We start from the raw sequence: 72089 nt of genomic DNA, 5'->3' as shown, positions 1-72089 counted from the left end.
TCACAATTATCCATCCAAGCTCATACTAAGACCACTAAAGCTATTGAGGCCCATGAACACAGAGGATTCTAGAATAATTCTTTTTGTTACGTCTTTCACGAGAGGATCCACTAAGTTCCACCCAAACCTCACATACTTGAAAGAGATAATTCCTCCCCTTAACAATGGTTTCATAACTCGAAATTATTTGTGGTGAAAGCATGGTAGGTAGAGAAATTGACCACGCTCTAATGTACAGTAACTATTTTAGTTATAGGAGAATAAGTATCAAAGTAATGAATACTTTGTTTTTGTGTCTATTTGAGAACTACTAATTTAGCCTTGAATCTTTCTTGTAATGCCCCAAAATCTAAGGTAAATTATTTTAAGTATCTTACGCTACAACTGTTGTAATTTTGGGTGTTACTTCGTTGTTTTAATTTTAATTTTTTTTCTTTCATCGGATCTTATTGGAAAATATCCAAGTGTTGTGCCATGGGAAGATGCTTAGTTATGTTGATGAAGTTTTGGGGAAAGAGAAAGAAGATTTAAAATAATAATTATATGATGGAAAATATAATTATTATTTGTTAAAAGATAATTGTGTTTTATTTGGAAAAATAAATAAATAAATAAAAGGGAGATTTGGTGGGATTTATTTGAGGAGAGAGAAGATTTGTTAGTTTTGGAATTAAATAAGGAAAAGGAAAGGGGCAATTAATTTTGGTTTATTTTTTTTATATAAACGAGCATTGGGACCCGTACACAAAGAAAAAAAACCCTAAAATCCTCTTTTTTATAAACCCTAGGCTACCGCCGCCGCCGACCGCCGTCGTCCTTCCCCGCACCGCCGACCGCCGCCGCTGCCAAGGAACCCGAGCCCTTCACGAGTAGCCATCACCCCTACTGTCCGCCGCTTACTGCGTCTTCGTCAACACCTCGCCGCCAGCCGTCGATCGTTGCCTCGCCGTCACGGTCGTCGCTCGACATCGCCAGCAATCTTCTCCGCCGTCGCGTCGCTACCCCGTCGATCGCGCGTCCAGCCGCTCCGCTGTCGAACGCGCGTCCAACCGCTCTGTCGCCGAACGCGCGTCCAGCCGCTCCACCGTCGAATGCGCGTTCAGCTGCTCCGCGTAACTGCCCCGACCCGCGCGTCCAGCCACTCCGCGTAGCTTCCCCGACCCACGCGTCCAACCACTCTGCGTCACCACCCGACCCGCGCCTGCTCCACGCTGCAAGTCGCGTCGCGTGCGCCCGCTCCACGCCGAAAGTCGCGCTACGTGCGCCCGCTCCACACCGCAAGCCGCGTTCGCGCCCTTCTTCGTGAGCCGAATTTCAGCTGAGTCGTGCCTTCCTCCAGACGCGAGCCGCGCCATCCAGCCGAACCGTCAAGCTACTTTGAGCCACAAACCTATCTGGATCTTTTTCACCTGTTTGGTAAGTTGATTGGGTTTTGGAATACCCAATTAAGGTTAAATTTTTTTGGATCTTAAATAATTTAACTATGGGTTAAATTAAATTGTTTCTCCTAAAGGACCATTTGCACCAGCTGAAGTTGGAGTGTAGGTTTTCTTCAGTTAAGGGCTAATTTGCTGCAACCTCGAACTTGGGTAAGTAGTTTCGACTGAATTCTTGGGTTCCTAGTCGTTTGATGGTTAGGTTATTCAAATTGGTGTCTTTCTAATTATTAGGATCTTGTCACTTGGGAAGTGTGGTTTTGCTGTAGTTTTGACTGAGTTAATCTCCAGGTAAGAGATTCTCCTACTAGACCTTCGAATTACATTAAAGAGACTGAATGTATGAATATATGGTTACGCACGATTGATAGCTAAATATATAACTCGAGGTTATTGAGAGAGAGACTGATATTGAAATTGTGCCTACTGGTTGACTCTATGGTTAGTGTGAATAGCACGTTGACACTATCGCCCTCGTCTTAATGACATAGTTTTGTGGTTGAGGACGACGTGATATGATATGACATGGTTTGATATGTTATGGCATGATTTGACGTAATTATGACATGTTATGATAGGTTATGATGTGATTGATGAGATGTTGTGTACATGCTATGGGTAGGGTGTATGTTAGCTTCTTATTAGAGTCGTACCCACATGGGTGTCCTTCGAGATCACCACTCTTTTGACACAGACATGATGGAGAGATTCGACGGGATCGCTCACGCTTATGACTGTATTCCGACGGAATTACTAGTCTGACATTGACATTGACACAGACATGATGTGAGTGATTCGACGGGACCATTCACAGCCTGATCGTCTTAGGTGCTCCCTTGGGTTCACCAAAGACCAGCTTGTTCCTACGGGATCACAGATTTCACGTGTTCGGGAACGAGCCAGTTCAGGGGTACCACTCTTCAGGACTGTAATAGGAAGTTAACAGGCACCTAGTGGGACTAGTAGTGGGTCCCTTACTGAGTATTTTATACTCACTCTTTCCATTTCCATTTTTCAGGTAGAGGTAGAGGTAAGGGCAAGGGCAAGCTGGCGAGCGACCAGAAGTGACCGTGGCGAGCCATAGGGATCTTATGCTTTCACTTCACGTCATAGTCCAGATCTTAACGTTTGCAATTTAGTTTATTCTTTATTTGTTATTTTATCTCTTTAAAATTTAGTTAGGGCCCGAGTTAGGATTTTATTTTTTTTTCTTATTTCTAATCACATTTGTCTACACTTTTAAATGAAAATTTTGAGGTTTTGTTTTATTTTATTTTTCCAAACTTTACAAATTTATTTATCTTTAAATTAGTAATGGCTTCGACTTAGTATAAGGAGTTGGGTCGTTACATTTCTATTAAACAAATAGATTTAATTTTTTTTTTACTTAACTATAGGTTTCTTGTATTGAAATGCTACTTTGGCTAAGCATTCTTAAATTCTCATGTAGTTGAGGTTTGGTGAAGATAACCTTGCAGCTTCAAGTACAATTTCTATGTCCAGCCTAGATAATAAAACTTCCAGACACCAAGTTCCTACGCAACGAAGGTACATATAGAATATCACTCAATGATAAAGGTTTCTCTAAAAGAGAATTTTAAGAGAACCTTCCATTTTCCAAGTACTCCTACAATAATGGAGTCATCCATGAACGCACTTCAAAAGCTATGAAAGAGTTCTCAATTTGAGTTGAAGTGTCTCAAAGCTCCAATATACAAGATCCAATCATATTTGTTTTTCACTGGGTTAACTCCCAATCACAACAACAATTGTAACACCCCAAGCCCAAGATTCGGACTAGGATTTAAATTTGAATTTCCGAAATTCCTCTGTGACCTAACAATCATCATCCCTACTTGTTTTAAAGGTTTATTAGAGTAAAAGTCATCCCCACAAACCAACACGGGTCTTCTCAACATGCTTTGTCCTCACTCACATATTTCTTAGGAAAATTCCTAGAAGGTCAACAATATAGAATTGTTCCAAACTAAGCACGCTTAATGTTGGAGTTCTTATGATTGAGCCACCGAAAAGTAAGGTGCTCCTTGTTAGTATATGAAGTAACTTTTAATTCTTTGAAGTATTTCTTAACCTTAATTTCATGTGCTTATGATCCCTCTCATTCAGATTTGACATCGGTTCATTCATGACCCTCTTCTAAACTCGGGGATTTACAATAATAATGCCATTTTTCTTAACAAAAATCGGCCAGTGAGGCATATCATTTGATTTAATCTCCTTTTCTTTTGGTTGGACCGGTAGGTTTTCTGACTTGGTTTTTCACATATATAACATATCAACTTGATATAATTTCAATTCTCCCAACAACAATCTTAGAATTATATCCTTTATCTTGCGTTGGTTTATTTTTGCACATTGTTTCCCTTTACCTTCCCTTTGCATTGAAACTTCTTTATTTTATTTTTTTCAATAGAAGACTTCAGATGTTTTTGAGAATTAACTGAATTTAAAGATTTAAAAATAAGTTTGTTTGTTTGTTTTTTGTGTATTGGCTTCTTTAGTAGACATATGATTAATAATTAATTCATTGGATGTCATATCATTCTTCTTGTGTTTCAAATGATTGTGGTAGCTAGTAGGGAGAAAATTCTTAAGTAATTAACACATATGCTTAAAGGATCTTATCTTCATTCCTTTTGATAAAAAATTTATCGTGAAATTCTCATATTTATGAACTTGGTCCACAATCAACTTGTCATCCATCATCTATAACTTATAGTCGATTGCCAACAAAATATTTTTTCCAAACATATATCATCACTTCTGTATGTCGATTCTAGAGTATCCAAAATCATTTTTGTTGATTTATGGATCACAAAAGGATTTAACAAAGAGTTATCATGAAGTTAAATAGATTTAAACCAACCAAATTCAATCAAACCATCACTCAACGGAGTTTTTATACATTTTTTTTTTGTATTTTTCAATTCTTTTTAAGTTCTCACCTATTTTTCAACTTATTGCTGCCATAATAGTTCTGTTTTTCCTAACAAGGAAAACACGACTAATCATGATTTAAATGGTTTCGCATCTTCTACAAGGTCTTCTATGATCTAAAAAATATATCATTCCATCTTTTGTTTTGCCTTTTGGAGTAGCTTTTGGTTGTTACTTGTTAGTTTGTAGAGTTGTTTGGTTGAATTATATTCATTATTTTAAAAAAAAGAATTTAGATAAATTAGTTAAATTAGTTAAATGAAATACATGATTAATGATTTAAACATTTCTCATTAGATAATTCAAGTAGCCAAGAAAAATGGTATCTATTTATGTTAGAAAGAAAAGTGCATGGAAACAAGATTGCAAAGCAAAATTGACCAAACAAAAAACATGGTCTACACATAAATGGACCAATGACTTTAACCAAAGATATTTCACATTAAATGGGTCAAAGTTTGAAAAGGAAAAAAGCAAACTATAGGGATGGGTAGAATATATATATATATATATATATATATATATATATATATATATATATATATATATATATATATATATATATATATATATATATATATATATATATAGATAGATAGATAGATAATTTGAAAACTAAAAGGTATGCATTTAATGCATTTTTTGAAGATTCTCACCTACATTTAAAGCATGGGAGAAGCTGTTTGGTGGGTAGGTTTTGTGATGGCAAACAAAGAATGAAATCTTTTACCTTTATCTGATATTTTCTTTGTTTATTTATTGTCTTAGTGATAGGGATTTTCATAGTTTTAATCTTACTACATTTATTGTATTAAAAAAATTCATTCCAAATACGAAATAGTGTACTAAATATTCAATCTTAATATTAAAATTAAAAAGAAAATATCTCAATATTTTATATATTTTTGTTAACTAACCGTTACAAATATAATAATTATATTCAAAATAATTAAGTACATAACAATATTCTAAAAAAACTACAAATATAATGCTAAAGTTTATCGATGATAGAAGTATATCATTAATAGACCATGTTGTAAATACTGGTCTATTACTAAAAAACCATAAGAGACTATCAACGATAAAAGTCCATCAATGATAGAATTTACTATATTTACAATTTTTTTATATACAGAATTATTATTCTTAATATCGGTACTCGTTATAATTACCATTTTTGTTAGTTTTTAAAAAATAAGGTTGAGAATATTGTTATTCATTCTAATTCGATAGTGATCTATTAGAATATTAATTATTTGAGATTTTAATATTTGGATTTTGAATGTTTGAAATAATTAATATATGTATTTAAGTATATAAGTTAGCTTAACAATGTATAAAAATAAAAATTAAATCAGAATTAAATAATTAACTAATTAAATATAAGGTAAAAAAAATCATAAATTTAATATATAGTTAATATGAATTTAATTATTTAATCACTAAAAATAAAAATAAATAATTTTATTTATATTAATTTACTATGCTATTTTGTTACTCTTAATTTTGTCAAATATAAAAATGTAAGATATTAAAAAACTCATTATTAATTAAAAGTCTAAAATGATTTGAAAGAAATAGGAAGGTTAAAATGAAATTCGGTATTGTGGTGGGGGTGGTTAACCAGCCTTGGGCCATGACCCAATATCCATTAAGGCCCATTAAGACCCAGAAAAGCCCATCGAGAGGAACAATATTCATTCAAACTCTGACTTTCACTCCACATCACTTCCATCTAAACAAACAAATCTCTACTACTAACCATACTATCAAAACCTTTCATCACTTCCATCTAAACAAACAAATCTCTTCAAATGCTCGGACATCTTATATTACTACAAAACTGTTGAAATTAAATTAATCTAAACTTAATACATGAATTTGCATTATTAAATATGCATGAATAGTTGAGATACATGGAATAGTTAATCACTAAATACATTGATATACGAAGAGTCGCATGTATTGATATTTATTGTTAATGACTTTTAATATACTTTTCTATTAGTATAAATATGTGTAAGGTTTCTCATTTGTAAATAAGAAAGAAAGCAAGAAATTCAAGTTTAAGAAATATTATTCAAGTTCATTCTTCTCAATTGTGTGAATAAGAGAATAATCTTCTTTTCTTGTTTCTTGATTTGTATTGTGAGGGCCTATTACGTTTCCAACAAGTGGTATCAGAGCTTCAGTTAGATATGACTTCAAATGGTAACATGTTGCAACCCCAACTTCCAAGGTTCAGCGGGAAGAATTTTAATCAATGGAGTATTCAAATAAAAGTGTTATATGGCTCTCAAGAATTGTGGGATATTGTTGAAAGAGGATACACTGAAGTTGAGAATCAGAGTGAGCTCACAAATCAACAACTTGTTGAGTTAAGAGAAAATCGTAAGAAAGACAAAAAGGCTTTATTCTTCATTTATCAAGCTGTTGATGAATTCATTTTCGAGAAAATTTCAACAGCTACTTCTGCAAAGGCGGCTTGGGATATTCTACGATCTACCTATCAAGGAGAAGATAAGGTAAAGATGATAAGGTTACAAGCTCTCAGATTCGAATTTAATTGTATTAAAATGAAAGAAACTGAAACTATTGAAGAATTTTTCAATCGTATTCTTGTAATTGTCAATAGTTTAAGATCAAATGGTGAAGAAGTAGGCAATCAAAGAGTTGTTGAAATGATTCTTAGAAGTATGCCAAGAAAATTTGAGCATATCGTCGTTGCAATTGAAGAATCGAAAGACTTATCTACGTTGTCTATAAATAGCTTGATGGGTTCTCTTCAATCCCATGAGCTAAGATTGAAACAATTTGATGTTAACCCCGAGGAAGCTTTTCAAATGCAAACTTCATTTAGAGGCGGTTCACGTGGAAGACGTGGCGGTCATAGAAGACGAGGAGATGGAAGAAACTATGATAATAAAAGCGGTGCAAATTCTGAAAATTCACAAGAAAGCTCTTCTTTATCTCGAGGAAGAGGAAGCGGAAGAGGAAGAAGCTTTGGTAGAAACCAAGGAGGTGGTTGTGGTAATTTCTCGCAAATTCAATGCTTTAATTGCAGAAAGTATGGTCATTTTCAAGCAGATTGTTGGGCACTAAAAAATGGAATTGGAAATACCACCATGAATATGCATAAAGAACAAAAGAAAAATGATGAAGCTAGACATTCTATTCCTCGCATGTAGTGTTCAAGACAATGTTGTAGAGCATACATGGTATCTTGATAGTGGTTGTAGTAAACACGTGACAGGAAATAGAAGTATATTTGTTACTTTGGATGAATCTTTCCAAAGTGAAGTGAAAACTGGTGATAATACCAGACTACAAGTCAAAGGCTAAGGTGATATTCTTGTGAAGACAAAGAAAGGCACAAAACGAGTTACAAATGTATTCTATGTTCCAGGTCTAAAGCATAATCTTTTGAGTATTGGCCAACTGCTTCAACGAGGTTTAAAAGTTTCATTTGAAGGTGACATATGTGCAATCAAAGATCAGGCCGGTGTTCTTATTGCCAAGGTAAAAAATGACTGCTAATAAGATGTTTCCTCTTAACTTTACATATGGTCAAATATCTTGCTTCAACAGCATATTGAAGGATCCATCCTGGCTTTGGCATTTTCGATATGGTCACTTAAACTTCAAATCACTATCTTATTTGTGCAAAAATCATATGGTGAGAGGTATACAAAATATCAACCATGAGACAAATATTTGTGAAGTGTGTATTCTTGCAAAACATCATCGAGATTCATTTCCAACTGGAAAAGCTTGGAGAGCCTCTAAACCTCTCGAGTTAATTCATACAGATTTTGTGGTCCTATGCGAACAACAACAAATGGAGGTAATTGATATTTCATAACCTTCATCGATGATTTCAGTAGAAAGTTATGGATTTATTTTTTGAAAGAAAAGAGTGAAGCGGTTGTATGTTTTAAATCCTTCAAAGCTTTTACTGAAAATCAAAGTAGTTACAAGATAAAAACTTTGAGATCTGACCGTGGTGGAAAATATCTAGCTTTTGGTAATTTTTTCAAGGAGCAAGGAATTCATCATCAAATGACAGCTCGAATGACTCCACAGCAAAATGGAGTTGCAGAGAGAAAAAATAGAACAATCATGGAAATGGCGAGAAGTATGCTAAAAGCAAAAAATCTGACAATGAATTTTGGGGAGATGTTGTTGCATGTACTGTTTACATTTTAAATCGAGCTCCAACAAATAGTGTTCCAGGTATGACTCCTTATGAAGCATGGTGTGGTGAGAAACCATCTGTTAGTCATTTGAGAGTGTTTGGGAGTATAGCTTATTCTCATATTCCAAATCAGCTAAGAGACAAGCTTGATGATAAATCTGAAAAATGCATTATGGTAGGTTATAGTGAAAATTCTAAAGCATATCGATTGTATAATCCTATGTCAAGAAAAATTATTATCAGTAGAGATGTGATTTTCAGTGAAGATGAATCATGGAACTGGAGTGACGACGTTGATGAAGCTAAAAGTCCATTTCATGTTAATATAGATAAAAATAAAGTTGCTCAAGAATTAGAGCAAGCAGAAATTCAAGCGGTGGAGTCATCTTCATCTTCAACATCATCTTCCACAAGTGATGATGAAATCTCACCAAGGAGAATGAGGAGTATTCAAGAAATTTATAATACCACTAACAAGATTAATGACGATCATTTTGCTAATTTTGCATTGTTTGGTGGTGTTGATCCTGTAACCTTTGATGAAGCCATTCAAGATGAGAAATGGAAGATTGCACTGGATCAAGAAATTGATGCGAGAAGAAATGAAACATGGGAGTTGATGGAGCTTCCGACAAACAAACGAGCTCTTGGAGTAAAATGGGTGTACAGAACAAAGTTGAAGTTAGATGGTAATGTTGAAAAATACAAGGCAAGACTTGTTGTAAAAGGCTACAAGCAGAAATATGGTGTAGATTATGAAGAAATATTTGCCATTGTGACAAGAATTGAGACCATTCGATTGATTTTGTCATTAGCTGCTCAAAATGGATGGAAAATTTATCAAATGGATGTAAAATCCGCTTTTTGAATGGACACTTGAAGGAAGAGATATTTGTTGCACAACCTTTGGGCTATGTGCAAAGGGGAGAAGAAGAAAAAGTGTACAAGTTGAAAAAAGCCTTGTATGGATTGAAGCAAGCTCCGCGAGCTTGGTACAGTCGTATCGACAGTTTTTTTTCTAAAGACAGGATTTCGAAGGTGTCCATATGAGCATGCACTCTATGTCAAAGAAGACAAGTATGGCAAATTTCTCATCGTTTCTCTTTACGTTGATGATTTACTTTTTACTGGAAATGATAAATTTTTGTGTGATGATTTTAAGAATTCCATGAAAAAGGAATTCGAGATGAGTGATATGGGTCTCATCCACTACTTTCTCGAAATTGAAGTTAATCAAAATAAAGGAGAAATTGTCATTTCACAACAAAAGAATGCTCATGATTTACTAAAAAAATTTCGGATGGAAAATGCTTCACCTTGCAACACTCCCATGGATGCAAATTTGAAATTGTGCAAGGATGATATTGGAGAAGCAGTCGATCCAAGTTTATATCGAAGCTTAGTTGGAAGCTTAATGTATTTGACAGCAACAAGACCTGATATTTTATTTGCTGTAAGTATGTTAAGCAGATTTATGACAAACCCGAAAAGAAGCCATTGAGAAGCAGGTAAAAGAGTTCTTCGTTACATTCTTGGCACCATTAATTTTGGAATTTATTACAAGAAAGTTTCAGAATCAGTGTTGTTTGGTTTTTGTGATAGTGACTGGGGTGGTAATGTGGATGATCATAAAAGTACATCTGGTTATGTTTTTAGTATGGGTTCAGGTGTTTTTTCATGGACTTCAAAGAAACAATCTGTTGTTGCCCTTTCTACAACCGAAGCAGAATATATCTCGTTAGCTGCAGGTGGATGTCAAGCTTTATGGCTTCGGTGGATGTTAAAAGAATTGAAGTGTACTAAAAAATGTGAAACTGGTTTATTTTGTGATAATGGATCTGCCATAGCATTATCAAAGAATCCAGTTTTCCATGGAAGAAACAAGCATATTAGAATTAAATATGATTTTATCAGAGGCTTGGTTAAAGATGGAGAAGTGATAATAAAATATTGCAAGACCCAAGATCAAGTGGCTGATATTTTTACAAAGGTGCTCAAGTTTGACTTATTTGTTAAATTCAGAGGAAAACTTGGAGTTGCTCAAGTCTAGATTAAGGGAGGATGTTGAAATTAAATTAATCTAAACTTAATACATGAATTTGCATTATTAAATATGCATGAATAGTTGAGATACATGGAATAGTTAATCACTAAATACATTGATATATGAAGAGTCACATGTATTGATATTTATTGTTAATGACTTTTAATATACTTTTCAACTAGTATAAATATGTGTAAGGTTTCTCATTTGTAAATAAGAAAGAAAGTAAGAAATTCAAGTTTGAGAAATATTATTCAAGTTCTTTCTTCTCAATTGTGTGAATAAAAGAACAATCTTCTTCTCTTGTTTCTTGATTTGTATTGTGAGGGCCTATTACGTTTCCAACAAAAACAAGGTGCGGATGATCTTATTATCCACTTTGCAAGAATCTTGAATTTTCCAACCCCTCAATTTGATAATTAGCTAGTTTCAATATGATCAACCAAAATACAGACTCTTTTATTCAAAATAACTATTAGTCTTTAGTGGAAAATATTGGATCGATCCGGACGCAAAAACTACGGATTACATCGATCTAAATTTAAGCTTTTATAAGGGAAATAACTTCTTTATGTTAAAAAAGTTTGGGTTTTTATTATTTTATAATTAATTTAAGCAATTAAATTAAAACGATTAAATTATAAATTTAGCTTCTATAGTTCAGAGAGAAAGCTATATTTTAAACTATATGATTCATAACTAATTAGTATTTAGTGATTTGGTTTAATAAAATATTTGTAAATAGATGTGTATGGTAGAAACAAGGGATAGTTGGAAATGTAGCAATTATATTCAAAATAATTAAGTATATAACAATATTTTAAAAAAATTGCAAATATAGCAAAATCTAGACCATGTAGCAAATGTTGGTCTATCATTGATAAACCATAGCAGTTTATCAACGATAGAAGTCTATCAGTGATAGACTTTGCTATATTTGCCATTTTTTTAAAATATTGTTACAAACTTAATAATTATTCTAAAAATTGCTACATATTATAATTACCCTAGAAAAGAATTTAAGAAGTTGTATGACACTATATAAAAACAATTAATTAGGGTTTAGGGTTTATGAAACTATAATGAATAATAATTAAAATTTATTTATTTTTTTTATGTGAAGCTGACATGTACCTAATTAACACGTTCTTTCTCCCCAATGCTAATTATAACTTTCTTACAATTATAATGATCAAAAGTTTGTGATGTGAGCTATTAATATAGATTAATTAAAATGTTGCATCAGATTAGGTAATTGGAGGGTGCAATTGATGATGGGTGTAGATGAGAATTTGAACGAAGTTGCCAATATTGGGAAAAAAGTTGTTTTTCTTTGCTTTCCTTTCATCTTCCTCATTTTCAGTTCTCTCTCCCATTCTTTGATATTTCGTAACTTCATTTGAACCAAACCTCACTGTTCTTCACGCACACACTCTCTTTATCTTTCTCTTCATCCTCAAAAACTCTTTCAAAATTATCCAAAGAAGAAAAAGGCAACACAACACCCTATTCAGCCATGGATCCCCACAATGAAAATATGGTAAAAACATACTGCTTCTCCCTCTCTTTTCCCCCTACGTCTCCACATTTCATTTTGCTTTTGTAATTCTCTGTTAATTTTTGTCTTCTGCTGGATGATTGTAACCTTTAAGGGGTGTTTGAGGGTACATGTGATGTCATGAAATAGTGAAACATACATAGGGAGTTGTGAACTTCTAGTTCCATAGTATAAGAAGATATAAAATTGGTGTTTTTTTTTTTTTTTTTTTAACGGTGTGAGACCATGTTTTGTTTTGGGATTTAGGGAGGGTGGTTATTTACCTCGAGTTTATGCTCAAAATGTCATTAGGTTAATATATTGGGAACTGGAAAGAGTAAAATTTAACAGATGTGGCAAAATATTGATTTTCAAAGTGGATGGGTTGAAGAAAAGAAAAGGCCATATACATTCGATATTTTCAAAATCTGGAAGAAACGACATTTTGGAGGCAATGAAAATTCGGTAATCCATAAAAGAAAGAAAGTGTTGGTTGAAAAGTAATTGTGTAGATGAACATTTGATATTGTACTTTTTAAGGCTCATATTGAATATAATTTATATATATACACATTTGTAGGAAGAAATGTGTGATGTGTGTGGTGATATTGGGTATAATGAAGTAATTTTCACTTGCTCTAACTGCAAAATAGCTCGTGAGCACATGTAAGTTTTTACTTCTTTTCTTCTATCATTGCTTCTTTATTATTATTATTATTATTATTATTATTATTATTATTATTATTATTATTATTATTATATATATATATAAAAAAAACACTTCAATTTGAATTTACAAAATAAAATCACGTTTTTAGACCTTATTTGGTTTTTGATTTGTTATTTAATTTTTATTTTTTTTATAGTTTTGAAAAATCAAGAAAAGTTCTTAAAACTAAACTAAAATGTTGTTCTTTGCTTTTCAAATTTAGATCAAAATTCTAACTTTTCTTTTCCTTAAAAAAGATGCAAATTAGAGTAAGAAATTAAGAAGAAATAAATTTAATCTTGATCAACGGCCAAGAAAAAAAAAAACAAAATATTACCAAATGGGACCTAATTTTTGGTTTTCTGTTGTCGGAAACCAAACATATCATTTATAAATTACTTTTTATTAATAATATAAGTTTTGAAATTCAAGTCAAAATTTGAAACTAAAAAGGTAATTTAATTTTTAAAAAGGTAATTTAATTTTTGTTTTTGAAATTTAGGTGAAAATATTTGGTTTGTTTTTACTTAAATTTTGTTTTCATTGCTTAGTTATGTGTTGTTTGGTATATTTTTGTGTAGCAGTTATTGTATGAGTGTTCATAACTTCGAGAAATTTCCAGAAAGTTGGGTTTGTGATTCATGTAAGGCCAACATCAGAAACCTTGTTCATGAATCTTCAACAAATGTCGTTGGACTTCAACTTCAACAACCATCCACTAAATCTCAAGGTTTCTTTTTCCCCTCATGTATTCATGTTATCTAATATGACATTTGAGCCTATGAAGGCCAAACAGATGTTTCGTATTAAAAAACAAATTCAAAGCACTATGATCGGCTAAAAGCAGAGAGTGAAGATACTTTTGCCATATTCATATATGATGAAAATTTGGAAGGAATTTCCAGAAAACACTCGAAAACACTTTTTTCAATGGTTGTCATGTCATATCATGAAAGTAATTTTTTAGTTTCAAAATCTTCATATCCCTTTACTGATCTAGTACTCTCCCCCAGCTCTTTTGGCAATTAACAACACAGTTAGCAAATGCAATGCTAAGAAGGCTCAATTTGGTTCAACCCTAATAAAACAACAAAATTTCGTTGCCCAAGAACTTGCTCCACTAGTCCATAAACAAGATCAAGATCCTGGTGAGTGCCTGATTCGATTTGGCCTCCCGGGTTCCTCTAGTTAAAGTGTTGATATAATTATTTCTGGATCAATTAATGATTCACGTATATATATAGGCTCAACCTGCCTTTTTGAGTTTTAACTTTTTCTTGACTTTCTTTAGGCATAGCTACTCGTCGTACCTCTTTATTCGAGCGTGAGCAGAGGCGGGTTGAGAGAGCCGCTTGTCGAACTTCCTCGAACCAACTTCCCAACATCAACCCATTTGTGTACCAAGGGTCTTGTTCCTCTGAGGTTGATGAGATTGAGTATTTAAAAAGGACATTTGACATTTGGCGCGGGTTAGTAGAATTCCCCATGGAAGGGGAGTCAGGTTTTCAAGACCCAAGCCAAGGCTTTATCTTGGGCTTGCATGACTTTCGACGGGTGAGCTCAATATCCTTAACCTACTTTCTGTTAGATATGAATTCGACCTTATATTTGTCTCCAACCCTTTCAACTTAAACTTTTGGGTCTACAAGAAAGAGTATTAAAAGATATAATATTAAATGATATGACATTGTCGTAGGCTTTCACACGTTTCTCTATCTCTTTTGGAAGAATGGGAGATGAGCTTAATCACCTTTACCTCAATTATGTTCCTCGAGAAGAGCTAATGCGTGCCAACCGACGATTAGAAGAGGCTAAAGTCGAACTCGGATTATGTCAAGCTAGCTCTCAAGTGAAGATTGACAAACTCAAGGCTCGACTAGCTGAAGCAAAATCTCAGCTGTCTGATGCTAAATGCTTGGCTGAGAAGTTTAGCAAGACAGAAGAGTTTGTGGTTATGCAGAACAAAATCATGGAGTGTGGCGTAAATTGGTCGGTTCGACAAGCTTCGATAGAGCATCCAGGAATCGACTTCAGTTTCCTCCCAATTCGTTTTAAGGCTGCGTGTGATAATAACTTCGATGACTCAAGATTAGAGCCTTGTTCACCAGCCAAAGAAGGAGAAGAACAGTTTCATGATTCTTTGGAAATGAATCGAGTTGACTCTGATATGAGCAGTTGAACTCTCACTTTGAATATGTATTTTTGCATTTTGACTTTGGATTGTTATGGGCACATCAAAAAAGCTAACTAGTTTGAGAAATCTAAGTATAATTGTACAATTAACTACAACGTTACTATTTCAAATCCCTCATTGTTATAGTTTTTACTATTTCCTTATACCATCCCTCTGTCATAAAATGCATGTTTTTACCATATATTTTGTTACTTTTTCTCTCAAAAGAGTTGTTTTGTATGATATTTTTTTGACACTCCAAAGTATTCAAAAACAAGCAAAATGAATCTTTATCACTCGCTAAATATATTTATTAGATGTGTTAGAATACATTTAATTTATTATCTAGAGTGTCAAATGACTTAGTTATTTACATATTTGTCATCTTTTACATTTACGTTGTAATTAACTCTAGGATTTAGAAAAATACACTGTATAAACTCTCTAACCTTAGAGGCATCTCTATTCTTTATTCTGGATTATTCTCTCTTTGCCTAGTTCGTGGATGTAGCTAAATGAACTACATAAATCTATGTGTCGGCTCTTTACTATTTTATGTTTTTCTACTTTATGTATCAACTCCATAACAGTTAATCTATGATTTAGGCTACTTTTATAAGCATCCGATGTGTTCAATGCAATCACATTGTGTCTTAGACCAAGTAAGAGTGCATTCTAGTCATTCAACTTTTGGTGGTTTTGTGATATTCGGTCGTTTATCAGCTCGAAAATCGTCTAGGGTCATTGAAGGAATGCATTATGCATATGGCCTCTACCCAACCTCCTTGGCTTATAAATTATGAAGAATAGTGTATTATCAGTCTTCAACCCTCTTGGAAGGAAACTCAAGAAATAATTATCCAACAACTCTTGAAGACCAATAGTTTCTCTAAGGATCAGATTCGATCATTAAGTCATCCATACTTGCGAGGACATGTGTTCAGTGAGAATACACCTCAAGAATGGTCGAATCAACATCACAGAGAGCCCTTTAATTAGTGTGTAGTATTTTTTTTTTTTTTACTTAAAGGATTATTGTACAGTTGTACTATTTTCCAACTTTACTTCATCTATATTATTTGTTGTTTATCTCATTCTTTTATCTTTTTGTTTTCTTCAATGGACACTTTTAACCCTTCACATTTGAATTAAAAAAGTCTTATTCGTTTTCATCCCCTTATGGACTAATACTAGTTTTTCTGAGAGATACAGTCACGTGGATTCCTTAAGATAATAGGGCTTAAGCCGTCGCAACCATATTACATTACATGCATCTACCTTTCTATCTCTTTTGTTGAGTGAATGTTATGTTGTTAAGTTGAAGCGACCATTTGTCTTAACATGATAACAGAATCATAATGTTGTGAAGGTTGAGACATGCAAAACTCACAAAAGAATATGAGGTTAATAGTCCAGAAATAGGTTGTCACCTAATCTTAAACATAAAGTACATCTTGGAACATAAAAACAACATGAATTAACCTAAGATTTAGTTAGCTAAAGAAATATAAAATTAATTGCTTTTAGGCTCCTAAAAGATCTTGTATAACAAGATTGAATAAGAGTAATTCTCTCATCATAGTTGGTTGATGTTGACTTGATGCGACCATATAACTTTGGTATATTGTCTACAGGTTGAAATTACATTTAACTAATAGAAACTGTCAAGTTATAGAAAAAAAAAAACATCAAAGATAATTAATTACATTTCGACGCTTTAAATATGTCAATAAATTTCATACTCCTGACATCTTTAACATATATAATATTTCTCCTATAAAAAATATACATATTCTTGTTATTGACTTTCTCGACGCTTTGAAAAACGTCAAGTGCACTAAAATTTGACATTGAAACAAAGTTGAGAAATATAGTTAATTTTCTCGTAGCTGGCATTTATAATGAGACTTGGAGTAGGATGATTATATCTGTGAAGACATTGAAAGGGTTGCAAAAAGCATTATTGAAGGGCAAGACCTACAAAGATCAATAACAATCCAAGTCGTGATTTTTAGATTGACTTTCTAAAATAAGTATTTTTAAGTGAAAGAAAATATTCATAAACACCAAAAAATTAAATCTAAACGAGCCTATGCTTTCAACACGATTTATGTTTCTTAAAGTTTTCACATTGATGTACTACTCATACTATTCACAAAAATGGTTTCTTGTTTCTTAATACAGGATTGAGCATATGAAACCTTTACGTCTATCCTTGACCGTGTCGGCATTGCGAGCCTGTTATATATCGATTATGCCAACCCATAATCAATGCATACTCTCTTTCCGAGGGAGGTATTTAGGTTGTCAATGGAATGTTTCATTTTGAAGTAGTGATGTATTTTAGGGTTTATTTATTTATTGATCATTGTCATGTATTATTTATATTACAACTCGTCAAGTGGGATAATGTTAAATTTATGGACCGCCTAATGGAGCCACCCCATACAACCCCAACAATCTCATCACCCTCACCTAATGGATGTAAGTTGAGGATCAGATGGAGGTATTGAAGGTGTCGAGATAGGAAAAAGAACTGTGGCACAACAAATATGAGCATGCTACCAAAACAAACAAACAAACAAATAAAACTAACTGCAATTCCATCTTTCAAGAAGCAAATGCCAAATAGCAAAAAGTGAATGACACACTTACAATACTTGGGTTAAGAGGTAAATGAGATCAATCAACATGGCTAATAAACTACACAATAAGGTAACAATAATACAATAAAATAAAAATCATATTAGGTAACAAGGAAAACACAAAACGAACATAGTTCAATAGAAAATCCAAAATGTAGAACAGTAACATTCAAAAAGTGGGTCTGGCCCAGATATAAAAAACAACATGCGCTTCAAAGCCCAACTTCCTCACACATAATGGATATGCAAATAAAAGCAGCTTCACATTAATTTGGAGAGAGGAAAAAAAATTTAGTCCCAAGATAAGCCTTGTGAACTTGGTGTTGACAAGAAGCAACTTGACATTTAATAAAGGATGTGCCTGTGAAGCCCCAAATGAGATGCTAACTCAAGCAGGGATCATGTGCTTATATTGAATTTGACCTTTCATAGATAGATAGAGAGAGAGAGAGAGAGAGAGAGCGAGCGACAGATTCTAATACTAAGAAGATAGAAAGGGAAGTAATGAGATGATAAGAAAAGCGTGAAAGTGGAAACAAACATTCAAGCACTAGAAAGGTTATGGATATTGAGTTCATGAATTGCATGCGTTTGGCCCTCACCAATAATGAAACACCCGAGGAAAAAAAAAAACTATTACAGCAAAATGAACTTTTGCTGATCCTCCAAGCTAAGCAACACTTCATTAAAGTCCTTCCTATCATTTGGTTAATAAAAATTAGGGGGGGAAATTATGTATAAACTAGCCTTTGGTGTTGTGCATGTGAGTCAATGATGAGTAGCTTTAACTTCACTTTGATTCATAGAAAAGCTTATGCTTCAACAGAAGGGAAATTGAATAAATGAGATTGATTAACTTGTAATAAAAAAAAAAAAAAAAAAAAAAAAAAAAAAAAAAGAAAAACTGATGGAACAACACATTATCTTATTCAAGGTGTTCAGCTGGGATAGATGAAATATAATTCTATAGGCCTGTACTCAAGTATAAGAAATAATTGTATGCGTTAAGAGTGAGAGAGAAGGCTGGTGTCCTACAATTTTGGACTTTTCTAAGGGTGGATTAGAAACGTACCTTCTCCACCAAGCATGTCATTTTTTTCTGACCTTGAGAGGGCAAAATGGTAAACTGACTTGAATAAATGGGAGAGAAATGCCATTCTTATGATTGTGTCCTTCCCTTTTACAACCTCTTTTGTTTTTACTTAATCAACAAAATTCAAGTCCAAGCAATAGCCATTCCTCAAGACACTATAAATGTATTCCAAAAGCATCACAAAAGGAACTATAATCACAACTTTCCTCTGCTGCTTCTGCTTCTATTTCAAGGCTCTTGGTTGAGGCAAATCGACAAACATGACTCGAATGCTTACTTTCCTGTTCTGTCTCTCTTCCTTCACATTTCTTTCCGTTGCCCGAGCTGACGGCAGAGCTCCTCATGGCTTGGTATATGAGAGCCCGGTGGCCTTTTCCCCAATGGCATATGATTTCTTCCATCCAAGCACTCAGAATCCCAATGGCAAAGACCCATGTGGTGATTCCAAATGTTCCCCCCTTCCCCTAGCGGCGCAAGTGCAATCCACTCCTGCACGAGAAAGCAAATACTCTACAACGATCCAGAACAGTAAACACCGTGTGGGGGCTGGGGGGATTCTGGGAATTGTGTTTGGCATCACATTCGCTGTGTTTTTGGCAATGGGAGTGTACTATGTTCTACGTACACGCCAAGCCAATGCAAACCGAGCTATGTCTGCTGCACAACCTAGCGCTTGACATGGGCAAAGCCAACATGTTTATCAGATTAGACAAACACTTCGGCACTTCACTTCTCTCTCTTTCTTGCCATGGCTTTACATATTTATTGTTTTGTTATAGAAGTAGGAGGCTAATCTAAAGCTATCATCAGATTTTCCCTAAACTTTTCATTTTCATCCCTCCTCTCCCTCGTGTATAAAATCAAGTTTGTAAAATTTTTGCCCCTTGGAGTTTCTAGATTTGGTCCTACTAATATAGGATACATTAACAAATGTCAAAAAAAATCCACAACTTTGCATTGAGAGCTTCGAGAAATTAAAGCACATTCAATCAACGCTACCAAAGAATAATCAACTGAAGGAAATAAAATATTTACCATCCCCATCCCGGCAATAAATGTTTGCAACAAAGAAGTGATTTTAGGACAATAATCAAAAAGTAAGATTATTAACACAATACGGTGAATCTGGAAACTATAGCCAAACAAAAATAGAACTGTTTGTAAAAGTGGTGGCAATTTTACAACAAAAGGTTCTGAGAACCAAGTTTTACCTTGAGAACACATACCATGCAGATGCTTCATGGTTGTACGATAGAACAAAAAATTACAAATATAAATGACAGAACTCATGCATATATTGCCAGATCAATGCCAAGAGAATCAAAATGACAAATGAAACAGTAAACAGTTAGCATTGTACAAAAAATGTATGATCTCACATTAAAGTGTAGGTGTAGTATAACAGATAAGTTCAAAATCTGGGAAATCTTTGAATCTTAATTCAACATATAAATTATAAACACAGATTTCAAAGAGCAGCATAGTTAGAGAGAGTGAGAAAGAGATGTCTGGAAGGCTGGGGAGCTAGACCTGGAACATTGCAGATTTCTTAGCTACCAATGAAATGTACTAAAGACATCAAAACTATATAAAGTACAGAGAAACAGGCTTAAATGTGGTGTAGACCCTTGTAAAGCTTATGGCTTTGTCCCACAGCCAAAAATCAATTAGTTAATAACTAAGAATGAGAAGTCTATAAATTTTACAAACCTTTTACCATTACATTTCACAAATTGTGATGTCCATTGTCCAGACATACGAATGAAAATGCAAGAAATCACATATCTAAAGCGAATGAAAGTTGAATCAAGGATGCAACTTTGAGCTATCTGACTTTGCTCCATTGGCACAAAATCTATAAATGATATTTGGAAACACGGATTCTCTTCTCTGAAATAGTTTTAAGGAAAGTGTTGACTGTCAATAAATAAATTACTCTATAAAATCTATTGAAATGTCTTCCCATACTTCGTTTGGGATAACTGGTATAACCCCACAAGACCTTCCAAGGGCAAGTATTTTGTTAGGCACTCCATTAGAAATTGAATACTGTAGTGTACAGACACAAAAAGTAACAAAAGGAAGGCCCTACGACCAGTTGACCATTAGTCCATAGCCCTCAACCTTTGTCTTTTAACTACTAACATACATGAGAATTATTCAAAAAGACAATCTTCTATCTTCTTAGGAGGCCAATTCATGACATTTAACTGAGTCTTTCCTACCTCCAACCTCCTGAGCTCCCCTCCTCGGCAACCTTGAGATCCCTCATTTTGGGAATTTATCTTCACTAAAATCCAAAAGAAGCTCCAAGGATTGGAAAGCTTACTTTTTTATAGCCAAACCACTTACTAAATGCCTTAAGAAGATTCTTTAAGACTTTCATTCGATAGATATACTTAGTTGCATCAAGGCCTCTGTTTGGGCCATTTTTCTTGAAAAACCAATACCGTATTGCTAATTGGAGTTGGAAAGGTGCTCGTGAATAATCTGCCATGGGAAAGACGTTTGGAAAGCTAAACCTGTTGCATCTACCAAAATCTCTTTTTTCTTGGTCTAAGAATGTTAGGCTTCAACATACCTGCTATAAATATATCCAGCACACTGACACAACACAGAACAATATAACAGCCACACACAATTCAGTTATGATTGGAGAAGAGATATAGATATGTATTCAATATGGATAATCAAAACACACAAGAGTTCCATAATAGTTTATCAGCCAAATAAGAGAGCTACTCTCTACCCAATGAACAACAACGTTCATTTAAAATACCAAAATATTCAGATGATCAACCCTAGCACAAAAAACCTAAATATAAACCCTCCTTCTGCTGCTTCCACGTGTTACTAGGACCACTGGCCATCCTAACAACCATGTTGTCTAGGTTGAATTACCCTTCTTACACCTCCTTTGGTAAACTTGGGTGATTGGAGACCTAGTAAAGAAACAATTTATTGATGGTATGAAATTACAAACATGGGATATCCCCAGTGTGGAGGAAAAGCCAAAGTTGTGTGTGTGTGACTATAGATTCAAAAAACAATGGAAAGGGAATGGCCAAGGCCAACCCCAAGCCTACTTTATTGGAGTAAGTATGCACTGACCTTCACATTTCATTTTGGGAGAACCCAAGGGTCAAAAAGACAGCCCTTAGCCCTCTCAACCCAAACCTTTACTCTCTTTCTAGAGAAGCCAATAGGACCACTTAGAACCTAACTCTAAGAGTTCTTCCCAACTACAGAAGCGCTCAATAACGCTTTTTCTACATACAAAAATTAAAAGATTGAAGAGGTCTGCTACGAGATGAGAGTAAAGATGAAGGGGGAAAGTGGATCCATCACCTTAAATCCTAAAAGCTAAATCTTTGCCTCCCAAGTCTCAACCTGCCACTTATGAAGATAAAACGGTTAAGTCAACTCCATTGGCGTATCGTGAGGTGTAAACCTTTCCAGAGCCTGTCTTCAAAAGAAGCCTTCTAATTCTTGCTAACATACTCATCAACCTAATCAGAAACCTTTTCACAGAATGTATGCTGTTTTATTAGAATAGATAGTGTTCATAAATACATAACATCTTTCATGATCTTTTGTGAATCAGTAGCCTAGCAAATTAATCAGACAACTAGCTGAACAAGATTAAAGTCAAGACTCAAAACAATTGCCTTTTTTCAGCTAGTAACGGATAGTACAAACTAAAATCCAAATTCAAAACTATACTAAAAAATATAATTAATAGGAAGCAACATATACAAAATCTCCAGTGTGGAAATGGAACTTTCAGAAATTTGATTTCTTTTAGGGAAGAAATTAAAGAAGGGATAGATACTTTTTTGCACTCCTGTGTTCCATAGCAACAAACCAAGGCGCTAGTTAATCGTCTCTTTTATATGACTATTATACGATAGTATTTAGCCATCAGTTTATCAATTCATGAGCATTAGCAGCGTATAACTGATTGCATTCTCACTCTTGTTCATATGAGGAACTACTAACCAAATATTCGACTACTTAGTCCCCAGAATAGTATGTTAACAATTTAACCTCATGACTTCTCAATGAAATACATAGGAAAAAAGGAAGTAAGAAAAAGAACAGTTTTATTGCTTTAAAGGCCTAAAGCTCATGGATTTGGAGTTTGATTCACGGTCATAACATCAATTCTTTGAAAATCCAGAATGTTAAAACTAGTAAATTTAAAATTATGTTTCCTTACATGTTTCACAAATTGATATTAGATACATTGATGAAAGAAACCATTCTCAACATATCACCATCCCCGTGAACTGAGTGCCTGAATCACGGGTCCAAACGTCTGGTCTACAGCTCTATTCCATAGGTGAGAAAACTCTGGGCCATACTTCTTTGCTAGTACAGGTTTTCTCATCTAAAGTAGTTTCAATGAGAATGATATTAAATTAATGGATTAGTAGCTAGATGGAAGTATAAAATTCAGAAAAGGAATTATACATATTTCACAAGATATGTATTTCTCAACTTTTAAATAGAAAAATAAATTAGCAAGAATTGAAAAAAAAAATATATTTATATTGATATAAGAAAGTAAGCACACAAAAAAAAAGTAAATAATTTATAGGTTAATACACTTTTCAGACATATATAACACTAATTTAGCAATTGCATTATTGAAAATTTTGATAATTTCATTCTCTTCTCCCCCTTAAACCAAAACATCCAAATTTCAAAGATTTACATTTTCATACATTTTTCAATGCAATGCCATCCTAACTGTCTCAAAACAATGGTTATCGTTAGGGTTACAAGAAAGGGGAATTACGCTTACTGGAGATTGGGTAGCTGGTGGATAGTTTTCGGAAATGGATTGGTATAAGCTTTTCCGTTGCTCAAAAACAACAACCCCGGCGAACGCGCTCCCCAATGCAAAACCAAGCAGTCGCTCCTGCAGTTCAATTTGGGACATCAACCAAAAAGGGAAAAACGGTGAGATCAAATTCGTATCAAAGAAACGGCAAGGAAATCGAATCAGATCGGAAATTCGTACGACCATAGACGGTAGGTTACCTGAGCAAGAACGGAAATCATGGTGACATAAAGCTTCACGGCTTGAATACCGTCGGAGAAAGAAATAAAGAAAGGTTTTTTGGGGAAAGATTATGGAGGGAACTGGGCGTCCACGATTGGGCCGTAGTAAAGAGAGAACCTTCGGTCCTAGCCGGACTGCACCCCAACTTTTGCTGCCATCAACGTGGAACAATTAAATGGTGCCACGTTTTAAAATCTTTTGTTTGATTCCTTTGAAGTTTTATTTTTTAAATTATTTCAACCCAGAAAACTTCTTAAATATAGAAAAATATTTTATACGTATATTTTATTATATTTTTTAAAATATTTTGATTTACTTTGCTACGTTTAAAAATAACTCATTTTCTCTTACCACGACAATAAATGTAACAAATAAATAAATGCAAAAAGGACAGCTAAAAACTAAAGGTAACAAATCAATTTGAATTTACAAATTGATAAAAGAAAAAGGCGATATGGACAACAAAAGCCATAAAGAATATGTTGAGTTCAGTCAAGGGTCTTCTTCATTGTTTTAGACTTGGGACTTTGTCTCCTTTATCCAATTGAAAAAAAGCAGATGCATGAGAGTTAAACAAAGTCACTAACAAGGTTCTAAATAAAAGTCATATTTTAGATAGATTTGATGTTTGAGATTCGCCTACCCAAGCTAGCCAATTAAGTCATGTTCTTTTCGTACTTTAAAAAAAAAACTTATTTTGGACGAGTTTCGTGTCAATCTCAAATTCTTTTAAAATTAAGTAACTCTCTTAATTATACTTTATTTCAAACTTATTTATTTGTCCAAAATTACTCCTAATAACGATTATTTATCCAAAATTTGTATAATAGTGTAAAATTTGGGGGCATTTTGTATAGTATTTGTAGCCACCTTACATAGTCCACTTTAATCTTGTTTATTTAATTACTTATGTATTATTTATGTTTGGTTACCTTTTCTTTCTTTCTCCATCCTTTTTTTCATTAAACATTTTTTTTATTCTTTCCTTTGTCATCTCTTAGGAAATGTATGGAATATATATATATATATATATATTATATATATTGGGAAGGGGATACAAGCTTGATCTCATAGATTTTCTCTAGGTAGAAAATCAGGAACTGTTTTTCAAGTTTTACTATCCTTGTTTTGGTTTGTTTGCACCATGGGAAAAAGATTCTTCTTATTATAAAATCTTAAAAATTTTATTTCACGCTTCGATTAACCAACAATGGAGGTCTCATTAATCTAGTGATGTTGTTTATATTCTGAAAGACATTCTCGTTCTCTCTAATTTATCCAGCTTAGACATAGCTAACAAAACACTTTTAGTAAACTACGTTATATCTGTGTGTCGATCTCTCTTTACCTTTTATTGTGTTCCTTATTGATTTCTTAACCATTGTTCCTTACCTTTAATTTAGATGCAAATTCAAATTTAAAAGCTCCATGACAAAAAGATATACACAAAAGATGACACTGTTTTGGTCATTATATAAGCACAATGTCTCTCTAGATCAGTAGAAAATGAGAGAGAAAGTGCTGTACAGAACCCCTACAAAAAATACTCTTTGGAAAGTAAAAAGCAAAACATAGAGAGAAACAAGTGAAAATTCTCAGCTAATTAAGTTGGAGGTTGGCTAAGTTTAAGAAATTGTCCCAAGGATCTTTACCTTACAATCAGCTCTAATTCTCTTCCCATTCTTTAGCTAGTTGTTGAAGTTAAATGAACTAATGCAACATTTCAGCTTAAGAAATTAAACATATAAAAAATTTCCCAAGCAACATTTATCTCTACAAACCCAGCTTGTAAAAAAGAACAAACCACGATTTATTTCGAGAATCAAATCCTCTCCTTTATGTATAACAAATGGTATATTTAAACACCATCAATAACAACTAACTATAAATTAAATGCTTGGAATTCTGTTTTTCTTTGTTTATATATACACAATATATTTAAAAACAAAGTGAGACATTCAATTTTCACAGCTACACAAAACTTTTGAGTTATACATGCATGATATGGTAATAACATCCTTTTACTTACACATTAAAGGCTACTACACACTTCAAATTTCATCTCAATGTGTCTAGAAATTCTCCTTGTGAAAGTGAAAACGAGTTGTTGAGCTTAAGCTAAACTCTTGACATAGTTTCCTTAATGTTTGGGTAAGTGTAGCACTTCCACAATAAAACACACCTGCAAAATCAGACAAAAACAAATTCATCCCTATATAACTATTCCCATCTTAATTCATACACTTTTACCTTTTATAAACGTTTCCAAACTACCTTGAAAAGTGGATCAATTCCTTTATGATTTTGAATCGTGGAAAGTGAGACTTGGAATGGTGTGGACCAATGACTTGAAATGAAATTTGATTTGATGCATTATTGTTATTTTAGGTCACCGCTAGTTTATATCAATCCTGATTTTCTTTTAGTGAAATTTTAAAAAGATTTCAAAATTTTAAAAGAATGAGTATAAAGATAATAGATAATTTAGCCAAATAACAGTGTCAATAGAAACCTTAAAATTTAAGATCTAATGGATAAAGTAAAATCACTAAATTTTGACCCTTTAAAAATATGTATAGAATAAGTTCAAAATGATATTCACAACCTGTTAGAAATATTTCTACTTAAAAATATTAAAAGAAAAAATTCATTCCAAACCCACTCTTAACCATTTGATAAGTATGGAGTTATATATAACTCGTTCAAAAATAATATATACTCACCTACACGCGAAGCCATGTGATTATTTGCCAATTCCGTAAACACCTTCCTCCAATTTGGTCTAGCAAAATGAGTTCGTATCTGCGAATAGTTCACATGAAAACTTACTAATTTATTGAACATTGGGTTAGAAAACTATTGAAATAGAAGATGAGAATAATCATAGACACAAATAATTAAGAAGATCAATATCGAAAACTAGTATGAATAATACCCGACTTTCGGAAAGAACGTCAACTCCATTCCTAGCATGTTGGAGCTTTTGCACCATGGTAATAAGAGCAGATCTTACATCTCCTTCCTCATAAACACTAGTCAAGTAATTATGCATTTCTATTACATGCTGCAAATGTATTCATTAGAAAATATGTCATTTAATTTAACAACAAAGTATATCAATTGCTTAAAAATGTGAAAATTAACAATAATTTTGAACTTACATCATGATCATATTCAGATATATCATTCATAACACCTTTGAACCATTCAAATGAGCCTTGTTCTCTTGTAATCCAATAAAAGTATGTTCTTTCGGGGCCACATCTATTGGTCTTCAGCGAATGTCGTTTGTGTACTGAATCCTACAAAGAAAATAATAATTTTTTCCACTTTATATGTCATTTTCATACTTAATTCCTCTAACTCTAGGCTTAAACTATACGAAATACCCCTAAATTTTAGGATGAGTTTCAATTTGTTTAGTTTCTATGGTTGGATAATCTAACTAAACTTGTTTAGTACATTAATCATAATGTAGACTATAAATTTGAAAAAAATAGTTTAAAGGGTAGCTTAGCTTTTTTGGGAGTAGACTCACGCTATGATTGTCAATTGGCTTGATGGAGTTTAAAACATCTTTTATAATGCTGATCATTGGAGTTGCCCCAATTCCAAGCCCTATAAGGAGAAGAATATCATACTTTTTGTAATCTTGTGCTGGAGCACCATATGGCCCTTTTATCACAATTCTTGGATATCTGAAAATTAAATAAAAAAGAAATAATAAAATGTTAGTCACGATTTGATCGAAAACAATAGACACCAATAGAAGACATGATATCTATCATTTATCATTAATAAACTGTGACATTTTGTTATATTTGAAAATATTTTCAACCTTTTGTGTCATTTAAAATAATTACGTGTATGTGGTTGTATTATTTTGTCCACGTATACAAAATTGTAATTGTGCTCACCTTAATTGAGAATAGCTATCAGCAGCATATGCTTTAGTTTCCATTTTGACTAGACTTCCCCTTCTTGCTTGTACATTTTTCTCCATTTCACATACCTGCCACTTTCTTTTTTAGTATATGCTTATAAATAACAAAGTTTCAAAATATTTTAGACTATTTTTAAACTTTATTTGGGTATGGCTAATTTTGTGTAATGATTTCATATGAACTAAGGTATTTTCTGAAAAGAATAGAAAAATCAATAATGTTGGGAGATGAAAGGAAAGACATTTTTGTTGGAGGCAACCAAATTCCACATTTGCTAGGTTAAAGAGAAGATTTGCTGGACAAAGAAAAGATTGATGGGGTATATAAGATATGACAACAACTATGATCTCTAATGATATTAGGCATTTTAGATAAAATCGAAAACAAAATTACTAGGGTTATTAGAATTCAAGGTAGACCTATTGTACGAAGATTCATGGTCTCCGATTAACTAACAAGTGGTATAAGAATCATTTCCTACAGTTAATCATGTCAGTGTGCCTCAATATACTGTGTTTAGTTAATCAGACAAGGAAGGGAATGAGTTCTAGTGCAGTTTGGTTAAAAGTGACTTATCAGAACTTAAACACGAATGGATGATAGGGTGATCCTTTGCTCAAGAAAGGAATGTTGGAGTTGGCAGGCTATCCTCCACATTTGGGATAATTTGAAGCCGCCCTTGGTTCGATTTCTATTGAAGATTGAACTACGTAGACTAGTGGTTATTATTTTAGATACAAATGGCTCCCTTAATGCTTTCTCTGGTTTTAGAGGGTTCTTGGTCTTAACTTTACAACTAAAACTAATACATGTTGTTGGGGTTATACTTTGAATAAGAATATGAATATGAATATGATGATATAGTTTTAAATTAAACTAATAATTAACTTCATGCATCATGCATTCATGAATTTAATAAATATATCATAAGATTACTTAGTTTAATGAAAAGAAATATCACACACCTTTGCGAACCTGTAATAAAGCTCTGCAGTCCAATCTCCTAATGTTCTAATATGACAACTCAAGTAGTCATCTCCTGGGGCAGAAGTTATAGTGAACGGATGCCTAAAACAAATGAAGATTAATTATGAACCAAAATGGAAAATGAAACTTAAAAAAAAATATATATTTCATTTTTAAAAAACATAAAACAAAATCAGTTACCAAACACTTGATATAGATATATCTGGAAATAAGAACCTAACACGAATATTTTTATTGACACAATCTTAAAACTTTACATCCAAACTTGTACTTTAACCCATATTTACAAAAACAGCTATTGGTGCATATGTATATGTAAAAAACAATTGAAAATGTTTACAAAATATAACAAAATTTTGAATTTTATCGATAATAGACATAAATAAACTGCTATTAATGTATAGAGTCTAAAATTTTGGTATATTTTATAAATATTTTAGTTAACGATGCTATTAAAATATATATATTACCATTCAAAACTTGATATATCTGGACACTTGATGAAAAGATACATTCCACTTCTATATCTAAAAACTTGAGGTCTTGTCATATATAGTGCAAGAACATTCCCTGTATATATCACTGCCTGAACAACAAATTTACAAAACAATTCAAACAAATTAAAACCCCATTTTTAAAGTTTGAAATTTTTAGTTAAAAGAAATTAATTAGAAGAAAGAATATATGTAATGATTACCTTAATAATGTCAACACTATGCTTTAGCTCAGCAACTGATGCAAGAAGTCTCTCACTAGCATATAAAGACATTGGGATTGCTAAATACATCCATGTCTACAATCATTAACATTCAAATAAAACAGATAATAATCCATACAGTTTGTTTTAACTTTGAAGTCTGTGTCGATGTGTGGTTAATTAAAAAAAATCTTTTAAGTTTTCAACTTTGCGTCTAATAAATGTTTGTTGGTAAAATCTTACATGCATGATACTGAATTGTAGATTGTAATGTATTCTAAATGTTGTGTCATGGGGTTGATTTTGGTTATGTTTTGAACTATACCAACAAAATATTAAATAAAATGAGGCATATGACAAACTGTTTAAGCGTTTAAGAATTAGGTTAAGTGAGTGTTTTTTTAAGTACTTGAAAAATTATTTGAAACAGATACTTAAAAGAGAAGGAGAGGGAATACGTACCGATTTGACGTACCATTGAGTGATCAAGAAGAGGTAGTATCCATGTATTATGAAGAGAACATAAACCACAATAAGCAAATGATGAGAATACCAAAATGCATTGAAGCCAGCCAAATGATGTAAAGGTGAAGGCAACTGAATAACATTTCTTCTAAACTGATGTGAGGCCAAAACATATGAAATTCCCATAATAATCAACATGAAAACCCCAGAAACCCCAGGTATACTTTTCGCCAAATCTTGATAACTTGGTTGATGATAATTGAAATTAGGGCCAAGAAGTAGCATAAATTTCTCTCTAGGGCAACCAATTATCCTTGGAAAATCACAAGATATGTGCATAAACACATGAATACATGTCCCAATTACTATCCCTACTGCAATTACTTTGTGGAAGTTTATATTATCATCAAATGGGATTATTTTACTTAGGAATGTTGACCTAAGACTTGTGAGTGTACTTCTACAAACTGGCAATAAGACTAGAGCCATGTTGAATTTGGTTGTCTCAGCTCCACCTTTTGCAGCACAAAGACAATATCCCATTATTTTGAATCCCTTGTGTTTCTTGTATTCATTAAACTTCCAAAGGAATAACAACACGTTTATCGCCAACCACACTACGATCACCCATATCCTCTTCCAATTGTCGTGGACGAGCTCGACGGTTCTTGATATGACTCGGCTCACTGGAGTTCTGTATCTTTTTGGAATCATGGCTCTTGTAAGAGTACATGTCCTTTTACCCATAACCTTGCTGTTATCTTGATCAAATACCATGACTTCCCTCAATAGAGCTTCAAGTTGTGACAACTGCTTGAAATTGAAGAGAAAAAAAATGATAATAATGTATTAAAAAAAGATTAGGGAAAATTGCAAAAATTGTCCATAAAGTATGGTGGTTGTTGCAATTACACCATCAAATTTTCAAGCGTAAAAATTGAGTCTTTTCGTTTTTAATACTAGTATAAGTTTGACATATAACTTAATTTTTTACCATCGAAAAGTTTGAGTATATAATTACAACTAATTTAAGGGTAGTTTTTACAATTTGTCGAAAAAGATTACGAGAAGACAATATTGTTACCTCTATATATCCAAGATGGTCCGGATCGAGCTCTTCCATGATCATTGATGCATAATAACCTGCTTGGCTTTTGAGATTTCCTAACTTGTTTGCAGATGCACTCAAGATTATCACCTTTATTTCAATACACATAATTAAACAATTGTAAATTATAATGTTTATAAACTTTGAATTAAATTCCTATTCAATTCACTCAACCCATGTATAATATCAAATAGATATGTTAGATATGTTAGGCCACATTTCATAAACAGATTCATCTTTTTTGTCTTTCCTCGGCTTTTCAATTATGATTTTTGTTGCGAATATCATAGTCAACTTTTTACGACATAAGTAAGGGCAACTATCTTCAATGATACGACTTCTTTTAGATAAAACCAAAATTAAACAATCGAGGTTTGTGTTCAAAGTGAAAATAGGTACTTGAAGTATGGTTATCTTCGACAAAGTGGTACACCAAAGTCAATCCCCTAACTTACACGTGCATAATTTATATCATTATAGAGATACTTTCCCATTTGTTAAAGAAATTACCCCTTGAACTCTCAACCAAATTCTAAAAACGAAAGCAAGATGTATAATCTCATAAAAACAACTTTAATTTTTTTAATTCTCAAAATTTGTGTTTCTTCTTGAAAACATTCATAGAATGTTGATAATTACTGGCAGAAGGGTAATAATGTTTTATAAACTTAATTTTTACATTCAATGACGTAGTAGTGTTTGAATTCTAATTTTCTAACCTCCTTTACTTCTGACTCTGAAAGCTTGCCATCACCATTTTTGTCACACCTGGAGGACTATCAAAATTTAATGATTTTCAAAGACTTTTGGTAACAAAATAGAAAGGTAAAAAATTAATAATTATAGAATTAAGAAATTATAGTATGTAGCTTGGTCTTACATTTCAAAGAATATTTGTAAACGAAAATCCATATCTTGGTTAGTTATGTCTTCCCAAAAACCATGTAACTCTTCCAATGTAATACCACCTCCTAAACATAGCCTCCTTCTTCTCATCAATGTGTCAAATAATTCACCTGCAAAATCCTTTGAATCTCCTCCCATTCCTGTTCAATCAAAATTTAATTTCCGAGTTCTAATCATTTGTATGTTAAGAGCCCTTCACGTTAAATTATAATCTTGATTCCTAAACAGCTTCTGAGTACTCATGTCTCAATTCTATCTACTTATCAAGCTATGTGTTTATTTAGTTCTGGTACTTTAAGAGTTTAGAATAATGTTTAATTTGTTGTCCAAGAGAAAGTTAAACCATACCAATGATCAATGGTTTGATTTTGGTTGAGACGCTAACCCTAATGTCTAGTGGCCAAACCGAACGATAACATGTTTATCTATATATGTACTAAGATATAACTCAACCGAAGACCTTTTAGAAACATTATCGATACAAAACAAACACAAAAACCTGATAAGCGATTGATAATAACACGAGAAATTGAAAGACATACCTATGCAAAGTCCAAATTTATCTCTAGGAAGCCTATGATCAATAGCATGTTGATGGAATCGATGCTCGATTGCTCTCCAAGCATCGACTTCTCTGCCGGTCACGGAATGATCGAGAAATCTCAAGCTCTTAAAACCTCTTTCAGCTTTGGATTGTCTTCTTCCAAGCCTCATCCCTGCAGGCCTTGAAGCCCCATGTCGTTGTTGTTCATCCCTTGTTTTAAAGCTCCCTTTTTTGTCGTTGATTATTGGTACTTCAACCATGACATCGATCATGTCGGGATCTAGATTCCATTTCTGTGTGTATTCACCATTATTATTATTATTGTCGTTCAAGTTGTCAAAGCTGTTCATGTTTGATTGATGATCAAAGGGGTTTTTTTTTTCTTTGCTTTCCTTTGTGGGATTTGGATGTTTGTATGTTTGTTTGTTTTGATGAATTGAGGGTGAAAGAGAAAGGGAAGTGGGGGTTGAAGATTGGTTCATAATTTGGTTGATTCCATTTATAGAAAGGATACAATTTTACGTGGAAGTACAACCTTTTCGTAGAGCTGGTGAACTTTTTATGTTCATTTGAGTTTGTACGAGTAATTTTAATTAACAATAAATATTAGAAAATTTTTCATAAATATAATTACTAAAATATTTATGACACGTATAACAAAATAAAAAATCTTGTGGGCTTTTTCTGTTTTCGAAATCGATAAAATATTTTGTCATATCTTTTAAAAGACTCCTAACTTTTATATGTATTATATATACTATAATTGTAATGGATGGATGTGACCAAATTGTTTGATATCACACAAATAAATAATTTTCAAATATGATAGTTGCTTTTCAGAAAGAAAAAAAATAGTTTATCAATGTTATGTGTGTTTTTTTTTTCATTTTTAAATGTAGAAAAAAAGCTTAAAATATTTACTAGAGTAACAAAATTTCAAATCTATTACCAATGGTTATATTGATAGACTCAGTAATATTAATACACACGGTTGTTATTATTGTTATTATTGATAGAATCTAAAATTTCATTATATTTTATCAATAATTTTAACCATTTTATTTTTTAGAATATTTTATTCATACATTAATGATGGGTCAATTCTACCTCTATCACCTATCAAACAATTTTTGCATTTATTATTGTTGCTGAATAGTTTTTATGTATATTATTATCGATGAGTTATTAAGATGTCTATAAGTGTTATATAGGTCCCGATAGACTATTTGCATGAGTATTAAGGACAGATAAAATTCAATCATAACAATAATGTAGCTTTTAAAATATAATAAATATGTGGTTGTAAAAAACTAACGAAGCATTTTCAGATATAGTAAAATAAATTAAAATATTTACAAAATATAACAAAATTTTAGATTTTACCAAATGATAAAAACTAATAAATTTTTATTACTGTTTATCAATATCACTGATAGAAGCATATATATAAGTGTCTACTATTGAATAAAATCTAAAAATCTTGCCTTATTTTATAAATAGTTTGTCAAATTTATCATTTTTAATAATTCTTCAAAAATAATTTCAAAGATGTTAAAAGAAAAGACTCTTTTCATAATGGAACGATCGACTTATTTATAAATATGGTCGAAATGACCCTAAAACAAATCCATTTTAAAAAATTAGGGACACATAATTAGGAAAATTACATAAAAAAAAGTAAGAATTAAAAATATAATAAAATTATGTAGAAAGTAATATATATATATATATATATATATATATATATATATATATATAATGACATTTTAAAGAAACTAAAAATGTGTGTGAGAAGATAGTGTTTTCTGTAAAGTGTTGTTGGTGATGAAGTACATATCATCCAACATCAATATCATGTTGGGTTACCACCTTAACCCAACTCAAGAAAAAATCAAACATAAATCAAAACTCTTTTTTGTGTTATATTTTCGTTTTTATAATCATTAGGGCATCATATTTAACATAAAATTTCTTCATATTCTTTTACGATCTCTTTTGTTTCCCTCTTTTTTTGAATAATTAAAGTAACTTGTTCATCTTTTTTTTTTTTCCTTTCTCTCTGTAATAACTTTTGGAACCATTTTGTATCGTACTTTTTTTTTTTGCTCTCTCTGGTTAATATAGTCTCTTTTTCCCTACTCTCATTCTTGAGTTTAATTTGAGCTTCATCATTGAGTATGAGTTCGAAGATGAAATAAGGTCTACCTTAGAGAAGAACATGAAGTCTAGATTTTAGAATGGTTGAAATCATTTTGAAACATATCATAAATAATTCAAAAGATTAAAAAAAAACATCTTTGATATTCTCTTCTTTTACCTATATGTTTTCAATTATGTAACAATTTAATTAGTTTCAAAACTTTAGCATGTAACAATTTAATCTTTTTATTTTCAAATTTCTAAAATTTAGTTCCTAAGTGTTAGAAAAAGACGTCAAGATCATGCCAATCTTTATTGTTTTATGATGTCCATTTTGTATTTTGCAAAAATGTGGAATCTCTAATTAGTATTTCGATCTATTATTTTACAAAAAAAATTCATTAAACCTTAACATCAATTTTTTTCGAGAGACTAAATTGTTACAAAAAGTTTAAAGGACTAAATTCTTTTAAAAAAATTATTACAAACCAAACTTCGAAATAGATCTAAATTATTACACGTAAATTTGTGATTTTAATACAACTTTAATATCATAGAAATTACTTTTGAATTATTTAAAAAAGAAAACACGTTGAAAAGTGATTTTGAATTTAAAAAAAAAAAACCATTTGAACCTTTTTTAAGAAAAAAAATCAGTCCCAAACGTAACTTAAAACTTGTACTAAAATGTTAATTCTTTAATGGAAAGATTTTACTAAAAGGAATTAGAGTTTTCTCATACCTTTCTTTTCTTTTGGTTTCTTTTGTTTATAACTTTTTCTTCTTCTTCTTACACATGACGAGATGTTTCCAAGCTTCATTATTACAAAAGTAAACTACAATGCCCTTTTTTCTATTTACTTTTATTAACTAACTCCAACACTGCTCTCTAATATTTCCTACAACCAATTATACTTAAAAGACCAATAAAATAAAAATCACTTATATTAATACAGATCAAAAGACTAAAATGGTCACTTTTTAGGGAGTAAATAAAAAAAAATTGAAAGTATAAATAAAATAAAATGAATCAAATTTGAAAATATGAATATATAAACAGCGAACAAAATAATAATTGCAAAGGACATCACAATTAAGAATTAATTATTTTTAAAAACTTCAAACACATTGTGTTCTATGTATATATATATATATGTTAATACTTTATATCATATATATATATATATATATATATTTATATGTGAGATCCGAGAAGTTGGGCTCAAGAGAAAACTTGTAAACAAAGAAATTACAGTAGACTCAATGTTGCCATCTTTTGAAACTCAACTAACCTCCCACAAGAATGAAACTAACCAATAAAAAGCTTATTATATCATTTTTACTCATTTTAGCCTCTTTAGTTTGTGTTTTAAGTGATATGCAATATTTAACTATTGAACATGACATCAATTAAAGTTGTTTTCGTACAAGGGACTGAAAATGTTAAAAAAATTAATACAATATTAGATTTTACTATAATCCATCGACTACATTTTTACACGATAAAGAGATGGTAAGCTTTACTTTATCTAATCATGAACGGAGAGAAAGGATAATTAAGTGCACATAACAAAGGCATCTAAACTAGGGGTTCCTTGCTTTTAAAGTCATTGTGTTCGTTTGATAACCACTTGTTTTTAAAAAATCACACTTTTAAACACTATAAACCTAAAAACACTACTTTCATTTACAATTTCTTTGTTTTATTATTTACGTTTAGTAGCTTTTTAAAAAGCAAAACTTAAATAAAGTAGCTTTTAAAAAAAAAAAAAAATTGGATAATATAATGATTTAAAAAGTTAAATTAGGAAATATGAAAACTATGATAAGAAAAACTATGTTAATTAATTCAACATTCATACATAATATTTGTGTTTAGTACCAAATTCAACCCTTCTTTCAAACTGGTTTATTTCTAAGTTGGTCAATAATACTAGTTATATATCAATGGAACCATGCTCATTTTAGATCTCTCAAACTCATTGTTTCTCTGTCCAAATTAAAAACGTTCCACAAATGATATTGTTGACATAATGTACAATAACAATAAAGAGAATTGGAGACATATAAGCAAACTAATTCAAAACAAAATCAAAATTTTAATATCATAGGTAACATACTATATATAATGGATCCACTAATAAATAGCAAAATCACAATGTAATCTACTATATATCCTTAGGCCAAGAATCCACTAATAAACTGCTTCTGGAAAAGTCAACAAGTGGAAATAATAATGGATCCATCAAGGATGTGAAAATTACATATAATGTGTTATTCATCAATCCCTAAATAACACAAAACTAATGACTAAATTGGGGGAAAACCAGATTTCCTGCCTCCAAAATGTATATCTCTTTTCATTTTCCTTTTGCCAAAAAAAGGAGTAAAGAAAAAAAAAATTAACGAATGTAAAATTGCACTCAAAGACATAGTATATAAGCCTTTATATTTACATACAGATCCAAGGTCTTTTCTCTATTTATGTTTTCTTCAAAAGTCTTCTTAATTAATTTATAGCAGTTAGAGGAAGTCTAGAATCTCTTACTGATTGTGTGGCTTCATGTGTTCCAGCTAAATGTTTTACATCTCCATTTGATTGTTTTGAATATTTCAAATCCCAGAATGACTTGAGAAGCTCATCAAAAGCCGGTGTTCGAAGTTCTTCGATTGATGCCATGCTCGGCAAGTTGAATGGTCGCTTTCTTGGTGTTGAACAAGATGGTTCATCAACCTGTTGAGTTCATGAAAATGGGAGAGAGATTAAATCAAATGTTGAAGGAGTAACTAACTTAGCTGTCAAAAACAGTCACCGTTTAACTGTATCTACCGTGTATTCTGTAAGCAGACATGTTCCTGCATGTTCAGTGATTTCTACTATCTTGTGGTAATGGCCACCTTTCAAATCCCTTAGCTCCTCGCAACAAGGAGTGATCATCGAATTGAGATTTCCACACGCTTCGTTGTCGAGTTCTAACGAATCTGCAATAGCCACCACAATTCATAAGTTGAATTTCTTAGATTGAAAAGATGGAAGTCACTGTACAGTTAATATAGGACACTGACGATCAACAGATGAGAGGAGATTCTTGTTTGCACTATCGACATCTTCAAGAGCAGCAGATGCAGCAGAAGAAAACCGAGCACGTAGCGCTTGATTGGATTCCGTCCCATCCCTAATGGATTTAAGAAAGTAATGATGACTAATGTTGACATAATAAAACAATTATTTCTTCATCTTTCAAGGATAAAATTGTGTACCGAAAAATGGAATCCACGGAAGCAACACTGTTGTTTTCCAAACTGAGTAAGGATTCTTGAGCAGTCCTCCATTGTTGAGCACCCATTTTTGCCTTGTTCAAGCTAAACAATTTGTATAACAACCATTAACTCGAGAGGCTAATAACGAAGTACTTGCAAGCAAAATAAGTTAGACGAACTAGATCGTACCAATTTTGAAGAACCTCTTCCATGTCTTTCTTCCCATGTTCGACAGCAGAAGTATCTTCGTGGTAGTGTGACTCTGTTTTTTCCAGGTGCATTGCCCATTCAGTTTTCACTGAAGAAGTACAGTCTTGCATGGTGGACATTTCCTGCTGCAGCATGTTGGTTCTACTTGTAGCACTCTCCCGCAGGTCATTGATTGCTGTTTGAACCTATCAAAATGAACCATTAACCTTTAGAGATCCTAAAATAAGTTGTATCAAATCTCTTCAATAACAAAGTTATATTCCAAGTTCCAACAGGCAATTTAGTTACAGTCTAAAGTTAAGAAAATACCAATTGTTTCTTTCTTGCATTTGAACTTGCAAGCAACTCAGCTACTTTTGCCAACAGTTGTTTTTCTTCATTGGCAGCACACTCCTGTAGATTCCAAATAAATCTGAAGCTCAATACAAAAGACTTAAGTAACAGTAAAATCTATTACGAAGTCTTTGCAATCAGCAACTACCTCGAATTTCTTTTCAAGTTCGGACAGTTTCTGCTCATTGACAGATTGCCCATCTTCCACAATGTGGGTGAGCTTTGACGCATGCATATCCATTGTCTTTATGAAGTTTGAGGTAACTTTAGAAACTGAGCGTGTGGTTTCTACTGCTCTAGCATGTGCCTATATTAATCCTTGGTAAGTTGAGGAATTCGTGAAATATTTTTCAAATTGTCGACATAAAGAAGCGTTGTTAATAGAAAAACCTGATGCTGCTTTTGAGCATATGCAGTCAGCTTCTCTTCCTGTTTGTGAAGGCTATTTTGGAGATCACTGAGCAATGCCTCGGCCTCTGAAGCAATTCCATTGAAAAGCTGAATCGACCAAGATCAGTCCAATCAGAACATGATAAAGGAGGAAGTTCACGGACCAAAATAGAAGGAATCAAATGCTTACGTTTTCAAGAGCTGATGAATGCTTTGAAACTTCAGAATTTATATCACCAAAGGTTGATTGAAAGTTTTCTTCAAGGTCTCCAGTTATATCATTCAGAGCTTTAACTCGAGAACCATACGTTACTTTCAAATTCCCAATCCGTTCTCTAAGTTCTTCAGTGGCCTTCACAAGTAGAATAAAAGTTATGAGTGAGGATGAGAAATTCCTAACGGAAAATGGTCTTAATCAAGCCTTACCTTCGCCTTTGTTGAAACAAAAGATTGCATGTCTTCCTCCATATCCCTCAGTTGCTGCTCCTGTTGGGTAACTGAAGCAGCTACAGTTTTATGCAATAACTCAAGCTGCTGAGTTAATTGAAATTGAAATTTCTGGACAAGTGATTTGTTTCTATCTTCAATTTTGTCCTTGCGCTCTGGATAGACAATATGATGCTTAGCATAATCAATACTTCTGACGAAACTATATGGTGAAAGAAAGATAAGTATAAAAGACATTATAGTCTATAACCAACCAATTTTGTCAAATAAACCCGACACATCTGATGCAGCATTTTCTAGCTCTGCTCGCAATTCAAATGCATGCTCAATTAGCGCTTTCTCTGCAGGAGTTGACAAAGCACAATTGTCAGAAAGCTGTATTGAAGCAAAATACGCATAAACGGAATATATAAAGTCAAGAACTGAGAGGCTAAGCAGTCCAAAATCTACAAAGCAAATCTTAGAATAGAGAGCAGAAAGTCTGAGAAATAGAAACTTAAGAAATCCAAAATTACACAAACTGCTGAAGGACAGATGAAACTTTTCTCACCGGACTTGAGAAGATTTATTATCAGAAATTCCTTTTCTTTTATTGTTGCATTTGCTTGGCGGTGTTTCTCCTCAAGATCAAAGAAAGCATGTTCAGTTTCCACAAGCTTTTTCTGGAGTTCCATACAACAATAGCTATAAGTATCTTTTTTCCAAGAACAAGAACAAAAAAGTGAGGGATATTGTTCTATTGAACGATGATATGATAGTCCTACGCATGGATATACCTCTGTTCTATCTAATTTATCGCTTAATTCCTCTGTCAAGAGTTGCTGAGAATCATAAAGCTCCTGAAGCTCCAATAATTGCTGCTCACAAGTAGAAGACAACTTTTAGAGTTCCAAATAAGCAAATATGAATGGGGCCTTCAAAAATAAAATCTACCCGACTGCCAACGCACCTTGTCCTTGGTTTCTGAATCAAGTTCCATTCGTTCTATTTTTTCAGCCATTGCCTGGGGTTCAAAATTTTATGAACATGATATAATTAATATAAATAGCACAGTCAAAAGATTTCCCAAAATCCAAAAAGTCCAAAACTAACCTTCTTCTCAGCTTCCTCATTAAGGTAACGATCACGTGGTATATAGATTCCATTCTTCTCCCTCGCAGCATATACCTCTAGAAATAGAGAAAAGTAAAGATTATTTTCAGAAACCAAATGCCTTGCCCACAAAGGGAAGAAAAAAACATCAAGGACTTGTTTCAACAATGAGAGACAGAGAGAGAGAAGCACAGTAAATACCTTGTTTAAGCCGATCAATTTCAGAATATAAATCCTTGATCAGAGCAGATTTCATCATCTTCTGGTTAATCTGAAAGATCAAGAGCCATATGCACAAGAAATGAGAAAAAACAGTATGAAGGGTCAAACAAAAAGTTGAACATAAACAACTGATAATTGAGTAAGTAAAGCAACAAGTAGTGAACCTCTGGTTTGTTCTTTATGTTTTTGGCACGGTGTGCATAATCAAGTGTACTGAGTGTTTCTTCTAGACAGTGGATAGAGGGCGATATTGTAGCAATGATGCAAGTCTTTGTTTTACCTCCCAAAGAATCCCTCAGTAATCTTGTTAATTTACTATCCCTGAAATTTCAATCATTCCATCAACACAATTAACTTCATCATCCATCCTTTTATCAAAGGCAATGAATTTCCAGTTTCAGTATACTACAATAGAAAATTATTCTTACCTGTATGGAACATGACCCGAGTGCTCTACCAGGGCATTGATAACACGCCCAAGTGTAAGTAAACTTTTGTTTATCTCCCCAGCTTCTCTTGCTCTCCCCTGCAAATGTAGTTGATCATCAGTCTAAGTAATTTTAAGATAAATTTTTGTGTATTATGAGCTCTCGAGAGAGCTGCAATTGAACATGCAGTACCATTTATGATCTGATTATATATAAAACAAAAGTGTTTAGTATATACTACACCTCTCGTGCACCAGAACGTGAAATATTCTCAGAGCCAGCAAGATCAACAAGATTGAGCTTCCCACATTTTATCATCTCCTCTCCCTCTGGAGTGCACTCTTTGATGTGAATTGTGATGGAAAATATAGAATGGGACCGACTACTTTGTTTATTCAGAAGAGTTTCTGCTGTACGCCTTTTCGCTGATCCACGCTCCAAGATTTTATATATTTCGTTAGCAGAACAGACTATCTCTTCTTCCAACCCTCTAACGAAAACTCCCCCTTTCCCATCTTCCATTAGAGCAATTGGTTTCTTGGACTTGTCATCAATAAATTTTGAAGTCTCTTCAGGGGCCAAAAGATCTGTAATTTCTTCATTGTATAACTCCAAAAACGTAACTTTCATGTTATACTCTGCATTTTGGGCTTCCAAAATGTCAAAAATTTGTTTGACAGCTCTAGGAATAACACCAGCATCGCTTGGAAATTCTCCATTCTGAGATTAACAAGAAATTCAAATTGATAATGAAAATGAATAAATACACAAAAAATTAGTCCGCTCGGAAAGATTTCAGTGGGGCTATCAACCTTTTTCCTTGCTCCACCTTCCATGGTGTATGTTTTTCCAGTTCCAGTTTGACCATATGCGAAGATAGTACAGTTATAACCCTCAAGAACTTCATATACAATAGGAGACACAGCCAATTCATACAATTCCCTTTGTTGAGATGCAGGGCCAAAAACCTATCCCATATAACAAAAAATTTTAAGAAATGAAATTAATAAACACTATAGAATTTCCATTATCAGCTTCCCACCCATGAGAATTGAGCTTTTGTTTAAGAACACTACCAAAGATTAGCTCGAGTTTAATCACTGAAATACAAAACTGATCTGTTATCTTAAGTTATTCAACAGAATGAATAGAACCTTATCAAATGCAAATGTTCTATCAATCTGCTTGTTGGCTATAGTCTGAATTGCAGAGACTTCTCTTCTACTTTCATGGCAGGATACCACCACCGGAGTATGCAATCGCGTTTCGTCATCACTCAATGGCCTAAACAAGGAAACAAATCCCGAAATCAAAATTCAAGAAGAAACAGAAGAAATTTATGACAATAAGTCAATAGATTCCCTCCATTTAATTACCTGCAACGCACAATAACCTGTACATTAACACCTTTTTCTTTATCATGTTTATTACTCGAATTCGAATCCCCAGATCGTAGATCTCTAGTCGCCTTGTCATTCGAACGAGGAGTTTGAGATGGCGATATCGGCACTAATCCACCTTTTCTCTGCTGCGATTGCGCTGACTCCATCGCAAAACAACCGTCGTTTGGATCTCAAACCTTTCAGAAACCAGTAAAACCAAAGTCAGCAAAAAATCATACCAACTTTACCAAACATAACACAAAAATGAAGAATAAACTCATACTCCATACCAATGCCGCTAATTACAAGTCTAGAAACCAAAATTTAAGCAGAATCAGAACCTACACTAACTAATGAAGCTCCATTTCCATCCGTTAAACTAAACAACCTCAAACTCAACCTCATATACATTCAACATTTACATTTACATTTACAAAACATTGTAAATAAGTACGGTGTAAAAGGAAGTCCACAGTAGAAATGATTACTCAAACAGAGTCAGACATACAAAATGGAGTTGAATCTGAGTTGGATCGAAAATGACGGAAATCCTGTGATCGAATCAGAAAGAGGCGAAGAAGTAGTGTATACGAAAGATGAAACAGAAGAGAAAAAAAAACAACACAGTGAATCAATCGCCGGCCAAAGAAAGAGTTGGTCCGAATCCGAACGGCCAAAAGAACAAGATTCTGTATGAATGGCGATAATTTTAGTGAGAGAAAGCGAAGAACAGCGACCAAGGATGAAGAAACTTGAATGGATTTGAAGAATTTGTTCAAAGATCGAAGAGAAATAAAGAAAGAGAGAGAGAGAGAGAGAGAAATGTAGGAGGTGTGAGGAGGAAGAAGAAGAAGATGGAGTAATGGATATGAATATTAAAAAATATAATGATATTTAAAAAAAAAATTAAATTGAAAAATTAGAAAATTGGAAAATGAATTTTCTTTTTTCTTTTTTTTTAAAGACGTTACGCGAGGAGTTTGAAAATCGGGGGACGGCAATAGACGGAGGAGGTTAACGACGTTAAAAAGAAAAGCGAAGGAAAAGAGGTTCCGTTTTCTTAATGCCTTTCATTCTTTGGTTTCGACCGTTATAAATGGAGAAATTCATAAAAAAGCTAAGCTTATTTTTTAATTTAATTATTATTGTTTTTTTTTTTTGGTTTTTTTGTGTTCTCATTTAGAAATAAAAAGAAATTATTTAAAGCGAGATCCCCGCCGGTAATAATACCCCCTTCGACTTTAATGATATTACAAAATGCCCCCTCCCCCCATGTATTCTTATGTTCTCTCTATTTCTGTGTTTTTAGTTTTTGAATTTTAAACGTTTTCTGGATTTAGTTTTCAAATTTTAAAATGTAACCATTTTTTCTTAGAAATAACAAAACAAACACATTACTTAACTACCACGCCCCAATAGAATAAGGAAATTAGATACCTATCATGACGTGAAGCCAATCTGAAAAGGAAGAAATCAAAGAAAATTGAGCTCCTGAGAAGTGAAAACTCATGTTTGGCCAAGCAATGGGCTCTCCTATTCCGCAATTCTACCTTCAACTTTAAATTCTATTTTTTGCTACGTACTTTGCCTCAATCTTTGCTGTTAATGTGTATTAATTAATTGATTTAAAGTCAATAAAAACTCAACTTAACGGACATTAGTATATGTTGAAGACTAAAAGTTTGTTGTTCAAATTTACTCACTTCCATTTGTACTAAAAATAATTGAAATTTTAAAACTAACTATGAAACTTAACTAATTATAATTTTTTAAAGCTTTTAAATTAATTAAAGTATATCGACGCTAGATAATACAAGTGAGCCTTAAGCAAAAAAAAAAAAAAAATCAAGTTCTAAAGTGTAAGCCTTATAATTCGTTCATCCCCACTAAAATTAATTTTAAAATTATAACATTTTGAAATTTCAAATCAAATTCAAAACTTAGTCTTAAAAGCATAAGAATCTAAAATTTATATACCAAATTGAAACTAGCTCAAGATTTAAGGATGATAAATGTAAATATTTTCTAATTTTCTCTCTTAAAATTGTAATTTTGCACATAAAAGATATTTTTGATAAATTCAATAATTTTAAAAATTTATGAATCAAGTAGATATAAAATTGAAGTTTGTAATTAGTAGGACAGTAGATTTTTGTTTTTTATTTTAGGTAAGTTTAAAAAGCTTTTGAATTTTCATGAAGTGAAGAATGATTGTAGTTGAAAATGAAAACAAGCTTAGTTCAATGATAGTTAGAGCTTGATTCTCGTTCTTACAATCGTTTGTACTAAAAATAATGAAATACGTACACGTTGGGATCTCTAAAACGTCTCATAACACCTATAATAGAATGGTTTCAAACATACAACCACATCATGACACAACTACACACCAACTCGTATATGTGATCTTTCAAGTGATATGGAAATGAGGTTTTTCCACGTTGAAATAAATTCTTCAATAGTTCTATGATTTAAAATTTGAAAACATTTAGTGAAGTACAATGTTTGAGCCTTAAACATGATATATGATGGTTCGAATGATGGATTGCGAGACTCTGGCTATATAAACTCTCTTATCCGAGGGTTTCGAGTCTTCTTTTAGCAAAATTTCATAAAATGAACAAGCTATAGTCTTCATAGAGAGTAGAGGACATGAGACCCTATTAGGAGAATATATTTTATTTTCCCATTTTTTCTTTGTATTAAAAAGATATACCATCAGCTGTATTAGGCCATTGCATAATTTTTTACATTTGGGTACAAGAGTTTTGTAATTTCCTTAAAGTAATCATGATGGTGGCGATTGATAATTATGTTTAAAAAGAGAGAGGGAGAGAGAGAGATTTTCAAATTCCCTTGGCTTAGTTTGAAAAATTCAAATTAATTACTAATTTGAAGATTATGTATGGGTCACCAATTTGTTTTAATATTTAAATTAATTTTGAATTATGTAGGAAAGGACAACTTCTTTTTTCTAAGAGAGACAAAACATTTCTATTTCCTATCACTACTAAAACCCCCCCCCCCCCCTTCTTTCTTATAATAATAAATAATAAATTCAAACATTATTTCAAATCTTAAATAATAATAATAATAATAACAATCGATATTTTAAAATTTTAAATTTTATTAACGAAAATCACACTAATATAGACTCATAAACTTTTCATGTATAATATGATTTTTAATTCAAAATTTAAAAAATGAAATTATATATATATATATATGTATGTATGTATTATAAAGTCTAAAGTTTATAATATAGTTTTGGTACTTTACGTTTTGAACTATTTTGTATGGGTCCTTTTGATCACTTAATATAGGACTGCTCTAAACTAAACAAAGTTAAATGAAAAGTACACCTTATTGGATAAATTGTATCTCGTTGGTGATAAAGAGTAGCTATCCATTGTTTTATTTTATTTATTTATTTATTTTTGACAATATGGAATGAAGGATCGAATCTTAATGTTATCATACCATACTTAATATCAGTTGAACTACGCTCACATTTTGACCTTTCACATATTTTTATACTAAAAATCTCTTTCATACAAATGTGAATTCGATTTATTCATGTAGTTTGAGGTAAGTCGATGTCTATACATGTGATATAAAATAGTAATATTGAAATACTCAAATGGTTTATTGTTTATGTATTTATTATTGTAAACTCCTAAGAATTATTTGTTCAATGGTTTAATTAATTAGGATGAATATGCATGTACGTTTTACATTATATTTTGTTTGTATTTTATTCAACTAGTTGCTTACATTTTTTTTTTAATATATAGTACAAATGGAAGCATTTGAACCTCCTCCATTTCTTTTCATTCAAATACTATATTTTAATATTCCTAATCATTCAATGATCTTTAAATTTTATAGTAACAAATTTTTATTTTGTTTTAATTTAAGTCGAATCGGGTTTGGTTTGTATCCTTTTTTTTTCTATTTAATTATTTTCAAAATCTTCGTTTTGGATATTATATTTTTAAATTTTTTAATTTACTTTGTTTCATCGTAATGTTTATTTTGGTTGTTGTTTTTAAAATGATCATTTTGGTAACTTCATTTTTATATATTATTATTTTATTTTAAAGGGTTCAAAATGATCTATTTTATAAAATTATATACTGAAATTAAAATGAGTTCAACTGGAAAATATCGACAAGCAATATAAACGCTATTTTAAAAGTACATAGATCAAAATAAATATTATATTGAATCAAAATAAACTAAAAGTAGAATTGAACATCTAAACTAATCATCTGGAGAGGATGCAAAGTAGCAACTATGAATATACACATATTATACGCTAACACCAAATGTGATAGATATATAATAATACACCAAGCAATAAGTACACTTCAAAACCTACACCTCAATCACTTAATTTCCTAAATTAAACAAATAAATTCAGGTAAGCTTTATATTCCAATGTGAATTCCGATGAGAAAGCCTTTTCCACAAAAGTAAGTTTTGCCAAATAGTCTTTTACTAAAAGAACGTTGACCATAAATAATAAATGATCCATAGATTTTCAAAGTCACGACTAGTACATAAAACAACACACAATCATTAAAGATTAAATTGTTGTAGGATAGTGTTGTCTTCTAAAATCAAAGGTCATACCAAACTAAACAACGACATTCAATAATCCAAACAATAGAAAATCAAACAAATGGTAACAAATCGTAAGTCTAAATTGAAATCCGATTTAAAAAGTTAAGAACTAAAAATGTAAAATTTTAAAATAGGGACCAAATAGAAACTATAAAAAAAGAAAAACTTAAAAACAAAAACATATTTAAAAAATAATAATAATAAAAATAGAAAAAGCAATAATTTAATAAAGAAGAAGGTGTGTGTGTGTGTGTGTGTGTGTGTGTGTGGTGGCAAACTAACCCTCGTGAGAGAGAGTGAGTGATCGTGAGTTAGGTTACACAACATGCCTCACGCCCTTTCTTCCTCTACTCTATTATTACTCTTCTTTTCTAACCCTACAATTCTTCATATTATAATTTTAACACTTGTTTTAACACCATTATTATATATATATATATATATATAAACTATAAAACTTGTCTTTTCACCTTGTATCGTTAAGAATTTAAATGTTGTTTGGAAAATTAAAATGTAACCAAAATTACTAGAAAAAGTACATGCAATACTCTTTTGTCAAAAAAATTATTTGCTTATACTAGTGTTGTTTAAGTATTATTATTTGTGTATAAAAATTGTTTGCTTGTTCTAGAAAAGGGATTAAAGGGTCTATTTAAGAAAATTGAATATGTGTGTTGTTTGAGATTTGAACTTTTTTTTTCTTTTTTTTCCATTTAGTCAATGGAAAATTGTATCATAGTTGATATTTGAATTTATTTTCTATTTATTTCTTAAATGTTTAAAAAACGACGTATATTTAAATTTGATATTTAATTGGTTGAAGTTTGAATTTGGTTTCTAAATGGAGCCCAAATAGAATTGATCATTTAATAATTGATGTAGAAGTATATTATATGATATGATATAACTAAAAAAATCTTCACTACACTCTTTTTGTTGACTTGTATTTTTTTTTTTTTTTAAAAAAAGAGATAAACATATTTTTCTTATTTCTTTTATACCATTTCAAACTTTATAAACAGAATTAAAAATTAAATTCAAATTTGAAACTAATTAATTCAAATTACAAACATAAAAAAATATGTTATTTTAAAATTTAAAACCGAATATATTAAAAAATATAAAGAGGCTACCCAACTATTAAAAAATGTTTAAATTTGAAGTTTTTGAACATTTCTACTTTATCTTAAAATCCAATAGTTTTGCTCTTAGAAAAAAGACATACAAGCACTAGTTCAATTAATAATCAAAATTTCTTTATTAGGTACGTAAATTCTTAATACTCAAACACTAAATTCTTTCTTGAATCCAATTTTAAGGATTGAGTTAGACAAAATTGTTTTAAGATCAAAGCTTTTGAATAAATAAAAAAAAAAGTAAAAATTCTTGACTTAATATTCAAACACTCTAAAAATAGGATGATCTATTTTTCTTTGAATGTTTTTGCTATGCAACTTGATATATGCACTATAATATTTAGGAAGAAGTGGTCTGTTTTGGACTAAACATGAAAATAAAAAATAAAAAAAGGCCCAAATCAAGTGTATAATATCTGTCGAAACAACCTAACGACAAAGACTTTAGATGACCAAAAAACTTTCAAAATATATATTCAGCCTCTTAAATTTCAAAATAACTAATAAGATAAGGAGATTCGAACCGTGAATTTAATATTGTTGTATACAAAATATATCCATAGATTTCCGGAGAAATTATTTAAAATAACAAATATTTAAAAATATAACAAAATATTACTATATGTATATGATAGACTATAATATTAGATCAAGATAGACTACTATATATCTACGATGGACTGCGATAGACTACTATCTATGTCTATTATGATAGAGATATACATAGATAGTAGTCTATCGCAGTCCATCGTAGATATATTTCGATACTTTGCTATAATATAACCCTAGTTTATAATTATTTTTTCAACTTCAAAAAACTAAATTTGATATTAATCAATAACCTTTCGTACGTACTTTTTAGTTACAACAACAAATTTAAACCTTCAATCTAATGGGGGATAATGTATGTGAATTAGGTCGAATTTCACATTTTGGTTTAAGTTTTGTTAATGCATCCAAAAAGTACACATTTTTTTTTGCTGAATTTTTATGAACAAGAAAATGCATATTATTGTCAATGGGGTTTGTTAGGGACACAAATTGTTGCATTGTCACCAACAAATTTTGATAGCTACTTTTACTTTTTGTTGGACATGTGAGGACAAAATAAAAACAATGCTCAAGGAATTTTGAAGGATTTTTTTTCCAAAAACAATCTCTTTAGTTATTAGACAAAGACTTCACACCAAAAATCTATATATAATAATTGTTTTGATCATGTTACTATATATCTCAAAGTGAAATACTTTTCAAATTTTAAAAACTAAGGATATATTTGGTATGTAATATTATTAAATTATTTTCTCAAATTTATTGAATCAAATAGATTAATAAATATGTGCTTTTTTTTTTCTTTTTTCTAGATTTGTGTTTATTAGGATTCTTTGATCAAAATAATAATAAAAAAAAATCAATTTCATTAAAAAAAGAGATAAAAACTTAGATATATAAATATTCCAATTTCATGTTAGAAACTCATTTTGGGTTTTCTTTTAACATAAAATGTATATAACATAATACATTATAAATTATATAATACTGAAAAATGATAACTATAGAAACTGCTTAACATAATACAAATTTCTTTACATAAATTAATTAATAATATTTGAAATTAAACGTTAATTATCAACTACAATTAATTATTTTTCTTAGACAAAGTGATTGAGAAATTATTTTTTCATTTTTAGTACTATGTATGAATATTTGAATATTGTCTCCCAATCTCAACAAAAAGGAGTATATATATACCAATTTACAGCTAAGTATTATATACTTTGGTTTGTGAGAAATTTATCAGTTCAATATTGCAAACCAAAGTACTAATTACATTTTATACCTTCCACATTTTAACATTTTTATCGACATTTTCATATATTTTAATATTTTACATCTTATTTTATTTTAGTTCCTTATACTACTTTTAAACATTCTAATTTTGGTTCATTTACTTTCGTAAATCTTTAATATATATATATATATATACTCTGAATAACATTGCTTGAGACATACTTATTTCACATGCAACTTTTGCTTTACTTCACCTCTTTCATCCATATTGCAAACTTAAAATTGAGAATGTGATTTTAAAAGGAAAATTTGGCATTTGGATTCCATTTTTCTTAATTATTAATGGATCGACTACGTGAACATGTGTGATTTTAAAATCGTTTGGATCAATTTTGTTGTTTTAAAAATTACTGTAAAATATGTTTTTAATCGTTCAAAATCAATCAATGTTGATGATATGAAAATTATATTCAAATAAAAAGGTAAAACTAACTATAGCTTAACTGAAAAAGAATAGCATAATAGTTAAGAAAACGCTTTAATTTCTTCATCTTCTCAACTCTTCCAACTTTGGCTAAAAAAGTGTTTGAATTGGGAATATTTTACACACATGGGGTTGCAGCTTTTAACTTCGTATCAAAGCTTTAGTTTAATTAACCCACCATGCACGTTCTTTCCTTCCTTACTTTTAACTACTTTTTCAACTATATATTTTACTTCTAACTCTACTTCTTCCTTTTTTTTTTTAATTCAATCCTAATGGGATGAAATCAAATCATTCATCTTTTGGGAGGATAAACTTTGTTACTTTATCCATTCTCGACTGACATAAATTTATTAGACTTAAAACTTATTTTTGGTCTTTGACCAAGTTTCAAGTTTTTTTTTTATTTTTGCATTATGATTTTCCTTTTTTTTTTCTTTTTTTTGAGATTGGTCATATGTATACTTATATAATATGGTATCAAAGTTAGGTGAAGCTCATAAATGGGTACATATTCAATTTTAAAAAAGGCTATGATTTGAGATTCAAAGTTGGTGAACCTAAAAGAGACGTCATTTTTTAGGAATATATGGAGGATTATCTGAGGAGAACTCGCAATCTAGTAAAGCAAACAACGAAGCACAAAATTAGAGCTCAATATATACTTGGTAATCTTGTATACATGGTAGCACCCTTTGTCAAACTCAAGGCGATAAGGTGGAGACCATACTACTACAAAAATTGGATTACTTGACGTTAAGACAGTGTCAAGTAAACGTTTACTTGACGTTTTTAAAAGCGTCAAGTAATCGACTGTCAAGTATAATCTGATTACTTGACACTAAAAAACCGTCAAGTATACGTATACTTGACACTACAACACCGTCAAGTATACGTTTACGTGACACTAAAACATCGTCAAGTATACGTTTACTTGACACTAAAACACCGTCAAGTATCCGTTTACTTGACACTAAAAAACCATCAAGTATACGTTTACTTGACACTGTATTAACGTCAAGTAATCCGTCAAAGTTCACCTTTTATGTGTCAAGTAATGTTGTATAGTTGACGCCTTCTACGTGTCAAGTAAACATATACTTGACGTTTTTACATGTAAAGGAATATCGTATACATGACATATATTTAAACGTTATGTATAGTACTGTTTATTAATATATATTAAATATACAAATTTTTCATTTTCTGGTTCTTGCATTAGGTACATTTGTTTCAATAAAACATATCCATCAACAAAATAAACTTTTCAGAACCAGTATAGTTACGCAACAAGAAAATGACAAAATAATTAAGTAAACCAACAATAATTTTATTTGTTCTCACCAATGTCATCAACGATTACACAATTCCAATCCAAATATAGCCAACTAAAATTTCCTTTCTGTGGCCTATTCCAAAATCAACAATAATAATAGCTACCTGTTATATAACCAATAATAATAGCTATCTTGTATATCAAAACTAAAGTCTCTATCCCCTTGCATTTATTGCATCATCTATAAGTATAATGGCTATGAACAAAACGTTTACACAAAAAATGTTATGGGCATTCTCCTATGTTAGCCATTTACAAAATTAAGAAGAAGATCATATCTAGGTGTATCTATCATATGTACCGGGATAAAAATTCAGCCCACTCCACTCGTACTTCATCCAATTCAAGCTGTGAGTACGAGTTTCTTGTATCAATCTATAAAACATAAAAAGTCAAGTAAACACTTTATTAAAAAAATAGTCATATTATAGTATTTATAACGTTACAATGTAAGTAGTTTAAAAACATACCGCATCACAGTAATAATGCTTATGTCCTTACTCATGATTTCGCGCATGTATCTACCTTCAATAGTTCCTACCTGTAAAAGACACTATAACACAAAACCAAATAACAATGCATATTAGATTATGTGCTAAATTAAATTGTAAATAAATTTATAAATATATTTACCTTTACCGCTTTCCAGAGTATTGTTTTTCTGGTCTTTTTCAAATTCTTCTGAGATTGGAAAATCGTCAAGGCCCTACATTTCCCAAAGTATAGTATAAATTAAAATGAACTAATTTCTTTAGTGATTAAAAATAAAGAAACATAAATATAGTTAGCTTACATATTCGCTACGTATTTAATATCATCTCGGGAGCTTGTTCTCAAGGAATCAAGATGGTACACCACATCATCATATGGATTAATAATTACTAATGACCAATGATCCCTAAATGAAATAAATATGCAAGTAATTAGTATTTTCATACTAATGCAAGTTTAAATTGATAAAAATTATACTTACCCAGGATTATAAGAAGCAACAACCAATTGATCTTGTTTGGAAGTCATTAATCTACTACAAAGGTTCGAGCTCTAATCTCTCGAGTACTATGGCCAGCTGAAATAAGAGATGGATCTACAAAAACGTACTTTGAAACCTTCTTTAAATCAATAATGAGTGAGTATAAGTACCTACAATAAATTGTGAATATATATCATGAAGAAGTAACATTTAATTGCATACATCAACTTACTACTAACTAAAAAGTGTGAATATATATATCATGAAGAAGTAATATTTACTTACATAACATAAACCACCATTGATAAAGTCACTTTTTGCATGTTGCAAAAATCAATAACATCTTCTCGCAAAACATAACTCTTTCGAGGTATACCAAATAACTCAAGAGGTAGTTGAAATGAAAAACTAGACCCATCAACCATTACCCTTTCAGCATATCTAAGAATATACTTCAATTGTATTGGTAGATTTGATGGTTCACTAGTAACTTCCACCTCCTTTGTCATCGGCCTTGAAGATTTTACCTAACACAAGTAAGTAACAATCTAAGAACTCATATATGTAAAATTGTTTGCTTACAATCCACCTTCATATTTACCTCATTCTTTGTCATCGCCGTAGTAGAAATCACTTCCTCCTCTTTCACTTTCTCTTCTTCTACGACCTTCTTCTTTGATGTAAGAGATACCGGTGGTACACTAGTAGCAATCCCTTTCTTCTCTTTTACTACATTTTCTAAAACTTTCTCCTAAAACCATCGATATTTTCAAAGCACAAGTAAATGATAGCTTCACTTTGATAAACAATTAATATTGTAACTTTACTTTAGAAACAAACATTTTACCTTCTCTTGGACTTTGCTCTTGGAGCAACTACCATGTTCCGATGTTGGGATGCTTTGAACTTTTTGTTCCAACTCTCGAATACGTTTACGAAGTGCTTCGTTTTCATCAATAATTTGTTGGGTTGTATCCACCTTGTTTGACTTTCTTGGCTTTGTTTGATGAAAATAAACAGTAGGTGTAATGAAACCACTCACACCATGTACTCGTCCGTCATATTCTGGAGTACCCAATGCTTGAGTCAATGCATCATTGGGTGATTCCTCATTGGGTGCTTTATCCAAAATCTCATCCTAAAAAAGATTAAATATGACCAGTAATACGTTAGAAGTATATTCATGTGATTTGATGCAAATGTAGCATTGAGAATCTTACTATTTCATTGGCAACTTGTTGTACATCTTCGTTTATGTATCCTCCATCTTTTTTTGTCCGAGCTTTTTTCCACATATTAGCTCGTCCAAAATCCTGTTCTTCGAAAGGACCATTTTTTTGTATATCATTAAGCACACCATAGTTAAATTTTAGGATATTTGTAAAATGCAATAACATTCTTAATTACCATATCCTCGGCAAGATTAGCATAGCCACGTCTTGACATATTATGAGTATATTTACTCCTCTTTCTTCGATCTTGTTGTTCCCTTCTCAGTTTCAGGCGACGGGGGTGTTCGGGCGGCGTGGGTCTTCGTGCGGCGTGGGTCTTCGAGCGTCGAATGGGTCTTCGCGGCATCGACTAGGTCTTCGCGGCATCGACTAGGTCTTCGCGGCGTGTCTTCACGACGGGTCGTCGGCGTCTTGGACGGAAGGTTGAGTCACGGTCGGGTAAGGTAAAGGAGATGGAGATAGAGAGATTGAAGGTTTTGGGAGAGAAAGGGGGAAAATGAAAGGTTTTTTTGGAGGAAATTTTTTAATAAATTTTTTTATTATTTTAATAAATTTCTTTTTACTAAATTTATTTTAATACATTTCTTTTTACTAAATTTATTTTAATACACTTCTTCTACTAAATTAACTTTTAATAAGTTTCTTTTGAAAATTTATTTTAATAAGTTTGTTTTAATAAGTTTATTTTAATAACATTGTAATAACTTTATTTTAGTAATTTTATTTTAATAAATTTATTTTAATAAGTTTATTTAATGGAATCAGAGAAATAAAAAATATTTTTATATTTAATATTTTTATATTTTTATATTTGACATTTTTAAAATATTAATTTTCAAAGTAACAAATAAAATTTTTAACTATACTTGATGTTATTTCCACATCAAGTAAATGTCAACAATACTTGACGCGGAATCAACGTCAGGTAAAATCTGCACTATACTTGACGCGACAAAATCGTCAAGTACAATCTCAACTATACTTGACGTGACACAAAACGTCAAGTAAAAATAATTCGAAAATTTTGATGAAAATTGTGTCTTCTTTAAACTATACTTGACGTTGTTTCCGTGTCAAGTAACGTTTCGCAATACTTGACACGAATACAACGTCAAGTAAAATGTCCTTTATACTTGACACGAAAAAAACGTCAAGTAAAGGTTAGCGTAAAATTATCCAAAAAACTCCGTGAAAACTTCGCTTTTTTATGACTATACTTGACGTTTTTCCTTTAAAATTGTCAATACTTGACGTTTTTTTAACAAAAGCATCAAGTATGTAAAAGTGCCAAGTGTCAAGTAAAGTAGATTTTGTAGTAGTGCCAATTTGGATTTGTGAAGCAATTGAGTGAAGTGATCTGATGACAAGGATTTTTGTAGTGATGCTAGTTTAGTTACTCTACAGTGGAGATGAAATTTAAGATGCCATTGTTGCCCTGGAAATGATGACAAATAAAATGATAATCAATGTGTTTAGTACGTTTGTGGAAAACATTGGGGGGCTATTTGACGGAAGGATTGGATTATAGAAGGGTTAGTGTTATGATAAAACTAATAAAACTAGTGTTATGATAAACATAGTTTTATCATAGCCCTTGTTTAGGGGAAGAGTTTAGAAAAGAAGTTAAAGAGGTGTTTGGAGAAAAGGTTATGTGGGAAGGGTTATGATAGTGTTATGAATAAAATGTGTTTGGGGGAAAAGTTATGTGGGTAGGTTTATGGAGATTTTATGATAAGATGTGTTTGGGGGAAGGGTTATGTAGGTAGGGTTATGATTTTTTTTTACTTATTAATTTTTTTTCCAACTCACATTATACATAAAAAAAATCTTATTGCAGATTGTTTTATTACGAAAGCATCGAAAATTTGTTGTAATAGTTTGGCTTCCTCTCTCCAACGATGATATCCATGTCTAATGTTATTAAATTAGTAAATACAGTTGAACAATTTCCAAATAATTTCTTAACAATTTTATTCTAAGTCATTTTTTATAAATAAAAACTAGTTATTGCGTATTTGTAATGATCGATATCGTCGTACATTTGTTTTTAACATCTTTGATTACATGCTCTAACGCATACGTTCATATTTATATTCGTGAATTCAATTACTTATTACATAGCATTTAAACGCTATATTTTTCGAATTGTTACGCACACACTGTACAAATTGCCTTAATTTAAACCAAACTTTTTAAATCGAATTTCGATAGTAGAACATTAAAAAAAACATATGCATAAAATAGTAGAAATCATATATACATCGAACTACGATACATACGAAAAAAAGTTTGATAAAATAAAATTACAAACAACAGTAAAAATCATAAACCAAGTGAAGTAAGAAAAGATGAAGTAAGGAAGCCAAGGAAGGACAAAAACTATCTCGAGACGTCTCGTAAGAAGACTCTACAGAAGTTCTTCCTCTCTTCGTCAGTCATCTCTACGAAACTACGCATGTCGTCGATACTACACATGAGCTGCCTTTGGCACAACTCTCTATCCAAACTGCTTAGGTCGGGCATCTCACACAATAGGCGTAAGAATTCCTGGCGAACAAAGGTCTCATTGGCAAAGGGGCGCGTAGGCCACTCGATAATGGTCCTGAGTTGGTCATTCATACACTTCAAGGCCATATTTATCACATCAAGCTCACCCTCCCGTTGGCTTCCCCTCTTTTGCTTGGATTCGCTCGATCTGGTCCTACCGTCTGACGTGCAAGCAGGTTGTGATGTGCGTACATCATCTTGGGATATGTCAATCCCCTGTCTGTACATAAATGGAAACTCTATATCGTTTCCATCTGACATGTCAAACCCCTCATACCCAGCAGGCTCATTAGACCCAATGTCGGCGAATGTCTCTACAAAGCGACCCGTCGCCCTATCCCACTCGAACACATATGCAAGTTCGTCGTAATAGGAAAAGGGTTTGTTAAGGAGGCTCTTCGCTGCAGGATGCGACTGCATAAAAAACAAGACCACTTCAAACTACCGATACGAAAAATCTAAACTAAAAGTACAATGCACAAGTATTTTCACGCTTTGATTAGTTTCCTTACCCTAATCCAGTTGTCGAATACTTTCTTCTCGACAATGATGTACTTTGCCTCATCGTTCCATTTGAACCCACTGCACGCTGGCCCACGCATTTCTGTGATAGCTTCGAAGGTCCGCTTAAGTGTCTTAATTGTGCAGTCTATTAAAGTGGTGGCTCGAACACTACATCCAGGTAACTTTTTTGCCATCATGCGGACAAGTTAGGCCAGTAACCTAATCGAAACGTACCATGGTCGGATTTCCATCCACCAGAGGATACCAACTCCACTAAACATCGACTAGAGTGCCCTTCTCCTCCTTCATCCACACATGTTTGGAGGCACGGGACGAGGTTGCCATACTAAGAATGACAAATGACAACAAATACATGAAACACGTTAGCAATTTCAAATTTCCACATTTAAGAGACACAATAAATGTCAAACAATATTAGGACATATCATTATAATTTCTATTACCCCATTGATGTAAATCATGCACGCATATATTCGATATTCAAAATAAAGAGTATAAGTAATTTAAATTGTCATACAACATAGGGGTTCTAATTTCAAATGGTTTTAGCTATGCGTTACGCAACTGCCATTCGGCGAACATCACTTCAACTAATTCGTCTCGCCACTGAGACCACTCGTTTGTAGTCTCAATGTACTGAATGTTGTCTCCTGCAGTGGTCGCCGCGTAAGCGGAATCCCTCTCGTCAATGTTGTCTATGTCTTCGCAATATGTCATTTCTTTGTTTATCAAATTGTGCAGCAGGCAACATGTTAGGATGATGCGACACTGCACTTGGAGGGGATAGTACGACTTTCCACGAAGTATTATCCACCGTCCCTTCAAAAGATCGAACGCACGCTCAATCACATTTCTTACCGATGAGTGTTTCATGTTGAAGTATTCCTTTTGGTTGGGGCATTTTTAGTGTCATGCCACTCTTGCAAGTGATACCTTTGGCCTCTGTATGGGGCAAGAAATCCCTCAGCGTTTAGATAACCTGCATTGCGCAGATAGTAATATCATATTACGAGAACTAATGGTTTATGCGCGTTCAATATGGAATTTTAAAATGGCATGGTGGGATTAAAAATTGTAAATACCCTTTGGCACTTGCTGTTCATTTGGTCATGCAAGCGCATCCCAAAGAATCTACGAGTCTGCTGTGGAATCCTTCCCAATCGGTCGATACGTATACGAAATCCCCTTTTGTATCGAAGACGTCGAGTACATTAGTGGCAATTTCTTCTTTACACATTCTGAACGTAGGGCGATCAATTGTGGGCATGTTCACCTTTATGTACGTCCCATCCAATGCCCCAAAGCAATTCTGCAAGTTTAAACAAGTGGACATACATTAGTGGGACGTACTGATACGTGACATACAGATGACTTTGACTACGCGCACCTCGAAACACTTCCACTGGATCTGTGCAGTTGTTTGTTACTGGTTTCTTTAACAACTCGTCGTGGAGTCGTACCACATCTAATAAGACGAGGTTGAAATGTCGCGATACAGTCTCACCAGACCGTATAAATTCCCTTTGAATAACGTGATTCTTCACGTCATGGGCAAGGATGTGCAAGAACATGACAACCATTTCCTCAACATCGACAATCTCTATCGATGAAATGCCAATGATAGTCCTAAGTAAATGGCATAGAATAGCAAATGTTCGCCTGCCCATTCGTGTGCTTTGTAAACACAGATCAAACTCGTGTATCATGCAAAAATACATAAGCTGCCTAATTCTATACCTGGTATCATATGATGCATATGGAAGCCGTTTATTGTCGTTCACTAGTACCTCCAACGTTAGCAGCATCTGACGTTGGACCCGTGTGAATGCAGTCAGAACTCCAAGAAGGCTTTGTGGATCCATTTCAAATAACCTAAAATTTTCTAAATTATTTAGTAAGTGTGTTAGTACAATGTCTATATACTAAAGTTAGTATATGGAAGCTACTTACAACTATTTAAAAAACAAAACAAATTTTAAAATGATGTCGACTTGTGTTACATGTCATGTTTCAAAAAATAAACATAATTTTGTTTTTTTTTTAATGTTTACTTTTATTGAGAAATTATTGAAATTAAAACTTGTAAAAAAATATGAAAACTTTTTACTTTTAGTTAGTAATTTATTTTAACATATCAAACAGTTATTTCAAAACTTGTTTTAGAAAGGGTTTAGCGGTTAAATTTAAAAAAATGTCACTGTACTTGTACGAGTATGTGTCATATGAATGAAATATTTTAAAAATAGAATGTGCCACAATTACAACTTTACTATGTTTTTAACCGTCGAAGTTGGATTTTCTTCGCAACTTAGGACAATTAGTTAAACACTTTTTAGAATGTGGTGAAATTTGAAGTATATTACGTCTTAAATGTTGTTAATTTAATTACTTGGACGACTTAGGGGCATCTTTTAAAAACAACAATTTCAAAGTTTTTAACTTTTTAATAAAATGTGAAGTTCTCATTTCTATTCCATCTTAATTAACGAAATTAACGTTTGACGCCTATGATTGTTATGATAAGGTATTAGGGAATCTTTTTAAAAAAATTTGTAGTCAAAGATTTTGTTACACTAATGTGAGCCGTACTAGTGAAAATCTTTACATGATGGTAATTTTTGAAAGAAAATGTAATGCTCATGCATATAAAAAAACAACACAAATGTCAAACTTTGTAAGCATAGAATAAAAACAAAATAATACCAAATTTATTAAATAGGTCAAATGTCCATAGAAAACAAAAAATTACAAAATTACAAAACCGAAAGTTTGTAACCTACAAATACAATTAAATTACACAATTTTAATTCTAATGAAACAAAAGCAATACAAATCGAACTTTGAATCTACAAATAGCTAATTCGTAGTACCTCTTAGAAGGGTGGGATGACCGCAGATGTTCTGCATAAAAAAATAAAAAACTAACGAAACGACAAACGACGTCGAAAACACGAGAAGTATTTTAAATGCAGTAGAAATGAAGAAATAAAAAATAGAAAAGGAACGATTACATACCTTGTACGTAGAAGAAAGGACGCGAAATGAAGATTCCAAAATGTAAGACGTTAAAACGATTTTTCAAAAAAGATGTTAAGGAATCTCAGAATTTAGAAATCAGTTCAATAAGTTGAACTAGATTTCATTGTAGTGGAAACATCAATTATGAGAGAAAAACAAAACAACAAAGCATATGAAGAGACAAAGTAGAAGGTACAGAATGCACGCAAGACATCAAAGAAAATGAATAACAGTAAGTAAAGTTATCTAACAACATTAATAGGAGATTCATAGTGGTCGAAACATCACTGAAAATATTTCAAAATAAGTAAGGTACACTAATATGCAAAGAAACATACATTAGAAGAGAAGGAAAGAAAAAAATTACATAAGACATAAGAATAGTTTAAGGAAATATGGAAAGTACTTAGAAGACAAGGCAAAAACATACGTGAGAAAACACCAAAACATACGTGAGTACCAAAAAGGAAATATGGAATATACGTACAAAACAAAGTAGAAACATATATGGAATATACGTACAAAACAAAGCAGAAACATACGTTAGAGATAAAAGTATGGAAAGAGCAAAATAAATTTACCTACGAACGAGAAAGCACCAAAACAAAGGAAGAAGGAAACCAATCACAAATGCAAGTGGTAAATGAAAAGAGGAAATGAGGTTTATATAGGGGGAGATGGGGGAGTAAATAATGACATAAATGACCACACCAAAAAAGTTCCCTCTGCCTCTGTAAAATCAGCGTAAAGGAAGAGATTAAGTATAAGCATAGTCAAAGGGTAGCTATTGAAAGCTACACAAAAAGTACATCAAGAAAAGATAACCAAATATGTTGAAGGGACAAAACAATCTGCACATCTGAAATGGTTTTTTCCCAACGAGATCAATGAGTAAAGAAAACTTGGAAATTTTTTTTATGATAGTGAAGCAGCTAGGAGAATTCATAGTCAATCAATTTTGAGAGCAAACAAAGTAGTTCTACAAGGGACCCGATCAACTAACAGAAACATTACAAAAAAATATATTGTGAAGTGCATAAAGAAATGATTAATCACAAAATCGAAATTAGTCAACTAAAATACCTAAACAATTGAAATTAATTAGTAGACTAAAATACAAAATAAACCAGTTAAAGGAAAACTACCGAAATCAGTAGACCAAAGTAGAAACAAAATTAGTCAATGGAAAACATTCGAAATTATTAGACCAAACGGAGCATAAATCAGTTAATCGAAAACTACCAAAATCAGTGAATGGAAAACAGCTACAAATTTATGATATGTAACAAAACGATTCAGATGTAATGGAAAACAGAGAAATGTACTCATCATCAGCTTGTGTTTGAAAATAATAGAATTCAAACAGAAGAATACCTCCCTACCATGCTCGATTTTGACCCATTGCCAGCCAAGATCAAGAAGTACCTATTCTACATCAGTGAAGGGCAACGACAAGTTTAACACCGAGCGGCAAGGGGGTTAGATCGAGCGACATAAAACATTCAAGGGGGAAAACAAACATGCATGTTCACGGAGAACACTCAAAAAAGAGAAAACTGAAAGGAGTTTAGAGGCAACGTTGATGGAGGGTCGCCTTCAACAAACCCACATTCGATTTTCGAGGAGTGAGAGAGATGGATGAGAGAGATGTAGATCGGCATTGGGCATCACTGTAGGAAACCCCTTTTCCATGGAAACGAGGGAATGAATTTTTCGGTGAAAAAATCGTCAATGGCCGAACTTCTCTTCAAAGGGAGAAGAAGGAACCACAAAAATCAGAAGTGGAAGAAGAACGATCGAAAAATTTCAACACGAATTGAGGGAAGAGTGAAACATGGGTTGAAGGGAAAGAAATGGGAGGGGTTTTCAATAGAGTGGGAATGAAGGAGTAGAGATAAAACGAGGATTATGAAAACCCTAAAACTAGGGTTTCCATAACTCTTGTTCCAAACTGGGGTTAGGGTTGGGATAACCTAACCCCATAGTGATCGGTTGGGATAACCTAACCCCATAGTGATTAACCTAACCCTAAAACAGCCTCTGAAATCTAATGATGTTGATGTTGTGGTAGAATTAGTAATACCACATCGAGTCAAGAGATCAAAAGAATATTTTTTTTAGGATAAATAGTACTTATTGAAGTGAGATGAGACCTCAATCTCTATGATTCCAAACATTCATCTAAAAAATCTTTGACCATTTTAAAAAAAAAAACATCGATAAACCAATTATATCCACTACAATTGGTGGGATTCAAGTATGTCACCTTAGGGTATTTAATCTCTTTACAACGCGTACATTCTTTTTTTAGTAAAAATTAGGGATAAAGGAAAGTTATCTTGGAATCTTTTAGTTCTTACTCGTTAGTACATATAGATAAATGTGGAATCTTTTGTTGGCTACAACGTTTACATTAAGAAAGATATATTGTATCTCGAGCCTTTAATGATGGGTTTCTATGTTTTGATTCTTAATTCTAAAATGAAATAAGAATCAAAACAAAAACGTGTGGTTCAATCACTATGTTGGTAGGATCAAAAGGTTTGATCTCGTCATGATTTTCATGTAATGTGCTATCTATCTTTTCAACCCTCAAATTTGCCATTAATTACAATTTTACTATTTTATCTTTTTAACCAAACATTTTTCTTTTAACTCTAAAAAAAAAAAAAAAAGAAAAAAGAAAGAAAGAAGAAAAAAAAAAGCAAAATAAAAATAAAAATAAAAATCCCACATCCTGATTCTCAATCGTCTCCTCCGAGCCCCCGCAAGTCTCCATCGCCCTTCACGCGCCGCCCCGACTCCTCCTGCTCGGTCGCTCCCGCCGTCGCTTCTCCTTCTTTTTCCCCATGCCGCGTCGCAGCTCTGTTCTTCGTCTCTGATTGTTGTTGGCTGCTACACCCTTTCGTCTCGGGTAATAAATTTTGTATATTACGGATTATTAGATGGTTTTTTTTCGCTACATCAATTGTTTCTTTGTTACGTGTTGAGTTAGTTGGCTACTTTTACTTCAGTTCTTAGAAACAGGATTGTTGAAATAAGAAATAGTTTAATTCAGATATGTACAAGGAAAGGAAAGCTAGAAATTTCGCAATTCCGAATAACGTTTTTGGAGAAAACTATTCATAAGCTTGATTTTGGATCCAAACTGAAACTCACTGGTAATTTCAGAATAGGTTGACTCAATAATTAAAATTGAGGAGAGGATATAAATATGAATTTGAGAAGAAAGAAGTATCTGATTTTCTGGTAATTTCAAAATAAGTTGCAATTATAATATTTTGGAAATACAATTAGTAACCTTTCACTCTGCTTCAACTGGTGCGAGTCAGTCAATTGTTTCCTTGTACTAAGTTGGTCCACCATTTTGGAGTATATTTTCTTATAGCCTGAAATGCATAGTGGTTTCTTGGTTCATTTGCTCGACCAAATTGTGTCCATGAATACTCAAATGCCTCGAGATACAGTTTGTTATAATGTTACACGACTTGCAACTTTTGGCTCCATTGAGCCAAATTTTGGTCTTATTAAAGGTGGTTGTGCAGTAGTTTGTTCCTCAAACTAAGGATTAGCAATATGTTCAACAACTGAGTTGTCTTTTTTAGTGACATTGATGAACTTGGGTGCACAAGATTTAGTTCCCTTCTAGGGACCAAAGAGTACTTATCAGTATTGATTGGGGGAAGAAATGATGTTATAGGAGTTTGAATTTATGACTTTCTGCTCTGAATCGTGATAAATAACCAATGAAACTAAAAGGTAGAAAGTTTAGTTTTTTTTTTTTTTTTGCATATTTTCAAATATACAAAGTTAAACATTTGCTCATATTTTTAATATCTACAGTTATTCACATTTTGAGTGACTAATTGTAATAATTTGTGTGTTATAGGTAGGTTTCTCTTTTATCTTTTATCTTTTATCTTTCTGTTGAGTATTGAGTTTGGTTTCCCCAGATTTTTATAATCTTAATTGAGGAATCATCTCATGAGCTGTTAGGATTATGGGAAGTTTCAATTGAAAGAGTTGTTGTTGTTGTTTTTTTTTTGAATAAATATTTTTTAAATTAATTATATATATTAATTATGTACAGGTCCTGAAGTCTATATGTTTCTATCTTTATGTCCTTATCACATTGAATCTTACGTCCACGTTATATTAATTAAATTATGATAAAGTTTGGTTTGAAGAAAAGTTTATGTGCGGAGTCGAAGGGGTTGGATCATGTGTTTTGCATGATTTTATATTTTGTTTTGGAAGGAGAATAAGCACATTTGGAGTGGGTTAATTCAAAATCTTGTTTTCCGTTAATATTTTAACTGACTATGATACACTTGAAGGAGCATTCTCCTCATTAATCATGTTGATGCCATTAGCACATAGATTTTTGAGCAGACAAGGATCAAAACTTAAGAGAGAGCACGAAGGGATGGGCCCTAGATCACTAATTCAGAGGGTAACACCATACTTGGTGGCACGTATCAAGGAGAATCAAAGGCTTCTTAGCTCTTCTGCTACAGCTTATCAAGAAGCATCATCGTTGTCTTCATCTCCATCTCCATCTCCATCTCCATCTGCACCTGTTGATACCATTCACATGACTGATAGTTGCATTCGGGTATTCTATACATATATCCTCTTTTGTACATACATTTGGCAGATGGATTCTTCATCTATTTCACTGTTGTCCTCTGGTTTAGTTCTTGATTTTCTGGACTATTCTCTTATGGTGCGCCATCCAGGCCTATAGTTTTTGGGTTTCAGGATCCTAATAAATTGTTATGCCTTTTAGGTTTTTCAAATTCAATTAAATAAATGAATTTTGAGCATTTCTGTTGTTACCTTAGCAGTTTGACCTACATTAGTGTTCGTAGAACAGTCACGATTTACATTTTTGCTTAGTTTTGACATGCCTTGCAGAGAATGAAAGAATTGCAAGATCCCAAGGAAGAAAAGATGCTTCGCTTGAGTGTAGAAACTGGGGGGTGTTCTGGATTTCAATATGTTTTCAATTTGGATGGAAAGACCACTCCTGATGACAGGTTTGACAAATATTAACTCAGTGATTACTGCTTACTTGGGTTTTCACATAAAGTTTGTCTCTGATGTTTGATTTTACTTTAAAAAAATTCTGTCCTCTCTTTTTCATGTTTGCAGGATATATGAGAAAGAGGGAGTTAAATTGGTAGTTGATAATATCTCATACGATTTTGTAAAAGGAGCAACAATTGATTATGTTGAAGAGCTGATTCGTTCTGCTTTCGTTGTAAGTGAAACTTGTTCTGCTTTCGTTGTAAGTGAAACTTATCTCTCATTGTTTCTGCCTCATCGCTTTTGCTTAGATATGTTTATTAGTTTCATACCAATTTGTGGACCATAGCAAATTATAGTTCTATGACATTATTCAAGTAATGTAGTGATGCTAAAGAAAGTTGAAATACTGAAAAACAAACTTCCACTAACGCCATCCTTAGAATACCTATCCTTTGACTATTACACCATGCCGTTTATGGAAACTCTCTCCCTTCATAAGTACTGTTTAGGTATCTTATTTTGAGTATTGTTTACGTTGAGAAATATACTGAGACGCAAATCCTCCAGCCCTGAGCTGGAAAACACTTCACACTGTAGATTTTTACCTGATATTATGCAGGATGACCACTCTCGTCTCTTCTTCCTCATTTTATATATGCACTCGACTTCTAACTGTCAGAGGTGGCGTTCTTCATTTTGCTCTTCCTTGAATATATGTGAACTGTAGGGTATAACTCAGGAAAAGTTTTCAACGCCTCGACAGTATGAATACTTCTCTAATTCTTTGTAGCTGCTCCAGCGTCATTTTAGAATGATGTGGGTATAGCAACAGTCCAAAATGTTTAGTTCAGAAAATTTATAGTGTGAACAATAACAAAGGAAGTAGATGGTGATACTAAAGAATTCTTAAGAATTTCTCCTCGAAGCAACATCCTGGGTAAAGAAACATTTCATTGATAGATGAAATCAAAGGATAACTCCAAAACACCTATAGGTGTTTACAAAAGAGACTGCCAATTAGTAACTAAGAAAGATAAAAGTTTTATGTTTAAAAGGAAAAGAAAGAAAAGAAAAAACAAAAAAAAGGGTGATGTACCCTTGAGCAGTATGATCTCAAGTCGTATTTTATCCAAAAGTTCCCTATGGAATCTTATCTATCCCATCTTAGGATCTGTTTAGATTGATTATAGAAAAAATGTTTTTTCAAAAAGTCATTTTTATTCTAGGTTGGCAGCAGCGAGACAGATCTGGTGATGGCAACTGGTGAGTAGGGGTGTAAGAATAACTCGTGTAATTCGACAACCCGGACTACCCAACTCATATAAATATGGGTTGGGTTGGGTTGAAAATTTTGATTTTTTTGGGTTAGACTGGGCCTCGGGTTGGAGGGTTGAAAAATTGGGGTCAACCCAACTCAACCCGATTTAATTTAATATATATATATATATATATATATATATATATAATCATTATTTATTTATTTAATAAACGTTAAACAATCTTATGAGTTTCGAGAGTTTTTTTGCTTAACTTGATGCGAAACATATTTGATTTATGCTTGATTATTTCTCATTCACAAACATTCAAATTTAAACATGAAAAAATGATAATAATAATATAACCCGACAACCTAACCCATATTTTACGAGTTGGGTTGAAAACTTAATTCGGGTTGACAACCCAGCCGACAAAAAAAAAGGGTTGGGTTTAGAATGTCTCCCTACCCAACCTGTTTAAAACCCCTATTGGCGAGAGGGTTGGTGGTCTGGTGGGGAGAATCATAGAAGAGAAGGTGGAGTACGTTAAGCTTTTCATTTTAAGAAAAAAGAGAAAAAAGAAACCTGATAATTATTGCCATTGGGTCGAACTAATCGGCTGTTTCTATGGGCTTTTTTGCTCCAGCCATGTTAGGGCCGTGTCCAAAATTAAAAAAATTGACATGCCAGCTGGCATATCAGTGGTGTGTCAAGGCGTGTCAGTGTCGGACACGACACCGATACTTGGCCATCTTAGGAGTGTCGGTGCTTATTAGTTTCTAATTGAACTCTTTTGATAAAAATGATTTAAACTAAACTTTGAAATTGTTTTAAAAGCTATTTTGAGTAGTTGGTGTGGTATTCTATTTTTTCTAAAACAACTTATTTTCAAAATTAAGCGCTTGCAAAGCGAAAACAAAGGATTAATTGTAGTGCAGAAGTTGAATTCTTGTTACGTGCAGGTGAGTACAAATCCAAGTGCCGTTGGTGGGTGTAGTTGTAAAAGTTCTTTCATGGTCAAACAATAATCATCTCAAAGCTTCCTTCAATTGGACCCTTTCCTATAAGGCGTACAAGTAATTATCAAACGCTGACCTGAAGGTATGATGAGTATGTTTATCACTTATTAGTTACTTCTGATTATAAACCTATGTTTTATTTAATCCCATTTTATGTATCATTTTATACATTCATATTTATGTACCACTTCCGTATCATCTGAAAACTGCATTCTTTATTGCATCAAAATCCGAATAAGCAAAAAGTAAACTGATTGATCGTAATCAAACTTGAACTTAAAACTTCCCTGTTGTTCTGATGCTGAGTTTGCAATAATCACTTGCACTGTGAACATAGAAAATTTCCAGGACACTGGATTCATCTACTGAGTAAATCACTTGCAATATTGTGATCGTAATCACTAGTGGATTTCTATAGGCCTGGGGTGCTCGACCCCCTCAACCATATGATCTTTATATATGTGTGAATATGTAAGTTCGACATAATACTAATACAACTAGCTAGCCCAACGGTAAATCTGGCTTCCAGTCCCTCTAGACTCCTTACATTTTTTTTTCACGTGATTTTTAGTGGTACATAAAACTCCCGTTAACGTAATTTATGGATCTGGCTTCGGAATATGGCTATTAGTTTCACCATCACTAGATTTAGAGGATAAATTACTGTTGAGAAGATGCCACGATATTCTTGTTTGTAGAATCCTAATTAAACTTGTTGTTACGGAGGTAACATCATATGTTCAAGGCATGTTTATGAGTGGTTTTGATATAGTTAAAATCATTCTAAAACATGCTTTTAATTCTTTAAAATCAGTTTTGATATACGAAAAATACATTTAAAAAGTATAGAATTAAACATCAAAATGGTTTTGAGTGATTAGAATTATTTTTGGAGTGGTTTTAAACCTAACAAAAGTGATTTTTAAAATTTCAAAACTACTTTTTAATACGTTTTTTTTTTATTTAATGTACGTGGTAGGGGAATAGAACCTCTAACTTTGAAGTTGATAGTACAAACATTATGTCACCTGACCTATGTACAATTTTGAAATCATTCCTAAACATGCACGTATATGAGTTTGTCAATATTGGCATTATTAAGAATCCAAATTTCCATGTTTATCTGTAATATAAAGATTGTCAATACGTCGAATGTATAATGACAAAGTTTTACATTTTTTATGATAAAAGAATAGGAAACTTGTCATTGACAAGTGAATTTCTATCCTTTTCCGTGTACTCGACTTAAGGATTGATTTGAGTATTAGAATTGTTATGCAAATATACTTTGGTATGTTATTTGATTGTAACAATTATTTGTTCGGTAAGGACAAAGAAATGTGTAGGGTCCCCTTATTTGAAAACATGTCCTAAGGTATGAGTTTGTGGACAATAAAGGTGCAAGCCATGATGGCAAAGCACATGCATACTGCAAATGCCAAATAGTATCACATTATGAAGTTTAGACCTTTCCATTTCTCATTTGGTTATAAAATGGGAACTAATGGTAAACCAATGATATAATGTTTGGAATTTTGGTGATTTTGGTTTTGAAATGTAATGGAGTTTGGTTTTGAAATGATGAGGACATCGTTTTCTTTTCTCCGAATATCTTTTACGATGTATTATAAATTTTTTCTTTCCAAGAATAAAATTTTCTATTTTGAGAGCAGTTTCTTAGAAAGCTCTCTTGAGTTTGTGCATATGGATGGACGCACTTAGGGATCAAGGTACAAGTATAAAGCTTAGCTTGGGGAAGGCAATACTCAGAAAAACAAGGCTGTCCTAGGTGACTTTATGTGAAGTCGCAAGGCTCAAAATCTACGTTTCTAAAAAGTATTCATAATTATGATTTTTTTTCCTTTAAAAAAGTTTGGAGTCTCACTTCGAAAAGGGAAGACTCACAAAATAAGGTCAACTCGAAGTGCACCTTTTGTGAAGTTCCAATGCACTTTGAGCCTTAGGGATTTTTCATTATTTTCAAGAATAGTAATAATTAAAGTTTTCTTTTCTATTAGCAAGAAAGACCAAATTTACTATGTTTAAATGGAAGTTTTCTTTGTGTTTAGTTGTTTTCTTCCTACTTTTAAACTATGCCCTCTCTTTTAAATGCAAGTACTTTTGTACAGTGTGCCTCACAAAAAGAAAGCCCATATCTTTATTTTAGTCTTGAGCTGAAGTCCTAAAAAGCTATTGTGCCTCGAGTTTTAAGAAACATTGATTGTGAGCTTAGATTTCTTGGAAAAATATGTTGGTTAGCTATTCTTTTATAAACATGTTAAAGAATATATTATTAGTATTTAATAAATATTGTCACTCCATTTGATTTTTAAGACTTGAGAGAAAAAGTTTGAACCGTGGACCTCTTGGTTGTTAACATATTTCTATGTAGTTAAGTTCTGTTTATCATAATTTTAAGGGCTGAATGTTATCTCATATGTTATGTTATCTTAAATGGTGATATTATTTGCAGCAATATAGTTGTTTTAAGTTTTATAATTTAATTTCAATAAATTTGTTTACGTGAAAAAAATTTGAGATAAACTATTTTACTTATATATTATTTGGAAGATATTACGAGATAATACCAATTCCAGTATATATCATAATGAATGAGCTATGAAGCTTGAAAAGAGATGCTATAATAACTAACCATCGTCATTTGGCTCTCACGAGTTGATTTGCAAACATAATGTCAAGATTTCAATGCCCATTTGATTTTTACTAAAATTCCATAAAGTGAAATGTTCTTTTTTTTTTCTTATATATTATTTAGAATATGTCAAATACTTTCAAAACTTTTTAAAATCAAATTTGTATTTAGAAACATTTTGACCTACTAATTTTTAATTTCAACCTTTTGTTTTTGTTTTTTTTTTTTTTATATGATTGCTTGAGTTAGTCGTTAGAGTTAGATGTTAGAGATGATTGATGTAATTCGTGGTTGGAATTGGTCATTGAAAGTGATTGTCAAAGTTCACCTCTAGAGGTTGTAGCCATCCAAAGTTGAACGTTGGAGATGATCGATAGAGGTGATTGTTAAAGCATGTCGCTTGAGTGAGGCGGTAGTAGTTGATAGTGGTTGTTGTCGGAGTTGGGTGTTAAAGGTAGTTGCCAAATTTGATCGTTAGGAGTGGTGGTTGAAGTTGGCCACGAGAGCATGTTGCCAACGGTGATTGTTGTTGGGTTTGTCTTCGACGAAGGTTAATAGGTGAAGTTGTAGAAACATTGAGAAGATGAAGTTTTTTGATAAATGTGCAAACTTGAACTTCAATTAAGAGCAATATCGAGGTTGGCAAAATTGAGTTATTTAAACGAACTTGTAAAGTTGATAAATTGGACACTGAGTTGAGTTTTCAACTCAACTAAATCTGCGTTAGTAATACCCCAAATACCTCTTAGTAATTTTTACAAGAAAATATTGTTTCGAGTCATTTTTCAAAATTTTCTAATTAAACTTACGTCAATGCAATCAATTTGACTATACTCTTGCTTCATATTAACTTGATTATGTTGTCGTGTGAATGTTGGAAAATTTGAAAACTCAAATCACGATTATTTTAAAACAATAACCATAATGTCAAAGAAGAATGTAGATATAAAGTTCAACTACACATATGGAAGAAAACCAAAGGTAACAAATACCCATAAATAGATTGATCATAACCTTCAAGAAGTTGCGATAATTTATGGTATTCCTCAATTATATGCAACGGAAACCAAGTATGACAATCCTCACTATCAAAAGAGTAATCAAAAGACTCAAGCTACGTACAGCCCTTTGGGGAGATCACTACCTAAGTTAATTCTAGGCTTTTATTTTCGACCTAAATATGACTTTGGTTTCTATATTAATATGTACTTTGAAAATGTTCATATTCGTATTCGTATTCAATTTAATTATTTTGAAAGAAGGTTCAGAATGAAGTTTTAAAAGGTTCATTTTGGTCCTTGGTTATATGCAATCCAATCGACAACCAAATCGAACCTTTCTAAAAAGTATGTACAACGATCAAATTGAACAATCTATGAAAGTATATGTACTAAAGTAGTATTTTTAAACCATTATTTTCTAAGATTACATATATAGAGTGTCTTTATCTCAAAAACACTTTTTCTCTTGCCCAGATTACTTTTTAAATGTGATGACGTTTCACATGAACAAAAATTGATTTTTTAGGAATATATAAAATCATTTCAGGATAATTTTAGAGAAATTTACTACTCAAACAGTTACTTCTAAACACACCCATAATCCCTCGTAATTAATGATCTAAGTTTCTATTTAGGAGGCCACCCTGCTATATTAATTAACTGTCCATTATTAAACTAATTTCAACGATAGAAAAGTTAAACCAAATTTTAAAATACAAATTAAATTTAACAACTTTACCATTTGGGACACTAATATATATAATCAAACACTTTCTTGATCTCATCTCCAAAATCCACCAAAATTTTGGTCTCATCTTAGACTATATATTACAATAAAAAGTTAACAAAACCCCCATCAAATTTATATAACTATTTCAACAAAAGAAAAAAAAAAAAAAGAAATGTTGTATATATATATATACACAAACTTAATAGTTCTATCAATATATATATATTTTTGAGGGCAGAGAAGGAGTTAATAGAAGCAACAAGTTGCTGTAAAGTTCATTTTTAAAAATGAATCAATCAATCCAACAGTTCAGACATT

General features: G+C 32.1%; 5 protein-coding genes across 15 annotated transcripts; 2 read left to right on the top strand and 3 right to left on the bottom strand.

Annotated features, from left to right (window-relative positions):
* Nucleotides 1-19050: 19050 nt before the first annotated feature.
* Nucleotides 19051-19467, top strand: LOC103497198 (uncharacterized). The gene has a single exon (XM_008459305.3). It carries the CDS (start codon nucleotides 19051-19053, stop codon nucleotides 19465-19467), a length of 417 nt encoding a protein of 138 aa, XP_008457527.1.
* A 3409-nt stretch (nucleotides 19468-22876) lies between these two features.
* On the bottom strand, nucleotides 22877-24088 carry LOC103497197 (uncharacterized). 2 transcript variants are annotated; one of them, XM_008459303.3, is made up of 3 exons: nucleotides 23837-24088; nucleotides 23592-23714; nucleotides 22877-23180 (listed from the first exon to the last, which is right to left on the bottom strand). In XM_008459303.3, exons 1-3 carry the CDS (start codon nucleotides 23855-23857, stop codon nucleotides 23064-23066), a joined length of 261 nt encoding a protein of 86 aa, XP_008457525.2. In that variant the 5' UTR covers nucleotides 23858-24088; the 3' UTR covers nucleotides 22877-23063. The 2 variants fall into 2 exon arrangements, with proteins under 2 accessions (XP_008457525.2, XP_008457526.2); XM_008459304.3 differs by having other exon boundaries at nucleotides 23598-23714; nucleotides 23837-24068.
* A 1607-nt stretch (nucleotides 24089-25695) lies between these two features.
* On the bottom strand, nucleotides 25696-32924 carry LOC103497196 (putative respiratory burst oxidase homolog protein H). Of its 2 annotated transcripts, XM_017046610.2 has the most exons (14): nucleotides 32508-32924; nucleotides 31940-32105; nucleotides 31779-31827; nucleotides 31036-31149; nucleotides 29949-30761; nucleotides 29487-29582; nucleotides 29260-29375; nucleotides 28768-28870; nucleotides 27776-27870; nucleotides 27397-27556; nucleotides 27020-27160; nucleotides 26794-26922; nucleotides 26582-26660; nucleotides 25696-26040 (listed from the first exon to the last, which is right to left on the bottom strand). In XM_017046610.2, the coding sequence occupies exons 1-14, from the start codon at nucleotides 32857-32859 to the stop codon at nucleotides 25931-25933; spliced, it is 2523 nt and encodes an 840-aa protein (XP_016902099.2). In that variant the 5' UTR covers nucleotides 32860-32924; the 3' UTR covers nucleotides 25696-25930. The 2 variants fall into 2 exon arrangements, 1 of the variants encoding a protein (XP_016902099.2); XR_007816110.1 differs by lacking the exons at nucleotides 25696-26040; nucleotides 26582-26660 and having other exon boundaries at nucleotides 26795-26922; nucleotides 27020-27153.
* A 3930-nt stretch (nucleotides 32925-36854) lies between these two features.
* Nucleotides 36855-43267, bottom strand: LOC103497194 (kinesin-like protein KIN-5D). Its single transcript, XM_008459301.3, has 23 exons — nucleotides 42922-43267; nucleotides 42408-42610; nucleotides 42186-42315; nucleotides 41844-41999; nucleotides 41275-41751; nucleotides 41032-41129; nucleotides 40768-40924; nucleotides 40583-40652; nucleotides 40382-40458; nucleotides 40239-40292; nucleotides 40066-40146; nucleotides 39840-39951; nucleotides 39544-39630; nucleotides 39269-39444; nucleotides 39033-39194; nucleotides 38843-38950; nucleotides 38601-38759; nucleotides 38429-38512; nucleotides 38099-38304; nucleotides 37910-38011; nucleotides 37715-37824; nucleotides 37479-37630; nucleotides 36855-37382 (listed from the first exon to the last, which is right to left on the bottom strand). The coding sequence occupies exons 2-23, from the start codon at nucleotides 42578-42580 to the stop codon at nucleotides 37158-37160; spliced, it is 3156 nt and encodes a 1051-aa protein (XP_008457523.1). The 5' UTR covers nucleotides 42581-42610; nucleotides 42922-43267; the 3' UTR covers nucleotides 36855-37157.
* A 19329-nt stretch (nucleotides 43268-62596) lies between these two features.
* Nucleotides 62597-67985, top strand: LOC103497193 (iron-sulfur assembly protein IscA-like 2, mitochondrial). 9 transcript variants are annotated; one of them, XR_007816109.1, is made up of 6 exons: nucleotides 62758-62995; nucleotides 64419-64696; nucleotides 64999-65120; nucleotides 65236-65371; nucleotides 67331-67463; nucleotides 67708-67985. XR_007816109.1 is itself a non-coding variant. In XM_008459300.3 (5 exons), the coding sequence occupies exons 2-5, from the start codon at nucleotides 64508-64510 to the stop codon at nucleotides 67394-67396; spliced, it is 486 nt and encodes a 161-aa protein (XP_008457522.2). In that variant the 5' UTR covers nucleotides 62597-62995; nucleotides 64474-64507; the 3' UTR covers nucleotides 67397-67985. The 9 variants fall into 9 exon arrangements, 8 of the variants coding, with proteins under 8 accessions (XP_008457522.2, XP_008457520.3, XP_050936382.1 ...); XM_008459300.3 differs by having other exon boundaries at nucleotides 62597-62995; nucleotides 64474-64696; nucleotides 65236-65344; nucleotides 67331-67985; XM_008459298.3 differs by having other exon boundaries at nucleotides 62625-62995; nucleotides 64455-64696; nucleotides 65236-65344; nucleotides 67331-67985.
* Nucleotides 67986-72089: the final 4104 nt, after the last annotated feature.

Source organism: Cucumis melo, chromosome 12 (genome assembly GCF_025177605.1).
Source record: "Cucumis melo cultivar AY chromosome 12, USDA_Cmelo_AY_1.0, whole genome shotgun sequence".
NCBI classification, from domain to species: domain Eukaryota; kingdom Viridiplantae; phylum Streptophyta; class Magnoliopsida; order Cucurbitales; family Cucurbitaceae; genus Cucumis; species Cucumis melo.
The sequence above is the reverse complement of the archived record's forward strand: the minus strand, read 5'-3'. Positions and strand labels throughout refer to the sequence as shown.

Bases quoted from the DNA above. Each gene is read 5' to 3' on its own strand.
- LOC103497198 (XM_008459305.3), top strand. From the start codon at position 19,051: ATGACTCGAATGCTTACTTTCCTGTTCTGTCTCTCTTCCTTCACATTT.
- LOC103497197 (XM_008459303.3), bottom strand. From the start codon at position 23,857: ATGATTTCCGTTCTTGCTCAG. The intron at 23,715-23,836 runs GTAACCTACCGT...ATTGAACTGCAG, and splicing joins TGATTTCCGTTCTTGCTCAG to GAGCGACTGCTTGGTTTTGC. The intron at 23,181-23,591 runs GTAATTCCCCTT...AAACTACTTTAG, and splicing joins CTACCCAATCTCCAGTAAGC to ATGAGAAAACCTGTACTAGC.
- LOC103497196 (XM_017046610.2), bottom strand. From the start codon at position 32,859: ATGAACAGCTTTGACAACTTGAACGACAATAATAATAATAATGGTGAA. The intron at 27,871-28,767 runs GTGTGTGATATT...AGAAAGTGGCAG, and splicing joins TTTATTACAGGTTCGCAAAG to GTATGTGAAATGGAGAAAAA. The intron at 27,161-27,396 runs GTGAGTCTACTC...TTTTCTTTGTAG, and splicing joins AGCCAATTGACAATCATAGC to GATTCAGTACACAAACGACA.
- LOC103497194 (XM_008459301.3), bottom strand. From the start codon at position 42,580: ATGGAGTCAGCGCAATCGCAGCAGAGAAAAGGTGGATTAGTGCCGATA. The intron at 40,653-40,767 runs GTTCACTACTTG...TTGATCTTTCAG, and splicing joins ACATAAAGAACAAACCAGAG to ATTAACCAGAAGATGATGAA. The intron at 38,951-39,032 runs GTAAGCATTTGA...TGGTCGATTCAG, and splicing joins ATTCATCAGCTCTTGAAAAC to CTTTTCAATGGAATTGCTTC.
- LOC103497193 (XM_051080425.1), top strand. From the start codon at position 64,439: ATGTTGATGCCATTAGCACATAGATTTTTGAGCAGACAAGGATCAAAA. The intron at 64,697-64,998 runs GTATTCTATACA...CATGCCTTGCAG, and splicing joins TGACTGATAGTTGCATTCGG to AGAATGAAAGAATTGCAAGA. The intron at 65,372-67,330 runs GTAAGTGAAACT...TGTTACGTGCAG, and splicing joins AAACTTGTTCTGCTTTCGTT to GTGAGTACAAATCCAAGTGC.